Source organism: Micromesistius poutassou (genome assembly GCF_964030765.1).
Source record: "Micromesistius poutassou genome assembly, chromosome: 14".
NCBI classification, from domain to species: domain Eukaryota; kingdom Metazoa; phylum Chordata; class Actinopteri; order Gadiformes; family Gadidae; genus Micromesistius; species Micromesistius poutassou.
The window spans coordinates 19,454,587-19,525,953 of record NC_140284.1 but is presented as its reverse complement, the minus strand read 5'-3'; the positions used below and the strand labels follow the sequence as shown (position 1 = coordinate 19,525,953).

General features: G+C 43.5%; 3 protein-coding genes across 10 annotated transcripts; all 3 read right to left on the bottom strand.

Annotated features, from left to right (window-relative positions):
- Positions 1–4,298: 4,298 nt before the first annotated feature.
- Positions 4,299–16,466, bottom strand: spopla (speckle type BTB/POZ protein like a). Of its 2 annotated transcripts, XM_084478300.1 has the most exons (12): positions 16,314–16,454; positions 15,058–15,139; positions 13,756–13,883; positions 11,127–11,248; positions 10,768–10,919; positions 10,507–10,634; positions 8,203–8,380; positions 6,553–6,608; positions 6,205–6,327; positions 5,570–5,712; positions 5,334–5,387; positions 4,299–4,563 (listed from the first exon to the last, which is right to left on the bottom strand). In XM_084478300.1, exons 3-12 carry the CDS (start codon positions 13,831–13,833, stop codon positions 4,419–4,421), a joined length of 1,179 nt encoding a protein of 392 aa, XP_084334426.1. In that variant the 5' UTR covers positions 13,834–13,883; positions 15,058–15,139; positions 16,314–16,454; the 3' UTR covers positions 4,299–4,418. The 2 variants fall into 2 exon arrangements, with proteins under 2 accessions (XP_084334426.1, XP_084334425.1); XM_084478299.1 differs by lacking the exon at positions 15,058–15,139 and having other exon boundaries at positions 16,314–16,466.
- Positions 16,467–45,492: 29,026 nt separating this feature from the next.
- On the bottom strand, positions 45,493–62,426 carry LOC311358531 (histamine N-methyltransferase-like). 4 transcript variants are annotated; one of them, XM_084478587.1, is made up of 8 exons: positions 62,308–62,426; positions 61,351–61,490; positions 48,175–48,312; positions 47,696–47,748; positions 47,253–47,360; positions 46,953–47,083; positions 46,440–46,533; positions 45,493–46,018 (listed from the first exon to the last, which is right to left on the bottom strand). In XM_084478587.1, exons 2-8 carry the CDS (start codon positions 61,467–61,469, stop codon positions 45,666–45,668), a joined length of 996 nt encoding a protein of 331 aa, XP_084334713.1. In that variant the 5' UTR covers positions 61,470–61,490; positions 62,308–62,426; the 3' UTR covers positions 45,493–45,665. The 4 variants fall into 4 exon arrangements, with proteins under 4 accessions (XP_084334713.1, XP_084334712.1, XP_084334714.1 ...); XM_084478586.1 differs by having other exon boundaries at positions 61,351–61,561; positions 62,308–62,418; XM_084478588.1 differs by lacking the exons at positions 61,351–61,490; positions 62,308–62,426 and adding an exon at positions 48,524–48,635.
- A 3,600-nt stretch (positions 62,427–66,026) lies between these two features.
- On the bottom strand, positions 66,027–70,637 carry LOC311358008 (histamine N-methyltransferase-like). Of its 4 annotated transcripts, none has more exons than XM_084477987.1 (7): positions 70,545–70,637; positions 69,971–70,126; positions 68,976–69,028; positions 67,849–67,956; positions 67,558–67,688; positions 66,962–67,055; positions 66,027–66,495 (listed from the first exon to the last, which is right to left on the bottom strand). In XM_084477987.1, the coding sequence occupies exons 2-7, from the start codon at positions 70,105–70,107 to the stop codon at positions 66,134–66,136; spliced, it is 885 nt and encodes a 294-aa protein (XP_084334113.1). In that variant the 5' UTR covers positions 70,108–70,126; positions 70,545–70,637; the 3' UTR covers positions 66,027–66,133. The 4 variants fall into 4 exon arrangements, with proteins under 4 accessions (XP_084334113.1, XP_084334114.1, XP_084334115.1 ...); XM_084477988.1 differs by having other exon boundaries at positions 69,971–70,123; positions 70,545–70,619; XM_084477989.1 differs by lacking the exon at positions 70,545–70,637 and adding an exon at positions 70,246–70,533.
- Between the last annotated feature and the right edge of the window lie 730 nt (positions 70,638–71,367).

Here is a 71,367-nt window from a genome sequence, read left to right as displayed (position 1 = left end):
ACTAATCGTACATTGCAGCGTTGGCATTTGAGGGATGCGGTGTTGAGGCACGTGCGTCTCCTTTTGGAAAGCCAACAGCGGATTAATGTGTCGGGAGAGGTGTGTGAAAGCGATAATTGCAGGACAGGTGGATTTAGTGCGTCTGGCAGATAATTAACAGCACTTTGTCATGGTCCTTCTACCAGCCCTGACATCACTTGTCTTTAATAGGTTTTAATTAGAGCGCACATTCTCATTTAGTCAATGCCAAAAGCGAGCAAGGCCGAACGCAGGAAAAAAAATAATGCATTCAGAAAGTCGAATCAGAATGATTTATGGACCTTGCATAAATAGGACAGGTATCGCTTCAGCACCAGCCAATACTAGTGAACGAAAACGTAAAATATGTGACATGATTATATTGGTTTTTGAATGTTTCCATCTGTATCCATGGGTTGCAATCACTCACGTCAATAATTTATGTAAAGAAATTAACCTTTTTGCCATGAGTTGTATGTCTTTACATCTTTAAATGCTACCGTCAATTATCCACATAAAGCTGTATGAAGAAATACCTGAAACTGTTTATCTATGTTGTTTTAATTCTATCACCTTTTGTGAAAATTCTGTATGTTACCTTGACGTATACACTCTTGATCCCTCTAAATCCTAAGCGTGATTACAAGTGGCATTAGAGTTAAAGATGTCTTAGTTTTATTTGTCCCAGAGAAAATAATATCGATCTGTAAAACTGTTTACTTTCATTTTGGTGTTTAAGCGATAGCCATGTTTAAGTCATCCATTGATATTTTTAGTGAGCGCTTTATTCAGTTTTTATGTAAACCTTGGGGACTACAGTTTCTTTGCTGATTTATCCACTTGTGGTTTGTTGAAAGTTATTTTCCTTCTGTAAAATACGAGTAACCCACTGCTGTGTGTATAGTGTAAGTAAAAATGGTCACTTTGGAATATTTAATAGGGCATTTCTTTTGGTAAAAAATCGAAGTTGTTTGTAAAAGATCAGTTTAGGTTTTTAAGGCATTAAAAACCTTATTTAAACTTTCAACGGCACCATGTCAAATATCTGGTATACACTCCGACACGGAGCGTCTCTCCACACCACAGGATCAACACGCCGGTGGAACCACATATCAGTGGAGCTTTTTAATGGGCTATAAATCTGTCTTCAGACAAGCATGATGCGAGAGCTCCACCTCAGGGAGCACATCAATTTCCCCGTGACCATCAGGGACAGGGGTCTTTTCAGTCCCTTCCATTACTCTTATCTGATCAGGGGCGAAGCATCCACTCTTAAGAGGCAGGTCGTCACACACACACACACACACACACACACACACACACACACACACACACACACACACACACACACACACACACACACACACACACAGTCAATTTGTACTGTTTTTTTGATGGGGTTAAAGATAAAATATTGTTCATATTTTAATTGACATTTAAAATGACCGAATTATGAAAATAAGGTGTATGGTAATTAAGCAAAGGCCCTTTAAGAAAAAAAAAAGAAGAAACTAAATTAATAGTCTGGTTGGATCTTCTCAAACAAGAACCAACGAAAGACCAACTCAAAACAAACAGCTCACTCCAATAGTTTGAACTTGGACTGCAGAAAGAAGAAGCTAGGGTTCAATCGGTTTGCGTTTTTCACGTTAACAAGCCTACTACAGTGGATGGCCGTAGGGGATGGAGGTGGGTCTAGCGGTCAGAGCTCCACCGACACACTCATATCAGCCCCACTCTGGTCTCTCGCTATGGAGACCGGAGTGGGGCTGACATGAGTGCGTCGTGGAGCTCTGACTGGTAGACCCTCTCCATAGCCGGAGACCAGAGGGCTCGTGTGTAGGTAGCGTGGAGCGGGAGCGCTGGGCAGAGATAAATGGTGCAGCCAGGCAGGGGTGTGCCTAAGTGCAGATGATATCTGGGCGTTATTCCGTGGGTCTGAGGAGCGAGAGCACGAGATGGGCGTCGCCGACCAGCTCCTTCAGAAGACGTCTCTGTTCCGAGGATAGCGCCATGGTCGTTCTCTGATTAGTCTATTCATGTATTAATACAATCCTCACTGTGTGCATTTTTTAATAGTTCTGCTAATGCCCCTAAACCTCGGTCTGTTTAGAGGCGTGAGTCAACACGTCACATTTTTCTAAAGTAGATTGTCATTTAATTTTTAATGCGTTTTTATAAAGGTCAGTTTGTTCCACTACATTTTAAAAACAATTGCAGTTAATCATGTGCTTGTAATAAAAAAAAACACATGCATAAATGTCCTTTATTATGCAACGTGAATGAAATGTCATGAATCATAACCTAGTTTAGTTAGAAATTAGCGTTTTCCTGCTTTCTTACCGGAACCTACGGAGCAAAAAATAAAAGGGGTCCAAATTAAACCCTCATTTGTGACATTTGCGAGCGCCTGCAGTGCAGACATGCCGGTCGTCTGCAAGGCTAAATAAATAAAGCCTGACGCCCTAACCCTAACCCATCTCTGAACCATTGTCCCTAACCCTACCTAACCCTACCTAACCTAACCCTATACATTAAAGAAACGGGCAAATCCATACTGCTGGAAAAAAAGTTTTAATGGGTTAATGCAGGCATTCTTGCAGACAACTTCATGTTTTTTTCCTCTTCCAAATAAAAAAAAAAGTTCCAACAACATCGTGACACTGGACCGTGAGTAACGCCATTCATAAACGGATGCTACTCTGTTAATTTACAACATCTTCCAAAGCGCCGTTCATACCATACTTTGTAAGGAAACAAGGTGGATTAACAGGTAACCAGATAAACAGCCCCCTACACACATAAGTACAAGGCTCCAAGAGTAGTGATGCTCAGCATCCTATACAAACCCAAGCAGGTTGGAGTCAACGGTTCCCCCCACCCCCCCCACACACATTATCCATTCTCCTCTTCGTTCTGCACAAGTTATTCCGATCATTGCAGAGAAATGTTGGCTTTAAAAAAAAACGAAACAAAAACAATAAATCGGTACGAGAACACCTTTTTTTTTTCAACAGCACATGACCATGCATTAGACTCTCCATTTTTTTTGTTAACCACAATATATCGAGTATATAATATTCGCAAGTTGGTAATACTATGGAAAGCTAAATTCTCTGGAAAATTTAATCTATAGCAGTTCACAGACCTATGTTTCTGGATTATATGTCAAATAGAACGGGTAAATAGTCCCCATATTCGTCCAATGGTTTTAAAGAGCAGCCAAACACAGGAAACCCAACCTCAGGCCCACGCAGGTGAAACACGGCCTGCCTCGCTCTGATTGGCTGAAACTACCGCCGGGGGGAAATCCCTTGCCACATGTTAATATGTTAAGTGGCATCACACGGCACCACTTTGAGCCAATCAGAATCCACCATTGCACTAGCTTTTTTGCGAGTCCTGGGGTTTGATTTGAGTGTTGACTCTTTAAATGAATGAAAAACAAAATAAGACCAGGGGCCAGAGTATTGACATCGCTGCCATACGTAGAAATTAAACATCAACACAGGGTCTTTAGGACACTGGGTTATTATTGTGGTCTACCCCCCCCCCCCCCCCCCCCAAAAAATACACATCTGAACATACTGTCTTTTACACTGGTCTTCTGAAGATGGTTCAAATTGTCATTTACATAGAAATGGTGCCATCAATATGGGGCATACTCATCTTTTTAAAAAGTGTAAAGAGTTGACCTTGCACTGAAAAGCGTTCGCTCACGACGTTTCATTTGTTGTTGTTTTTTGTTTGTGGATAATGTCTAGTCTCAAAACAGGGCTAAACATTAGAAATATATAATATCTTCCCATTTCATCAAACCCTTGATGCGTATAGAACTTCATATGAAAAAAAGACTATATCCATGGGAACTAGTGCAATCTGGAGGAGGCCTGGTCCCGGGGACAAGGCAGGCACAGAGAAAAATAGACAAAGGGTCTCTAGACGCTCCAGAGCAATGGCAGATATATATTAAGGCCATTTTGAACGTAAGTGAGAATCAAAAAAAAAAAAAAAAAAGGAAAAAAAAATGCCAGCAGAAGAAGTCGCCTCTCTGCCCGGACCCAAGAGGGTCCGCGGGAACGGCCGAGACAACGGAACGCCGCGGGTCGAATCCCATCCCCCTCTCGCCCTCACCTACGTGTCACATGCGCGTCCCTCCGTCCGGCCGAACCCGTACTTCACTCGTACTGTACTCTTGTTGCCGGGGGGGGAGGGGGGGGGGGGGCCCTGCCGCCGCCGCCTCCCCCCCCCCCCCCCCACTGTGGTGGTGTGTGGTGGAACAGAGCTCTGACCTCAAGTCCTCCCCCGCCGCGTCACTCCTCCAGTAAAAAGAGTCCTACGGGGTCACAGGCTGGGGCTGGTGGGGGCTGGGGGGGGGTGCTGCCGGGGCGCTGCGGTGGTCACGACTGTTTTAGGCGCTTCCGGGGCAGACCGAAGGGAGGGCATTGTGCGGACGCCAGGGCGCGGAAGGCCTCCGCCACCAGGTGCGGGTGGGAATGGATCATGGACTTCCAGCCCGCCGTCTCCATGATGTCCGTGGCGTGGCTGCAGAGGACAGACGGGCGTCAGACAACAGGGAACCGGGGCGCGCTGAGGACGAGAAACCACGACAACCAGGGCCCCCGGCGAGGACCCGGGCCCCCCCGGCGAGGACCCGGGCCCCCCCGGCGAGGACCCGGGCTCCCCCGGCGAGAACCCGGGCCCCCCCGGCGAGAACCCGGGCCCCAGAAGAGGACCCAGGCCCCCCCGGCGAGGACCCGGGCCCCAGACGAGAACCCGGGCCCCAGACGAGGACCCGGGCCCCAGACGAGGACCCGGGCCCCCCCGGCGAGGACCCGGGCCCCAGACGAGAACCTGGGCCCCAGACGAGGACCCGGGCCCCAGACGAGGACCCGGGCCCCAGACGAGAACCCGGGCCCCAGACGAGGAACCGGGCCCCTGACTAGAACCGGGTGTCGGTCACAGAGCAACCGAACAATCCCGCTAAGCTCACAGGAAGAGGCTGCCTCAAGGTGTCCTACAGCCACAACACGCTAAATCAAAACTTTAATTTAAGGCGGTGCATTCCTGGCAGAATAGCTCTCACAATATTCCCCGTTTAGCCCTCCCTCCGCCCCCTTCCCAGGTATGAGTCTATTAATAAAGCGACGATCCGGGAGATAAGGTGGACGGCTCGCAGAACGAGCAGAGCCGCGTGGTAGAGTGTGCCGGAGCTCGCAGGGAAAAGGGAGAGAATTCTAATGCATTCGGTTGGGGGAACCAAGATAAGAGGCCCGTTATTAATCTTGTGTCACTTCTATCAGCTAATTACATACTTGCTATTCCAGTTCTTCCCATCTTTACAGCCCAGCTGTCTCAGGACACTGCACCTATGGCGGCGAGATAAAAAGGTAAGCATTCAAGACTGGTAAACAGAAATGGCAGCAGAAATTTATCACAGTGAGTTTTTTTTGGCCCCCTCCTTTTTTTGGGGGGGCGGCGGGGGGGGGTTGGGGGAGGAGGGGGGAGGAGGGGGGAGGGGAGTGGAGGAGGGGGGGGAGGAGACACTTGCCTGTTGATAAAATCTATGGCTTGTGCTTTGAGCTGCTCAGCGCTGTGCAGGTCTGCCAGGATGAGGGTGTCCGCCACGTTCTCCACCGAGAGGCTGTTGCACAGGGCCTCCTCGCACATGACCTTTAAACGCTCCAGAGCGTACTGAAGAGGAGGGGGGGGGGGGGACATTTCTGAGGTCAGGGCTGGGGCAGCGAGCCGGAGTGCCGTACAGTTTGACATTTTAAACCCACACTGCAGCCACAGAGTTTCCTTTTAAAGAAGTAAAAAGAACAAAGTCAAGGCAAACAACTCGACTTGGGGGAAACTATGCAGCGAGTGTTGGCGTTTGAAGTCTGCTTTTCTTGTTTCGTATTAGGCAATGTTTGTTTTGGTGCTGTTGTAGCGTATTGAAACAGAGGCCTGAGCCGCCCAACACCTTCGGCTAAACGTCTGTGAACAGAAATGGTTGGAGTCCAAGTAATGCACAAGCAAAATCAAGTTATTAGACGGAAAACAATAGCCCGGATGACGAGGTACCCGGAGAAGCCCCCCCTGAATATAAAAACGGCGAAAACCGTCCGTCACTAAATAAATTTAAAAACGTCATCTACGTCCAATAATCTACGTTTACGATCAAGAGGCCGCCATGCTTACTTTATCGGCCGCGGCGAGCAGGTTGTCGGCCATTTTCTCGAGGTTGGGCGCCTTGCCGGTGTAGATGAAGCCCATCATCTCTTTGAAGACGTCGGGGTCCACGTCGCTGATGTCAACACGGTTCTGGGGAGAAGCAGTCAATACTAGATTAGAAAAAACCCTCAAAGAAATGTTCCAATCCAAAAAAAAGAGGTGGGGGGGGGGGGCACAAGCTGAGAGTGTACTAATCGATAGGATTTCAGCACAATAAAATCAGCCTCAGCAGAGTGCAGGGCGGTTAGAGTGAATTGCAATAAATCAAGAGGAAAGAAACACGAGACAAATATAAAATAGTTAATGTCACCTCACCTTTTTACTCTCTTCCATTTCGTGTTCAAACATTGCATTAAAAACCGGGGAGCGTGCTGTAAATAAAACATGAATGACAGTAAGTACATTTCCATTAATAATCATTAATAGGAAATTAATCAATCGATCACTACCAAAAATGATTTAGCGAAGAATTTATCATGCCTATAACGGAGTGTACTATGCAAAGACCAATCAGGACACAGCCAATGAGAACCCACGTTAGTGACATCAAATGTCATCATGTCAAAAACCAAGAAATAGGACAAACTAATTAAACGGTACTTAAAGCCTCAAAATCTGTCCCTAATTTGTCTTTTAATCTGCCATTTGCCTTTGGTCCTGCTGGCCAGAACAGCTGCCACCGTGTCTAATGCCCAGAGCCTCTGATGGAGGGGACTCGGGGCCCCCGAGGAGGGCCAGGGAGCTGGGATTAAAGCCTGCAGCAGAGGCCTCTGCTGCTGCTCGTCACCCAGGGACAGGGAGGCTCCTCGCAGTGGCTTATCAGGGGGCCAACACGCTCTGACAGAGAGGAGGGACACTTCCACAGGAGGAAACCACGGGCCACGCCGGGACGGCATTACGCAGAATCATGCAACCGTTTGTATCCACACACACCCTTTAACACCCTTTCTACGTAACTAACACAAAGGGTCTGTGTTTTCAGTGTTTGGTTCAAAATCATACCATCCAATTAAGGAAATGTGTTTTACCAGACATTGTTTTTATCTTTTATTAAAGACCATTTGAAGAGCAAGTTTTCTTAAAGAGCCGGTGAACTCACTGTTTCAGCCGGAATTTGAACACTATTCGATAAAAAAAGATGATCTAATATATGGAATACACCGGTCACCGTGGCGTTATACTGAGAAGCTTAACCCCCACTCAGGTGCAGACATCAAAATAAACCACACATCCACACACACACCGTAGTGTTATACTACAAGTGTCCGAGAGGCTTAATCCTCTCTCAGTCAACCCCTGCCCAGGCAGAGCGCCCCACGCCCACAAACACCTCGCTCGATCGTCGTGACGATGAGTATACTTCAGGCAGCTCGGTATCCGATATGCATCCAATCAAACTGTTCACGTAGGGTTTCGGGCTCACTGGCTCTTTCACTCAAATCGGCTTTAGTACACTTCAGTAATCGCTGCACCACATATTAAAAGTTCAACACCAAACAAAGGAAGCTGTCTTGATTACTATTCTGTCTGTCTGCAATCTCAAAATCTGTTTCCGTGGAACACCTGCGCTTTCCCTGCTCGCTATGAGGGCTGACAAGGGAGGTGGGGAGTGAGGGGAAGGAGTGTGAGGAGGAGATGGAGGTGGGGTGTGAGGGGAAGGAGTGTGAGGAGGAGATGGAGGTGGGGTGTGAGGGGAAGGAGTGTAAGGAGGAGATGGAGGTGGGGTGTGAGGAGGAGTGTAAGGAGGAGATGGAGGTGGGGAGTGAGGGGAAGGAGTGTAAGGAGGAGATGGAGGTGGGGTGTGAGGGGAAGGAGTGTAAGGAGGAGATGGAGGTGGGGTGTGAGGAGGAGATGGAGGTGGGGTGTGAGGAGGAGATGGAGGTGGGGTGTGAGGAGTTGGTGGTGTGTGAGGAGTGTGCGGAGGAGGAGGAGTGTGCGGAGGAGGAAAATTGATGAGGGGCTTGCCTGCCAGGATGGATTTGTGGGCCTTGAACTCCTGCCCCCCCACGTAGAGGCTGCAGTCGGTGAAGCGCGAGCACTCCCACAGGTTCCCCAGGTCGTCAGACAGCTGGCACTCCGGTACCTTCAGCATGTTCATGTTGGACTGGCCCGAGATGTTGACCGAGTCCTGGACCACGCTCACCTGGGGGGAGGGAGGGCCCCGCACACGGGTCAAACTATTGTCTAAAATAGGGTGAGGAAATTGACTTAGAAAGGTCCTTTTAAACGGTTGGTTTTTCTCCCGCTGGGAGCGTTAAGTGTGTGGAGTACTAGATTGTCAAAAATGAATATTGTACGAAACGGCAATCGCTTAAGTGGGAAAACTAGGATGTAACCGATTTTAATTGTGAAAACCAATTGTAACCCAGATTAATTATTTTTAGCTGAAACACTCAATTAACATGGATGAGACAATCGATCTCTAGTTTCAACCTAATTGGTTTATGAAATAGCCTATTTCTCCGGAAATGTGGAACCTACTACAGCCGTGTTCAGGTTGGCTCCCAGTAAGTCATGGCATTACGGGGTTAATTTAATTTAAATCTAAATGAAGGGGACACATGTTTATCCTGCCCGTTGAAAAGAGACATTTCAGCAAACATTTATTCTTCTTGACACATTGAATCCAATTATTTGTTTATATAAGTGCCATTAGTGACAAGGTAAATGATGTCTGGGGGGGTGGCCATGAACTTTGCTCAGCAACAGATTTCAATTGAAGCAAACGGCAACAACACAATTGTATATAAAAGGCCTTCCGTCCCAACATCGAATCCGGCTCAGACAAGCCGGGCTAAATAACAGAACGTAACCTCTATCTAAACAGAAGCATGTTATGCCTAGAGCACTTTAATTAAAAACAGAAGAAACATTCAGTAAATGGAGTCACATTGCTGATATTAAACGTACATATATATCTATAAATATATCAGACAACTCATTTTTGGAAAACCCAGATCAAAGGATCCTGTAAAACGTAGTCGGTTTAAGAGACAGAACAAACAAGGTTGGCGTCTAGACTAACAACACAAAAGACACAGAATCTATTTGAATGCTGTCTCAAGCAGAGCCTTCTCCACTCATAGAAATGGCAGCCTTGTAATAATGCTGAGCATATATTTCCTTGGGTTTTTACAGTCACAAGCGGTAAGGTCAACGTGCCATCCGACACAGCGCGGTGTCGGTCAGACGCGGGGAGTCTGTGGAAATGTTTTGTCATAATAGGGAAGAGTTGGCCAGTGGGGCCACGTCGGAGGAGTTTGAATAACAAAATCGCGTGCTTTGCATGTGGCAACGTCTCGCAGGGAAAGTTTGACGACCGTTGGATGAATGTAAAAGTTGAAACAAATCAAAAAAGACTTTGATAAATCATGTATTCATATAAAGCGAGCCACGTGTCGGACGCGCTTCCCATTCAGGGACACACAATTAACGTCTGGACGCTAACCGCAGTCACGTGTTTGTCATCCGCAGAGCCGAGGAATTCGTAGCTTTGCTTTTTTGTCATGAGCCCACTGACGACCGGCGTTTCAAATTCTCTAAACATCACATGGTGCGGAAGGAGAGGTTCCAAGTCTCTGATCAACAAGCTCCGAATAGACCGCGGCTGCCAAGGCGCGTGGAGGTTCTGCACTCCCCGGCAGAGCGCCGTCCTGAGGAGTCCTTTAGCAGACATGGTGGAGCAGGTCGGCGCGTTCAGCACTGACCTTCCCGTTTGTGCAACATCAGAGTAAAAGAAAGAATTGAAGATATCCTCAGCATATTGGTCCTGCTGTGTTACGAGCGATGGGACTGCAGTGTTTCTTAGTGGATTATTTTTTGATGACTTAAAAAACAGCAACAGCTGTGTGTGTGTGTGTGTGTCTGTCGATCTCTGTGTGTGTGCAACATTGAATGTGGCCATAACAGTTTGCCTTTACTAACAAAAAAGGTTGTTGCGGGATTTTTTGCTTGATTTCAGTGCAAATAAAACTGCACCAAAACAGACAAACAGCACACAGCATTTACATAGTGCACAGTGACCAATAACACATAAAACGCGACCAAAAGCCTCAACAGCCATGTTCTACCTTACAGTCATCACTTGGGGGAAGCAGCACATTTTGTTCAAGAGGTGGAGGAAAATCAAACAATTTTAAATGAGTACTTTTGTTTTGTTCTACGCAACAAGAAATGGCTGCAACAATTATCAAGTGGAGATAGGCTCCATTATTCTCATTCAGATCGGGGCGAATAAAAGGAAATCCTACGTAGAAACCCGACAATTACCTCGCAGAACAATGTGAGCTTGTCATCCGGCAGGAGTCCGTTGGCTTCGTCGAGCAGGAAGTCCCTCCTAATGAACTTCTTGAAGCCCCAGTCCTTGCCCTGGACAAAGCGGTACGCTCTTTGGCTTTCTGTCGCGGCAACAAAGGAAAAAACACAAACACCAATCACACACAGCGAGGGCAAGCACAATGTTCCGTGAGTCAACCTCAGAAAAACAAAACCAAAAAGGGGGGAACAATGGAACCGTGCGGTGCTGCTCACCCATGGCCTTCGTCTCCTCCCGCTTGGCGTTGAGCAGGGAGAACTTGAACTTGGCTCTGACTTCGCTTTTCGGACAGCTCACGAGTAGTAAATACAACGACAGGTAATCCTTGCTTTCGTCGTCCAGTCCCTTGGGATTGACTCGCAAACACCTGGCGAGGTGAACAGATAAAATTATTTGTTAGGTTACAGACCAAACAAAAAACAAAAATAAATAAATGCTTCAAATCAGAGGTAGGATAAGCCTGCTTGGGGGGAGAGTCTGTGCTGCAGCGGCGCCTTGAGGGACTTAAGTCTGAACCATTATTGATGTGATAACCGAATGGATTCTAGAGAGCTGCTTTAGCCTGGATACCAACCATTTCATCTTGTCGTTAGGGCCGGAGGAGAACGTCGAGCTCTTCAACACCTCGCCCATCTCTTCTCGGCAAAAGCTGAAGTTGTTGATGGTCCACATGTAGGAAAACTTCACCACTTTTACCTGGGGAGGACAGAAGGGGAATCACTGAGAACCAAGTTAACTGAGCAGAGGGCTAAAAATGAGCTAACTGAGCAGAAGGCTAACCATGAGAGCTAACTGAGCAGAGGGCTAAACATGAGAGCTAACTGAGCAGAGGGCTAAACATGAGAGCTAACTGAGCAGAGGGCTAAACATGAGTTCACTGAGCAGAGGGACACACATGAACTCTAACCTAGCACAGGGCCAACCATGACAGCAAACAGAGCAGAAGGCTAACCATGAGAGCTAAGTGAGCAGAGGGGTAAACCTGAGCTTACCGAAACCTGAGCTTTGTGTTGGCAGAGCCAACACAAAGTATAATGCCGCAGAGGGCTAACCATGACAGCTAACTGAGCAGAAGGCTAACCATGAGAGCTAACTGAGCAGAAGGCTAACCATGACAGCTAACTGAGCAGAAGGCTAACCATGACAGCTAACTGAGCAGAAGGCTAACCATGACAGCTAACAGAGCAGAAGGCTAACCATGAGAGCTAACTGAGCAGAACGCTAACCATGAGAGCTAACTGAGCAGAAGGCTAACCATGACAGCTAACTGAGCAGAAGGCTAACCATGAGAGCTAACTGAGCAGAACGCTAACCATGAGAGCTAACTGAGCAGAAGGCTAACCATGACAGCTAACTGAGCAGAAGGCTAACCATGAGAGCTAACTGAGCAGAACGCTAACCATGAGAGCTAACTGAGCAGAAGGCTAACCATGACAGCTAACTGAGCAGAAGGCTAACCATGAGAGCTAACTGAGCAGAACGCTAACCATGAGAGCTAACTGAGCAGAAGGCTAACCATGACAGCTAACTGAGCAGAAGGCTAACCATGAGAGCTAACTGAGCAGAAGGCTAACCATGAGAGCTAACTGAGCAGAAGGCTAACCATGAGAGCTAACTGAGCAGACGGCTAAACATGAGAGCTAACTGAGCAGAGGGCTATAAGACCAAACCGAGCAGAGAGCTAAAACCAGACCTCTAACTGAGCAGGGAGCTGAACCTGGACCAAATGAAGTCCTCATCCCATTGTGATAAACCGTTTTGAGAAAAGCAATCACCAAGCTAGGCACTAAACTGTAAACACAGTACAAGCTTTGTCCACATCTGTTTGTCTTTTGTACAGCAGAGAGCTAACTGCAGTGCGTTTAATGGAAATAATATGCAGGTTTGGCCAGGCAACCAACTTTAAAAAGTGATTAAACACAAGTCTAGACCACGTTTACGCTGATGATCCAGTAACCCTGCATTCTTCATTCAGACGAACCTCAGGCTCTACTGTTACAACCTGTACTGATAACCTGCTCTGCCAACTGTAATATTATTGATACTGGGGACTTTGGGGAGACGCTCTAAGGTGTAACCACACTAAGGTGTGGTCACAGAAAAGTGGTGAATGTCAAGTTGAGAAACAAATACTTTTGGTTATGGGTCGCAGGGTGTGAGCGGGCTGAGCACCACTACTACTACTACTACAGTGGGTTTGTGCACTTGGCGAGTGCTGTGGGGGAAACGCTCCAGCCTAACAGATGTTTACACCGTGGTCTCCTATGCTAAGACGTAAACAGAGTGATCACTCAAACAGACTTTGATAGGTCTACAGAGGATTCGGTTTGAAGTATGCCATGTCTCATGCATCTCATCTCAAACAGACCATGAAGTGAAGACTAGCTGCTTAACCAAAAAATAAGTTTTAACCAAAAGCGATTTCTCCAAATCAATGCAACTTGATAGTTAAGATTCCTCAATGTATTGTCCCGGTAAAAGCCTAAAGCAAATATGTCGTTTCACAGAGGTGAGATAAGCTGTGAATTCTGAGTAGTAAACTACTGTTTACACAGTACCCAGGGTTGGTTTGATCGAGTCTTGCATTTTGAATTGTCTTGCAACAGTCCACTCACTGAGCTGGAAACAATTGAAAAAAAAAGAAAGATAATAACCATCACTTTATAGCACCTACTGCTTTAAATGACTGCTCCCTGATTCAAACCTCAGGTTTAAATCCCACTTCCTGTTTATATATAATTAGAAAAAAAAGACAACAAATTCACTTGTGTATAAGCCCTTAGCATCAGGGCTAACACTTCACTAAATCTTCACAACAGTTGAAAGCTTGGTGCTTCCTGTACAAACGCACAAGAAGCAGTATGTGAAAGAGAAGTGCAGTGTATAAACAACAAATCTACCCTGAAAAATTGTACAAGAAACAAGATTAATAATAGTACAATCCTCAAATTCAATTTGTTTAAAGACAAAACAAAGCCAGGCCCATACAGACATTGATCCCATGAAGAAGAAGAATCACTGCAGCTGCGTAACAATCACAGGAAACATTTACTCGGCCAACTACATACCGGCACACATTCTCCCTCAGCCCTTTATAGTCTTCAGCTTTTCTAGTCGTATCGCTATCTCGTTTTAAAGGCGAGTTCATGGCCCTTGCGTTGGGGTGTGTGATGAGGTTTTGAGAGCAGATGGAGGAGGCTTACCTGGGTGTAGCACCAGCTCTCCGCCACTGGGCCACTGGACATCTCCCCGGGCGGAGGAGGGGTGGGAACCCGTGACATCACCAGCTTAGAGGAGGCTGCTGACGTCCTTAAGACCTGTGCCACGTTACCTGGCAGGGAGAGATACCCTGGACATTATTGATTTACAAAAACAAACGCACAAACAAAGTAAATGAACAGTTACAGGCCGCTTCAACAGCCGCAGTTTACTCTCAAACCAAAACCAGAGCTCCAAAGGCACCCTTTGCGCCAAGAGGTACATTACGACAACAATACATGATTCATTCGACTAAAATGTATTTTTGATGCTGTCCACACGATCACACTTTGGCGAGTGGTAACTTTTTAAGAGGTCCTTTGACAATCAGTGAACAATCAGTGAATCAGTGTCCCGGACAGCAAGTCAAAACACTAAAGAGATGCACGTTATCATAATGGAGAGTCACCCACAGCATTGATCTTTAAATGGTTGCAAACGAGTCACGAAGCACTCTACATAGCACCTCTTCTAAATATGTTCTTGAGTTAGTAGGAGTAGCAGAATGATCTATGTCCACACAGCTAAATGGATTAACAAGCAACTGTATAACTGTATTGCTAGCCTAAAAGGCATTTTTGTCAGATACTGAAATGGGACATGTACTGCAGTGACATGTACTGCAGTCTACAGATTACAGAATATAATCAGTAGACAGTTTTTTTTACCAGGACAATGTTAACCTATTGTACATGTTCAAGATAATACCATAAGCTAGGAGCAATGACCAAAAAGCTCATCCAGTTATATACATTCATTGCCTATAAACTCACCCAAAGACACCAACCCATGCCTCCTTCAATAACTAGAGTAAAGTAAAATTGTGCATTTCACTGTTTTAAACCATAAAATGTGCAAAAGTGACAAAACTATTGGGGACACGTTTGAATGTGTTGACCCAGAAAATGTGTAAAGACGGCGATGTGTAGTTTGGCCCTTTACAAAAGAGAGGAAGTGCATAACCAGGTCTTGTGTTCACTATACAAGATGTCCAAATCTACACTGCCATGGAGAAAATAAATGAGCACTGTTGATGGAATCAACAGCCAGTGCCCACCAAGTCAATACAGTACAGAAGAAAAATTGGCAAAAGTAAACAAATCCCTAGGCATTTAACATTTGCAGTATGAAGTCAGATTAGTCCGAGTCGTGTTAGAGGTTGCCTCTAGTTTCTACAAGAAAAATATTTGCTTTTTATGAAAACTTCCATTTACTTTTAGTATATTCAAATACATTTGGAAACATACCTCTGAGTGTTTGAAATGTACAAAGATTGGATTTAACTAAGGTATCGCTGGATGCTTCATGGTCTTGTCTCCAGATCCCACTCTATAATAAAAAATACATATTTAATAAACCTTTAACGTTATATAAACATTTTAACATAGTTCCAAACCACACATGTAATGATGTTGTTCATAAATAGAGCGTCAACATCTTATGGAAATACTAAGTTGTGTATGGCCTACTTGTTTACAGTAGTATACTCATACACGTAGCAGCTAGAATACGGCTGTGACATTCGTATATTGTGGTTTACAATGATGTTACCTCAGATGAACAGAATGCAATATTAATGAACGCTTACAAAATGTCCATTTGAAAAAAATCGTATGAAAACCCAATGCAATGGTGTGGGTTAGCATCTCTCCTTGCCACGTTCACATGCAAGTGCTACTATCATCAACATAGAAAACACTTATGTTCCAAAACAAATCCCATTGCAGGTTAAGTACCATGTCAATCATATGGTCATCCTAATCCCACGTTATTATGCTATGCATGTTAATATCGACATTAGCTTTAGATATGTCTTTAGAGATGCAGACGTGGGTATGATAGACAGCTATGCTATGACTGGTGAACGACCGAATAGGAAAACAGCAAATTATAAATACAGCCTAGACTTCATTGGCTCCATAGGCTCGCGTTTAGTCCATGTAGTGACACCCTGACAGGCCTGGACGAAGACATGAAATGAAAAGTCAAAGTTGACTAGCTGACGTTAGCTAGCATGCTAGCGCTAGTAGCCAGGTGCGGACAAGTTTTGCTTTCCATCGTTGGATCGAACAGTAGGCCGTTTCCAAGACCTGTGCAGACGTCCACATACAACAACTCTATTAAATGAAAATAACGTTTCCAGCTGGTAAGCAGCTAACGTTGGCACTAGCTAGATGCTAGCCTCATCAACGCAGATCATCTGAACGTTGAAGCCTTCAGCTCAGTTCATCACAGCCCTGAAATACAAATACACAAAATACACCTTAATGGATCCTTGTGTTCACGACAAAACGAGAATGTAGGCGAAGACCCCGATCGAGAAGAAATGGGGAGCTCTCCATCCCGAGAGGGTATGGGCAGCTAGCTAACATTAGCCCTGAGAGAGGAGCGAAACGCTTACAGGTGGAACAACAAGGCTAGCGGCGGCTAACTAGCGGCTAGCTGAAGCTAATGTATCCAAAGCAATTGCGAAAAGTTTAAAAAAGACGTTTTAACAACACACCTTTTATTATCATGCATCCTTATGTGTGAGCTAAAGCGTGTGGCTTCACATCACAGCAGCTTGTGTCATCGTCCGTTGTTTTGAACTGTTTCCACTCAGTCTCGCCACAAGCCTTCTTTGTCTTAGTAAATGGGCTAAGTCTAGCTAGCTGGTTGCTGGAGATCTCACACACAAAAAAAATGCCCTTACACTCGGCGCATGCGCGCTAACGTAAACTTCCTGCTTTGTTATCAACCGATCAGCTGATTCTGCCAAACATAATATGTTACTACTTTTTTCAACAGCGAATATTTATTTATTTATTTATTTGCTTTCTGAACCAATGTTTATTCCCCATTCAGTTTAGACCAGTTCGCAATAATAATTAAAAAAAAACGGAGCCACAACGTGATCAACGAAATATCCCTGTGGTTCACACCTTGCATAAATTGGAAATTGTAGGCCTAGGCTATATCTGTTCCGAATCCGAGTTTATTCTTAGCCTCAATGTAGTGCTTGCAGGTGTCTACTGCAATCTTACTGTTCAGTTACAATTCATGAGATTCAACAGCTGAGCAACTAAATATATAGCCTATATAGCCCCACATATATGAATATTAAATCTTCTCAGTTATATACCTTTCTTGTTTCTAATGTGGAATCTCCAAGGACTCTTTTTGTAAACCATTCTCTTATAGTCCAGTCATTTTAAGCCAAAATGGGGGTCAACCTAGAACAAATTGCAACAGAAGCAAACTCAACTGTTTTTGTATCATCAATATGTCCTGAGTAAGGACAAAAAAAGCCCCAAAAGAATCCCATTAGGATAAAGTTTCGAAAAAGACCCAAATATAGGCTATTCATACACCTATTTATTATTTTTCTCACATGAACAGGGTAAAAAAAACGGTTCATAATTGAATTACGTATGTGCTAATTTGCATAAATACCACAACAGATCTAAACATTAGGTATAGCCAGGTAAAACTGTCTTGTAGAATCTTGTTGACATCTTACAGTAAAAGACTATAGAGGCAAACAAATGTCACCATAAGGGGCAGAGATTCTGTCGTTCATTCAAGGTCCACTCATGTCAATCAACTGTCACTAAGCTGTCAGGTAAAAGGTTGTTTGATCCAGCCACTTTTTATTTTATCTACCTTTTGTCCCCTGCATTCTCCTTATCCTTATCTCCTGTTCTTCTCTCAGACTCATCCCCCAAAAACAGCCCCACGTACTCAGCCCCAAACCCAGTCTCTGCAATGATAATTAATAAAGGCTAGTTTAAAGTATTTATTCCTGCCTCTATGTATTAATGCTCAGGGGTAGCCTAAATGGGTTCCATTCAGACCTTAACATTAAGTCTTGTACTGTAAGATGTCAACAAGACATTTTCACCTGTACCCAATGTTTAGATCTGTTGTGGTATTTATGCAAAGTAGCATATACGTAATTAAATTATGCACCGTTTGCCTATGTTAGCAAACAATTTAAAAGCGTGTAAAACAATTTAAAGCTTATAATACATTTTCTGTTTGTCTTGATGTACGTAATCAACTCTTTTTCAATGCTTTACCCTATTCATGTGAGAAAAAGATTGAATAGGCATATGAATAGGCTATATTTGGGTATTTTTCTAAACTTTCCCCTAATCGGATTCTTCTGGGATTTTTTTTCCTTACTCAGGACATATTGAGGATACAAAATCAGTTGAGTTTCCTGGGGGGGGGGGGGGGGGGGGGGCGGATATTAACTGTTTTTATTTTGAATGTAGTTTACACTAATTAAGGCCAGCAGCTTTATTCTGAAGAAGTTATTTAAAATATTTTTCCTAGATTTTCAAACTTTAAAATGGGTCAATTTGTCCTGCAACCCAACAACCCAACATAACAGGTGGGTTAAAAACAATACTCTATAATGAAACACTGTAGGTCTTTGATAACATATAATTACTGTCTCAGATGGATGGTCACTTGTCCACAGTTTGAGCAATACATGCAGCAATCAGGCTACATTCACTTAAAGTTCGTTTTTTTTTAGCTCTTTTGAAAAACAGTATTTTATTTTTAACTTGATCTGCCACATTAACAGGTACAAAAAGACACAAAATGAACAAGCTCAAACCATGGAGAATCATAAAAAATAAGAAAAAAACGACACCCAAGAATAGGCAATTAATTGCATTTATCTGCTATTCTTCTCCGCGGTCTAAAACTCATTGACGCAGTAGCGCATGTACTGACAATGACATCCTCACTGCACCAATCAACGCCGAGACGCACAGCGCTCTGCAGTTCAATTTCACATGATTATAATCACTGCTATTAATTTGGATCCCCCTTGTTCAGTTTCACTAAGAGTGGCACCGTACGTAACCTAATGAGAATAGATGCTTTTATGCTTAATACCAGCGTCTTTATAATTTATGGCATACCATTGTCTATCTGCATGAATATCAACTAAAAACAATGGCTGTGACAGCCTTTCTTCTTCAGCTGCTGCTTTTGACTGGTAGGCCTATAGAAGTTCTCAGAAGACAGAAGTGACAGAGTAAGGTATGATGCCAGGCTTTTATCCAACACAGAGCATAATGAAGAGTGATGAAGAATGATGGAGACAGACCCCATGACTGGAGGGAATAAGGCTGCTGTTGCTGGCTGATCCCCCAATGACCTTATCAGACTGTAATCATACAGATGTCAATGGGGAAACTCTGCAAAAACCGCTGTCACACACTATATTTACTTTTTTTCTTCCTCATGTGCTCAACCACTCACTGTCTTGGTGGATGAGAATTCATAAAATGGAACAAAGGATTTCTTTAAAGTGGCTCCAATTCCAATTGTATATAATTTGATTAGAACTAATGAAATATATGGTAATAGAGCGGTCCTTCGGAAAAACCAGATGAGCAAAGTAAGAGGCCCATTTGTTAGTTAAATAATCAATAATTCTGGTGAATACCCTGTCAAAGCCTCACTTTAATAAAAGATAAGTAGTCTGCAAATCTCATAACGGGGCCTATTGTGCATTCAGCATTATTCCACCTCACATATTGCCAGCAGGAATCCAATGAGGCAAACCTAAGGTTCCTGAACATCTCTTTAAGCTTCCATGCAAAACATTCCCTTCCATTAACTCTGTATGTATCCTTGAGTCTTCTTGTCAACGTATTCCTGGTGGCCGTCCAGACCCCCCAAACCACTGCTCTGCATCCTCCATCATCATCCTTAAAGGACAGACATCGTGGGAGGAGACTAAACAGCAGATGAGGGGATGTATTCAATTACGGAGTCATGAATTAAAACACAAAATGGAAAATTTGTTTCTCCTCTCTCTGAGAATAGGGTTTCAATCTGCATGCCGTCCCATGTGTCCCTTACCTCGATTCAATCTGCCTCAGAGCTCCCCCAGGTAGGAGTGGTTAAGTATTAGTCTAGGGGGCGGCATGTGGCTCAGGAGGTAGAGGGGGTTGGCTGCATGGTAACTGGAAGGTTGCTAGTTCGATCCCTGGCTCCTCCAAGCGGAGTGTCAAGGTGTCCCTGAGATACCCACGTCAGGACTCCGACCCGACCTAAAGGAACTTGGTCCTTACCCACGTTGGGACTCTGACCCGACTTAAAGGAACTTGGTCCTTTCTCTGGGACACCAACCAAGATTCTAGGACTCTAACCCAGTCTCTCTGGTATCAGATCATGTATCTCTCTGGTAAAAATAGGCAAAGTTAGTAATAAAATAAAAAATGGATAAAAAATAAAGGCAAAGTTAAAAAAGCATTGTAGATTTAAGATTCTAACACAAAAGTCTTCAGTCTTGTTTTAAAAGCTGTCAGAGTTGGGGCAAGTCTTAAATCCTCAGGGAGTTTATTCCAGCTATTTGTTGCATTAGCTGCTTTCACATATGACCTCCGTCTTTTCTCCGTATTTGTGGAGAATCTCCGGCTGCTTAAGGGGGGCGGGCTTGCAAGGGGCGGCATATGACGTAGGGTCGCAAGAGGTGGGATCAGGTTTGTTTTGGTTTGACCGCAGACAGCACGCAGGCAAAACGGGCAGAACTCATCGCGATCATGTTAAATGTTGATGCAGCGATGCATATATTCCGTTGCATCCACAAAATCTGCATCAATCGATGAAAGATTGGAGCATGAGTTACAGACAAATACAAGAAACGACGAACAAGAAAGGCATCGCGAACGACTGCGTTACCGGAGAAAGAGAGCGTCTTATTTGGCTTCATTTCACATCTAACAAACACTGGGACAAATGTAGTTGATTTCTGTGTTTAACTGAGAAAACAGGGAGTGGAAGGACGGGACCCTATAATGTTCAGCTAACTGTTGTCAATAATAATTGTTACGAGAGTAGCGCATGTGTGTGCACGAGAATGGCAGTGTGTGTGTGTGTGAGTGGACAAGCGAGGAGAGCGAGCGGTAGTGTGTGTGTCAGTTTAGTGAGGTAATGAATGAGTCTGGTTGTGTCTGTGCAAACGTGTAGGCCCTACTGTAAAGTTAGTGAAACTAAGAATAAAGTACACAGCCTGTCAATAATCGGTGGCCGCTTCATTCCGACCATATTCAAACCTATAAGCAGACCCACTGCCGGTCAAATTTACTCCCGAGAGAATCGACGGAGCGGAACGTCGCTTCTGTGCTCCTCGACTATGATCTGGGAGCCGACAGCAGGAAAGGTGTAACATAATAATAAAAATATTTTTTAAACCATTCAACGAACAAAAGGCAATAGGCTGATTATCGATTAGGGTGCGGGTGCCACTCAATGACATGCAAATGTAGACCGAAGTGTCATCAACACGCCCACTCAACTGGTGTGGAATGCCGACATCCTACTGCTCATTCACATATGAGGTAATTAGCATTTCCTCCGGAGAACATACTACCTTGGGGGTAGTATTTTTTCAGGAGGTCCAACGTCAGGATATGTCATTCACATATACGGCACCTCCGTAGAATAGACCCTCTGTTTTGTGTTGACTCTGGGGATAATTAACAGATTGGTCTCAGAAGATCTTAGTGGCCTAGAAGGCTTATGTAGTGGAAGCATATCAGTTAAATATTTTGGCCCTAAACCATGTGGGGATTTATAGGTTAGCAACATGATTTTAAAATCAATTCTCTGACATACAGGGAGCCAATATAACGATTTAAGAATTGGTGTAATGTTCAAATTTTTTTTTGGGAGACTTGTAAGGAGACCATCAAGCTTGCTAGTGATAAAGGCATGTACTGTACATGCAAGTTTTTGTAAATCTTCGGTAGACATGAGCCCTCTAAGTCTTGCTACGTTTTTAAGGTGATAATATGCAGATTTTGTAACTGATTTGATGTGACTGTCGAAATGTAAATCTGAATCCATGATAACCCCTCGATTTCTGGCTTTGATTGAGGTTTTCAGGGACAGAGAGTGAAGGTGTTGGGTTACTTTAAGCCTTTCGGTTTTAGCACCAAATACAATTATCTCGGTTTTGTCCTCATTTAGTTGAAGGAAATTTCGGCACATCCAGTCTTTGACTTGCTCAATGCACTGGCACAACAGATCTATGGGCTGATCATCTGATGGTCATTTGGTGATAGCGATACATAGATTTGCGTGTCATCAGCATAGCAATGATGGTCAATATTGTTATTTTGCATGATTTTCCCTAGTGGGAGCATGTAGATGTTGAATAGAGAGGGTCCTAAGATCTGTCCAAAAGTATTGTATGGTCTACAGTGTCGAATGCAGCACTGAGGTCTAGTAGCATTAGTATTGAGATTTTGAGTCTGTGTTAAGACAGTTGTCGTTTACAACTTTAATAATGGCAGTCTCGGTGCTGTGAAGGGGTCGAAATCCGGATTGGAAGGTGTCATAGCAACCAGTTGATGCCAGGAAGTAACTAAGTTGCTGGAGGTCAACTTTCTCAATGATTTTACTTATGAAGGGTAGATTTGATATTGGTCTGTAGTTGTTAATAATAGAGGCATCTAGGCTCTGCTTTTTTAAAAGGGGTTTAATAACTGCAGTTTTTAAGGCTTTTGGGAAATTGCCTGATTGGAGATTGTTAACTATTTTTGTTAACTATTTGCAATATGTCTATTGCTAGGCAGTAAAAAACATTCTTAAAGAGGTTGGTAGGTATCAAGGCATCAAGGCAACAGGTGGATGGCTTTAGTCGTGTCACAGTTTCCACAAGAGTTTTAGAGTCTATGACATTAAAGCATGTCATTGCCACGTTACTTTTGCCTGAACAGGGTGGTAGTCCAACATTTTTGTTTAAAGTGGAGACATTGATGGCGCGTCTGATGCCTTCAATTTTATCAGTATAAAATGCTGCAAACTCATTGCATTTCTGTGTGGAATGAAGGTCAGGTGGAATTTGTGTTGGGGGCTTGGTCAGTCTGTCAACAGTTGCAAATAGGGTTTTGGCATTATTAATATTGGTTTTAATGATATTGGAGAAAAATGTTTCTCTAGCACTTTTTAAGTCTAAATAGTAGGCACGGAGGCTCTCTTTATAGATGTCATGGTGAATATGAAGTTTTGTTTTACGCCATATGTGTTTAACCTTCCTTTGCACAGTATGTGGGTGGCCTGTAAATAATTAATAGGAGAACTCTGGGGGAACATTTCAATACAGCCAAATAAATATACCAAATAACATCTGTTTCCCCTGAAATACATTTTTAAATATAGCAGCAACCCCTCCACCTCTTTTTCCAGATCTACATACATCAAAAAAGTTTACCATTGAGTCTCTCCCAAAGAAAATTTTCTTAAAATAACCCATACATACTAGCTCAAACAGTCAGTTGCCTCAGGACAGGCTACCTCAAGTCTACTAGCAGTATGGCAATGAGGCAGTAGGTTCTGTACCGGGAAGATAGGGCTGTGTATCAGTAGGGGTACACCAACCTCGACAGAACGCTGCACACAGGAGCTGCCAGACTTGAGGCGACATGCACGTAATCCACTGACAGGGTTTTGAAGCGGCGCTGCATGTATAATGAGCACCATCCAACTGAATCCATTATTTCCCATCAACCATGCAAACCACCCTTTGAATAGTTTCAACCTTTATGTTGACTGTATAGTAGAAATGTCATCCAAAAACCCATTGTTGGATCATGGGGTAGTGTAGCTTTTCCATTCGTGTGCCATGATAACCGAATGGTTAAAAAGGTACATGAGCAAACATATCTAAAGAGAATTTAGGCCTAGGTAATGTACTATTGAAATCTTGTTATTTGAATTTAGCACCAGAGTATCATTTGGATACGAGAGTGCCAAGTATTAATAATAAAATCTAGTTTCCATAATAGAAAAACAGGTGGAAGTGGAAACATATTCATATTCTAGAATGTTGAGATGAGTCTGCTACGCTGGAAAAGTTGTCATCAAACGCGTAGCAAATACATCAGCTGTGGAGGAAGTTACATTGATTCGATTTGGATGTAAAATCATTCTGGCACACTCGGTTGAATAGGTGAGTAATATGGCTGTGGAAATGAGCTAAGATGGCCTAGAATATTTCTTTTCACAGGGTCTTCAGCCAAACTGAAGCCCAGCCATCCAGGCCCGGAATCCCCCAAAAACATACAAAAAACCTGAAAAGGTGCAAAAGTACTCATTTTTAAATGACAAATAAAAAAGTAAAAAATACTATGCTGCACTACGGTCATATTACTACCTTAATAATTGACAACTTGTTTTGAAGGACCAAATTCATTTTTAAAACACTTTACTATTCAGATAAACAAGCGTATTGTTTTCATACATATTTCTACATGTGATGGATATACTGCTGCACCTTTTTCATGCTTCAGCATGGCACCTGTTCTCATCACACTAAAATACATAACACCAATTGACTAGACAGCAGGGAAGCCTGTGGAATTTATATGCAAACAAGAGCGAATCACCCTTGTTTTTATCATCCTAATGAAGTGCTTCCATCCCAACAATCTCAGAGCCCTTTCAGGAGATTGACAAGACTGATTACTTAGCATGGAGAATCTGAGCAAATGCTCTATTAGCCGAGAGTTCAGTAGACTATTCCAACAATTCTCCAAAGCTAATTTCCCATAGAGTAAGGAGAGAATTTGAACGCAGTCATTGTTTTTAATAGAGCCGCATTCTCTGGAAATACAGAGAGAAAAAAAAGCTGTCAAATGAACTCTGGCTTTCTTGACAGATTACTTGTCAGTTCACAAGGAGACTGGTAGATTTCCACCAGATTATGCCCCATCATTCACTCAGATATTGCATTGATTGAGTAAAGAGGCACTTGATCACTCTATATCCTTTTGATCATGATGATAGACTGAGGAATGATCATATCATAAAATCACATCATATAATCTCTTTCAACACTACAATAGCGCGTCGCACGTGTCTGTCACGATTGTCTGTTTAGTCACAACAACAAAGGAACGCCGCTGCCGAAATGAACGAGGAGTCGCTGACACTAAAGCCATATTCCAACCAATTACAATAACAGTCCCCCCCCCCCCCCCCACACACACACACACACACACACATATAGACATATCCCAGTGAAAAGTAAGCCATGAATATTCCCTCTGTCATAACCGGGGATGATTAGCTACAGTAGGAAGGGAGAAGATGTGGAGGGGGGTGGGGGATGGAGGGGTGGGGGCGAGAAGACGTGCAGGTGCGCATCCTAAACCCTCACGTGAGTGGGAGGACGGAGATAACCCGTCCATCTTCCGGGACTCTCTCTCTCTCTCTCTCTCTCTCTCTCTCTCTCTCTCTCTCTCTCTCTCTCTCTCTCTCTCTCTCTCTCTCTCTCTCTCTCTCTCTCTCTCTCTCTCTCTCTCTCTCTCTCTCTACCCCTAGCCCTTTCTTCTCCAGGCACGACTAAAAAGGGGGTTTTGGAAGTCTTTTCATCAGAGCCTCGAGCCACACTTTCTTTCCCCTTCACTACGAGGGAAGCGGGGGGATTCCAATTAAGCCACACAGTTGCACTTCAAGACAGTGCTTTGCGTGTAGCACGCATCCCCCACCACTGCGCCGGTACTGATCCTGTACTGAACTCAACTGTCATAATTGGCAACAACGCTGTATGATTCGCCTGAAACACACACACACACACACCAAAAAAAAAAGGATAAAAGTCAACACAACCCATTTGTGTAATGAATGGAAATACCGGAGTTGCAGGTTTGCAAAAGAAATCTGGAAAAAATAATAACACAACCTGAAAAAAAAGAACTATCTATGGTGAATAGCAGCCCAAACAAACCTACTCCGAGCCCCAATCTGTGCACACATCGCAGCCCCCTGCATCGCGTATTCAGCCCGTGTCCATTGTATCTGGAGAGCGGCGCGCTGGAGAGGTGCCCGGCGTGGATGCATTACTGAACAGACTGGTCAGTGAGCAATTGCTGATCCTGGGAAGTGATAAAGAGAGTGTGCGGCTGTCTGAAATGTGGAGAGAGAGAAGGGGGTTGGGGGGGGTTGGGGTACTATGGAGAGCAAAGCAGCCCATAGAGCAACCAGCAAGGTCATCTGCTGCCAAAGCAGCAGCAGACACATACTGGAGAATGTCCTCTTCTCTCCTTGCTCTTTATTTACCTGACACTAAGGACACTGGAAGGGGGGTTTGGGGGGTGGGAGATGGGGGGGGGGGTTGAGGAGTTCAGGAAGAAGGATGAGGTGGGGAAAGGACCAGAAAAAACAGACTGTTTTGCACATGAAGAGTTGCAAAGAGCCTTACCTTTTTTTCTCTCTCTCTCATAATGTACATTTTATGTCTCACATGCAAACACGTGTACACACACACACACACACACACACACACACGCGCGCACAAACGCGTGTAGACACGTGTACATACATGCATTGCAAAACCGAGTAGGAATGATAACCGTTGTTCGCCCGTGCATGTGAATGAACAAGTGGATTGATTTTCAGATATGCAAGCATGATAATCCCGTGGACATCTTCACTATCTCACAACTTTGCATATGGTCATTTAAAGGACAAGCTTATCTCTAGTACCGCCATCCGTATGGATTTATTCTCCCCCTCAAACCCGCTGTAAAACATGTGCATTATTTTAAGCAATGCTCTTTTGAAACCCACGAGTGTAATGAATACATTGTGATTTCCCCATCAATGTGGATTCAAGGTTGTTTGATGAGCCCATTTAAATCCAACAACAACACTCCAAACAAGACCATTTGTAAGACGGGATCAGACACCACTGAAACACAGACACCACCACCACCACCACCACCACCACCACCTCCTCCACCATGGTGTATTATTTTCAGAAAGGCGTCTCATCGTTCATTACTCTTAGCATTTCGAACCTTCAGCATCCCACTTCTTCTTGTGGCTTGACAGACAATCACATCTGATTGCCGATCGCGTCTCGGCGGTCGATTTTCAGGAATAGTCAGTCACTTATTTATCCACTGTCTCCCACCAACAGCACCCCCCCCTCCCCCCCACCCAGCCCCTCCCCCACGAGCTCACCCCCATCGCAGCCCTAAAGCAGGTGCATGGCTGCCCTCCACAAATTACATCCAGGATAATTTCATATTGATTAATGCAGATGCGTTCCTCTTGGCTCTCCAGCCCTACCTAGAGTCTATTTGGTATAAATTACTGAGGCCATTTTGCAGCACAAAGCCAGCCCTGTCCAATAAGGTGCTGGCTCCTGGGTCGACTGGGGGCCCCCAAACTACCCCTCAGCCTGCAGGAACCACTAAAGCTTTTAATTGCCGTCTGTGCAAATGGTCCTTACGCACTTGATGAAGTATCTCCAAAGTCAGGCATGGGCTGGTCCAGGCTCAGTGTGTGCTTGTGTGCTTTCCTGTGTATGGGTGTTTATGTGTGTGTGTGTGTGTGTGTCTTCGATGTGTTTATGTGTGTGTGTGTGTGTGTGTGTGTGTGTGTGTGTGTGTGTATGTGTTCAATGTGTTTATGTGTGTGTGTGTGTGTGTGTGTGTGTGTGTATGTGTTTGTTCAATGTGTTTGTGTGTGTGTGTGTGTGTGTGTGTGTGTGTTCGATGTGTTTATGTGTGTGTGTGTGTGTGTGTGTGTGTGTGTGTATGTCTGTGTGTTTGTTTATGTGTGTGTATTTGTGTACACGTTAATGCGTGTGTGTGTGTGTGTGTGCATGTGTGACTGTGTGTGTACGTGAGCGCCTGTAGAGCATGTCCATTTGGCTCACATGTGTGTGTGAGTGTATAACCGCAAATGCCACACGCAATGGAGTGTGCAGCATGCAGGTGGTCTGTGGAAAAGGGCCCCTGCGCGTGCATCCCCCAATACAGTGAGCAACAGTCACCACGCAAACACAATGAGGGCCCAGTGGACCTGACCGCCATCCACGCTGGTCCCCTACGTCCCCGACAGTAGGAGCCCAGATCCACGCTGGTCCATCCCCGACAGTAGGAGCCCAGATCCACGCTGGTCCCCTACATCCCCGACAGTAGGAGCCCAGATCCACGCTGGTCCCCTACATCCCCGACAGTAGGAGCCCAGATCCACGCTGGTCCCCTACATCCCCGACAGTAGGAGCCCAGATCCACGCTGGTCCCCTACATCCCCGACAGTAGGAGCCCAGATCCACGCTGGTCCCCTACATCCCCGACAGTAGGAGCCCAGATCCACGCTGGTCCCCTACATCCCCGACAGTAGGAGCCCAGATCCACGCTGGTCCCCTACATCCCCGACAGTAGGAGCCCAGATCCACGCTGGTCCATCCCCGACAGTAGGAGCCCAGATCCCGGATAAGGCGATAAACAATCAAAGTGTTGCTTCAGTGGAAAAAAGAAAAAGAAAACGATTGCATTCTTTGTCCGAGCTGCCAGGGGGACGGCAGAAGGGAAGGGAGGCAGGGATGGTCATTCTGACCAGAGAGACTTCACTGACACCACTGCTTTCTGAAAAGTAATTGCAGATTCAGATCTGGTGAGAGGGGTCTGACTGGGAGTAAATGCCACCTATTTAATTACAGGGTCTCCTCTCCTGCACGTCTCCCCTATTGAGCCGTGGAGATGTCTATCGCTCCAGAGCATCCTGGGGAAATTACTCTAATGGGAAATGACCAGTGTCTGGGACGCTGTCACAGATTGGAAGCGACGTCTGTTAATTGATGGCTAAGGAAGTCCCACAACGGATGACGGGGGAAAAGTCACTTTGGAGCGCATGTAATTGGAGTGATCGGGGGTCTAAGGAGAATCAGAGGATAATCTCTCCTGATGGTAAACTCATCCGTCCCTCCTACCACCACCACCACCTCCACCACACCACCACCTCCACCACACCACCACCACCTCCACCTCCACCACACCACCACCACCTCCACCACACCACCACCACCTCCACCACACCACCACCACCACCTCCACCACACCACCACCACACCTCCACCACACCACCACCACCACCACACCACACCACCACCACCACCTCCACTTTTGAAGAGGGGTGTTGTCTCAGGCTGCAACACAGTGGATTTGCAGTAAACCACAGGAGACAGAGAATGTGCTGATATCGATATTGAAAAAAAACAAAATACAGCGAGGTTGTGATGACACCCCCTATTAAACCAGCAGTCTGGTCTGTGTCAAGGTGGGCCACAGTGGCTTCCCTGTCTCCCAGGACAGGATAAATAGTGGAAAGGTGGCGGTAATGTCATTGCCTCCGCAGTGTACATGCTGCTTCAAGGGCACACATGCCTTCAAAAAACACAGAGCAAATAACCTGTGAAATAGGGATCCACATACACACAGTATATGTGGTCAGATATGGATCACAAAGATAATACGTAGGAACGTATGTGTATGAATGTAAAACAATTAATATCCTTCGATAATCAGCTTCCTGATTATGAAATGGTTTAGCTAACTTATTCAATTGTGTCATTCATTGGTGTTCTCATTACTTTAAATACTCCCACAACAAAGCCACTGACTCACAAACACAGGCACCAGAAGGTGTTTACAACTGTAAGCTACATCGGTGAACCTTTAAGAGGGTCTATCTGCCGTTTGCTGGGAATCCATCATGGCCACATGTCAGCAGTGGTAACAAATCTGCTGCTGGTCTTCTCTGAACACTCCAGTGGCCATTAGTCGCCAGTCTGGCAAGGGGGGCAAAGGGACCTTCGAGGTTGCCCAACTAGTGTGAGAGTCTGCGAGAACGTTGAAATGACCGAATAACAACAGCATCTGTCTTGTGTCTGGACGTATTGACACAACATTACAGGTAGCAAATTGTTTGTGTGGTGCGCTCCTTGTGTGTGCGTGAGAGTGTGTGATTGTCCTCAAGGGTTCCTTGACCTCACAACAGTGTTGACGATCCCAGAGAAGGTTCAACTGATTGAAGTTGACAGTCAACTCTGAGATGAATGAATGATGGCCTGCCGGGCTTAGCAAAGCGAGGTTCATCCTGGGAATGACATCTTCTGTTCTGGGTTATGAAAAGTAGAAGATGTGTCACTGTGGACCTTTTGTTTGTTTGGTGGATGTGTGGGTGTGTACTTATGTCGTTAGATTTTCTGTGTGTGCATGTTCATGCGTGTGCAAAGTTTGTGTATGTGTGTGAGAGTGACTGAGTAAGTATGAGAGTGTGTGTGTGGTTCCCTTAATTCTAGTATTTTTACCTTGCCTCGCTGGGAGAAAAAGTTGAATGTGTTAGTATGTATGTGTGCAATCATGTGTGTGTGTCTATGTGTTCATGTGTGCATGGTCGTGGTTTTTGTAGTTCGAAGTGCCTTTCAATCCGTTTTTTCCGATAAGAAAAGGCGTTCTTTCCAGGAAATATTGGAGCTGACTTATCACTGTTTGGCACCCCCACTGTGCAAAGAGAGTCCTCCATTCCAACGGACTGAAATAACACGATCGCCTGCTTCAAAAACACATCTTCTGGAATGATATTAATATCTAACCTGCTCTCAAAAGGTCAACACATACCCTTTATTCAATAAGTATTTACTGACCTTGTCACCTACTTTGTAAAGTCTGTGGACTGAATGAATTAAGATTCAAGGGGCCCAGTAATGGAAAAGTGTTTTAATTTCGCCCTGACATTAAGACGTTGTGCCTCTTAGGCATTCGGTGGCACATTGTGCGACGGAGACTCCGTGGCAGCTCTGCCTCCTCCCCTCCTCCCCCTCTCCTCCCCCTCTCCTCCCGTGTTCCACTAAAACACTTCAATCACGGCAAAAGATCAAAGGAGCTGTTAAACTAATCAAGTGGAGACAAAGGAGATGAAACTCCCTGTGTATTCAGCGCTTTTCCTATTAGCGGATTTCTCCCTTTTTCCTCGCTCCCTCTCTCGCCCTGCCCTCCGCCACCTCACTCCCGCTCTCTCTCCTCCCTCGCCCTGTTAGCGGGACTCTGTACATTCCAGAGAAGGGGTTGGCGGAGCGCTCAATCGCCTGCAACGTCTACTGGAGTAAACAACGATCCTAAACAAATGGGCGTGTTTATGAGCCGAGTTATTCAACAAGACGCACTCAAGTTCCTTTGGAAAAGACTCCTGCCGAAAAAGCCTTCCTAAAAAATGTCTAGTTTGATATTGAAGAAACTAAAATATATATCTATACAATAATAAATTATATAATTTAATCATAAATGTTATGGAAATATTGATAATATGCAGATCTTATTTCCATTTTCAGGTAATATATTTTGATATTACGCCACGTTAGGGTTGAACTAGTGGTGACCTCCCATAGTATTCACATAGTATATGCACATCACCAAGTCCTATCTCAAGCAATTTCGGAAGCAATGGCCTTGCTGACGACAGTTTACCCCCGGGGACAACAGGCTTTACGTCCGGGGTTTTCGGGGTAGCTGGAATACGGAGAACGGGATCCGGGCCGAGACGTCCTCTTCCTTGTGCTGGTTAGTGTTTACAGTGCGATGAGCTTCTTGAGATGCAACAATGGAGTTGGAGTTGATCGATCACGTCTAAGACCCAATTGTTTCCCAAATAGCCAGTTCACAATCTAGGATGTTTAAAACGTGATAAAAAAAAACGTTAAAACGTTTTTTGTGTGTCTGGATGACATTTTGGCTCATCTTGATGAATAGCTAAAAGCTAATAAAAAGCTAAACTGTTGTTGGATGACAGTAGCTAGGTTTGGAAGCTATACTCAAACGAATGCCCCAATGCCTCCCAATGCCAAAATCTTGCCCCATTGCCCACAAATACTGCATTGTTGTGTAGATATCTGTGTATATTTAAAGTACATAGAAGCTGCCACACCATTCAGTCAAAGCAATGAAGGAATGAATGGAAGCAGTGTTCTCACATGCTTCTAAGAGCAGGTAACCATTAAGATGAACATCAAAATGTACTTATTAAGAATCTTTCAAAAGGTGAGGCCAAATCAGACACAGTGTCTCTACCTATCTACATTGGATTTTAGTTGGATTAAGTGACATGCAATATGTATTGAAATGACTCATGCTACAGTGACATAATTGCTGCAAGAGTGGTCTCATAGAGTGCCAATCTAGTTTTACTTGACGGTCAAAAGACAGACAACAGTGTTTCTCAAACCTCCCTGCTGTGACTAAATATTGCTGCAATTTAGAACCTCCTTCTCCTTTCTCTGAATCTAAAAAAGGGTGCCATATTGGATAATAAGTTACCTGGCAACCACATGGAGGTAGATTTTGGAGAAAAGGTCACAGGGTGAGCTGCCTTTCATTTTCTCCCAGAAGAAAAACAATCGAACACATCTCATTGGCTATTACAGAAAAGTTTGATGGAGTTTGTTGTTTTTGGGTTTTCCCAGCATGAAGCAGTACCTTTTAAAGAGTGTTGAAATAGGGCTTTACAGCTGGAACACTTGGATATGGGTATGTCTGGGATGATCCGCACTATGGAACATGGGCGGTGTTACGGCACATCAGAGACATCAATAGATATCGCTGTGCATGACATCACAATACATCAAACATAACACTGGTCAATGCCTTTGTGGACGTCATAAGCATCACCTATAACAAACGGCTTGCTGATCATGCTAATGTCTGAATTTATTTATTATTTATTTAATTAAGGAATGTAATGCACCAAAAAAGGGTTCATTTAGCAGGTCTGCGCTGCAAAGTGTTCCACAAAGTGTTTTATTTAGCCTCGCTGAGGCTAAATAAAGCAAGACATCAGCACACACGCCACTGCAGAACATAACACTGCTATCCTAATGGAAATGAAGCAATGAATGGTGAAAGTCATTAGTTTAATGGGAAATTACTAAATAGAACTGTGCTTTAGGTGAATTTTTGTTCAACGAACAAAACCCCCCTCAACTTACTAAATCTCTTCTCAACAGAAGCAATTATTTCACTGACTTAGTGTTTTTTGAAACTGTAGATGCATCCCTGATAAAGGCCACACAAGCTTCCTTCTATAATCACAATAACAACATTTAGACCCACGAATAGGGTGCCACTCTCATTTAACTCAGAGCCGTTGAAAAACAATTGTGATAACAAGTATTCCATTGTCGCGTTTTACAAAGAAGAGGCAAATGAAACTAAAAAACTAATAATCTGATAGCTGAATTCCATCCGCCGTGAGAGGGAAGATGCAGCGCAACAATTAAAATGAAAATAAAAAGCCAAAATGGAAGAAGTTTCAATCAGATTATGAAGAGGAGGAAGAGAAGGAGGAGAGGTGGAGGTATATAGCTACTGACAGGGCACATAAAACTCCTCGGATACCAGCTTTGACTCTCCTTCCTGCCAGTCCTTTTCACAAAGAAGTTAATGATCCTGGCAACAAGATGAATCACCTCAGACAGCGCGCCGAGCAGCTCTGACAACTGAGCAGTGGCAGGCCTGACACCTGCAAGTACCAAAAGAAAGACTAATAGTCATGTCAGCTGCTACCTGTAGGAGTTGAGCTATGTCTGTCCGTGTGTGGACAAGCGAGAGAGCTAGAGAGCGAGAGATAGGGCGCGTGAGAGAGAGAGAGAGAGAGAGAGAGAGAGAGAGAGAGAGAGAGAGAGAGAGACTCTCTCGGCTGAAAGAAGTGGAAAACAAACTCTGAGAGATGAGGGTTGCTTGGCCCTCACTTTCTTTGTATTCAGTTTTTTTTGCAGGATGCACCCTTTGAAGCGGAAACGGGTATGGCTGTGTTTGGTGTGCATTAATGGACTGCGTCCCAAAAGGTATACACAAAAAAATATATTTTGGAAGTATTATTGTGTTAATAACAATATGGAAGGAGACTCACTAATTTTATCTATTCAATTATATACAAGACCAAAACAGCATCCAGAACATTATTACTGGACCCTTATTACCCAAGCCAGTCTGTAAAGCGTCTGATCAGCTTGACACTTAAAGACACCAGAGAGTGTCACTTCACCACTTCCTTCACAACGCCATCTAAGCTGCATGTTAACAAGCCAATAACCCCAATGTAACATCTCCCAGAGCGTGAACATGGTGCGCTGTGGGCGTTATTCTCACGCTCTTAACACATGCGACAGCCCAGGGAGTGTCCTCTTCCCTACCCGGACCCCCATAAAGTCAGCGGGCAGACGGCGTGATAAACGATTCAAGGCCAGCTTTAGCCCCGGGGATGCTCTACTGAACCATGCCCTGATCTATCATCCGGCCTTCCGATATTAATGATGAGGTCACAGCGTTGAGGGTCACGGTATGGCTGATAAAAGTGCAAAGCTTGCTATTTATTACAAGCCCCGACTTGACTGATCGTAACTCTCTGGGCTCCGTCTTTCATGATGCAGCGGCGGGGTGTTATGGACAAGGGGACGTTATTTTCATCCATATTCCCCTTGTCAGGCTGGAAGACTCGCCAGTGTTTCTTTGTAAAGTGATGCCATGCGGGGATAATGTGGAACGAGTAAAGAAAGAGGAGGCTAAACGTGGGGCCGTCGCTCTGAGCCAACGCTTCGTCGGCTGCAGTCTGTCGCCGTCCGGCTATTAAAATAAAAAGGGAAGTAAAAATGCTGTGATGGCGCAGCGATTTTTGGAATTTCCCTGTTTAAAAAACAATTTGAAAATTGGAATGTTTCGTAATGCAAGTACACTTGGGAATAGAGGAATATGATATGTTATTGATCAAAGCTAGCATTGTGTTGGGTTTTTCCTCCTGTCGACACCTTCAGTGAAACAAACAAAAGACCAACAGACAAACAAAAAACCTATTTCTGTGTCCTAGTCCTATTGCTTTGGTCTGCCAATTCCATCACAACCATTGATTTGTGTGGTTAAAGGTTTAGGTCAGACACGGATAGGTTTTAGTTTGGTATGGATAAGCCTAGCATGAGGATCTGAGGGGAGCTACCTGCCCAAGATACATAGGGAGTATTTAGAGTGAAAACATTAAGGCTGTAGGTCAATCAATTATCATCATGTATCGTGGTGACCCCAAGTTTCAGTTTCATTTTCCCTTGTTCATCACCAAAACAAAGCGGTAACTAAAGGCCATTACTTAGCTGCTAATGAAGGAGCAAGCGCATGGCAATCTCACAAGTCTGCTCTCATTTGTGTAGCCGTGAATGTGAGTGGGGACAACACATTAGGTTCATGACCCAACCGCCACCCTAGACAGGCACGCCTTTTAAATAAACTCATGCATACCCGCTGTTGACCAGATATTGGTTAATATCTTGGTTACATTGGTGCCAAAACCGTCAAACATGATGTGGTCATGATGAGGCTTATGGTGAAAAATGAGTTATCGTAGGGAGGAGATTGTTCCTTTTTGGGAGGAGATAACATCATCATTATGGTATAATGTTTTCCACCCCCACATATACAAACACCTACGCACAAATAGGCAGTTTCCAAAGACTTCGTCATAAACGGTGGAATCCTCCACTGAATGACTCTCAAACATCACAGCAGTCATTGTCCGTCTGGCCCGACCGGCGTTCCATCCCGCGCTCCTAGTCACCAGGGGGTGGCTGCCATGTTCACGCTTCATTTGACGCCAGAGGGAGAGGCAGCGGGTGGGGAGCGGGAGCCTCCTTCTCCTCCGCCCGTTCAGTCGGAGCGTCGGACTTCCTGCGCTCCTTTGTATTCATTAGTAACCCAGTCACAGCAGCTCCGCCGACCGGAACCCGGCCGGGCCCCACGGGGACCGCCACCAGAGAGCGCCGCAGAAAGATCCGAGCAGGTGGAGCGGGCGAGGAGACCTGGCTTAGATCATTAACATGTCGGCCGGTGGGGGGACTCGGCGCCGCCGTTTGTTCCCCCTGCTCGGCGTCACATCGTCTTTCCAATTAGCCCGTCTGAAGGCTCAGTTATGGTCCCATGTCGACGCAACCCAAGGACCGTGTAAACGCTTCGACGCAGTCGTGAACCTGTTTTGGTTCTGCATCGGCTTTTAGTGAGCGGACCAATCACAGCCCTTGCTGCTGCGTCGCCTCGACGCAAGGTTACAATTTTTGGGAGGTGCACGTCAGGCCCTGGCGGTGGACACAAGGAGGGTCCGCAAAGACGTCAGCGGTCCGTAACCCCCTGCATTGCGTCGACGTGGAACCATAATCAGCCCTTGGGGCGTGCTGCTCAGAGGGTCACCGTCGGTGGCACAGTGCTAGTGCTGCTCCTCGTAGGTAATGGGTCCTGCTCCTCGTAGGTAATGGGTCCTGCTCCTCGTAGGTAATGGGTCCTGCTCCTCGTAGGTAATGGGTCCTGCTCCTCGTAGGTAATGGGTCCTGCTCCTCGTAGGTAATGGGTCCTGCTCCTCGTAGGTAATGGGTCCTGCTCCTCGTAGGTAATGGGTCCTGCTCCTCGTAGGTAATGGGTCCTGCTCCTCGTAGGTAATGGGTCCTGCTCCTCGTAGGTAATGGGTCCTGCTCCTCGTAGGTAATGGGTCCTGCTCCTCGTAGGTAATGGAGAACATGTTGTTTGGCGGGCCTGTCTGGAGTGCAGTGTTGTTATGGCAACCGTCTTTTATACGACGATGATAATGGGAACTGTGCCGGGCATGACAGAGATCATGACAGAGATCATGCCGAGCTGGCAAACAGCAGAAAGGGCTATTTTGTTTTGAGTAAAAAAAACTAAAAAAAACAGATTTTTCCTTCCTAATTACAAAGCCATAAAAAAATGCCATGTTGCCATGTTTTATTTCATTTTAGTTTAATTTTCTTTTTAAGAGCGCTGCTGAAACAAGGGGCGGGAACAACAGGCAGCACAGGACGGTGGGATATAACCTGGTGGACATTCAGTGTCAACCTTCATATTTACCAACAAATGTGGGCCCCCGGGCAACAGTCTCGGCTCCCTGCAAATAAATCCAAAATGGCTATCCTGAGCAGAAGATTTCGTCCAGCCTAGAGAGGTTCATGCTTTTAGATTAAAAATGTGTGCTTCCAGAGCCATCTGGCTGGAGATGGGGGTGTGAGTGTGGCATGGAAGCCGGCCCCAATGCCACATCTTGGAATGGGCTATTGCTTTCCAAATGGCCCTAGGCTGAGCGTCCCTCCATGTATTTGTGCAATAGCATTAGCTTGTTTTTTTTTCCAATCCCAACCCCCCACACTTCGAAACGCCCCTCCCTTTTGCAGAAGTTTAAAAAGTAATCTTTAACTGGGAGCATGGCATGTTTTTGATAAGGAGCGGTAACTAGGTCAAGGACACCGGTAAAGTCATCGAGCGCTAATTAAAGTACTCAGCGATGCCTGGTTTCAGACGGCCGCTGCTACACCACACAAGCCTTGAGATATAAATCCGTTTCAGGATTTGGAGAGCCCATTGTTTCTCTTTCCTCATGAGTAAAATCATTTTCCTTTTGCCATTCCATTTGCCATTTGCCTTTTTTTTTTCTTTTTCCGCAATTGGAAGCCAAGTCTGTAATTAAGGCAGCCTGGTTATTATCAAGCCACTTGAGGGAGCAGGGAGGAACTGCCAGTTCACCTATTACACAGTGTAAATTGTCAACTAATTTGAACCAAAGACAGCAGCTGAAGGACATTATAGCAGCCACTGGGAAGTGTGCATTTGAAGAGTCCTTCATAATTACATAACAATAAAACGTTTTCTATATATTTATTTATTTTTCTTTTACATTTTTTATCCAAAGTGCTGCATGATCAAGAAAACAATTAGAGCTTTAGGAGTCCCAAAGACAAGGTTGAATAACCGAAGTCATTCTGTCTGGAAAAGATTTATGTTTAAATCTGGGAATTACGCAATCATATTGAGAAAAAAGAGAAGCTAAATAGGAATACAAAAATGATCATGATAACGTCTTCAATGATAACGTCTTCAAACATGTCATTGTGCTATGAAATATGCCATTACATTCTAAAATGAATGGATAGGTTGAGTCTTGGAGCTTTGCTTTTGTGTGTCACTTAGGTCATGGCTTAACACGAAAACATAACATAATACATAATTAAGCCATGAATTCCCCGGGGACAAAACCGCGGAAGCAATTATGTTTCTCTGACGCATGTTGTGTGCTCAACACAACAATCATTACGCTGCATGCCAAGAGAGCAGCATTCTGACTCAATAAGTCATTCCAATGAGTGAGTGACCGTGTTGTCCCATGGGACTAAGGTTGCTTTCTTCAACGCATAATCTTTCACCTTCCTCAGCCACCTTCAAGTGATGCAACTTTGTGTCCAATGGTCCTTTTGTTTCTGTAGTTCCGATATGAGCCACTAGCGGTGCATTTGTTGGTTTTTAATCTGCCTCTTTTGAGACTGAGGTCACCTTACACTCTCTCTCTCTCTCTCTCTCTCTCTCTCTCTCTCTCTCTCTCTCTCTCTCTCTCTCTCTCTCTCTCTCTCTCTCTCTCTCTCTCTCTCTCTCTCTCTCTCTCTCTCTCTCTCTCTCTCTCTCTCTCTCTCTCTCTCTCTCTCTCTCTCTCTCTCTCTCTCTCTCTCTCTCTCTCCCTCCTATTTGGTCTTGGCTTGGTTCTGGGCAACATCGTCACCCGCCACACACACACCCTCCCAACGACTACACACCTGCTGATACAGGAAACATATTCATTCGCTTTGGGAATTGAACATGATAGTATTTCTGAATAGTCTCTCTCGGCTGTGGCGCCAGCGGCATCCGCGAGCGCGCGGGGCTATGACCCTGAGATTAGTCACTTTTAGGAGCCGGAGATGTATGGCCGCCAGCTATTTCTGCCACAAGCTGATTTTCATATTGATGTGCGACGTCAGCCCACATATTGGCTCATGCATCACCTGGACTCTGCGGCTGTCAGGCTTCAGTGATAGCAAGTGAGGCGGACAATCCCTGTGTTAATAAATAAGCGGCTCGGGAAGCATAGCAAGCGCTGCGTGCCACCGGAGCCTCCTAAGGTTCAGGTTTTATCACCATTTCACCCGTTCTCAATGCATACATGACAGATTACATAGATCAATATCTATAGGTCTATGTATCTAGGTCTATGGATCTAGATATAGCGATCTATATCTATTGGCTATTTTTAAATAGTGCATTGTTTTGCACTATTTAAACAGATCTTGTTTTGGTAGGCAAAGAAATGATCCAAAGACCATGTGTATTTAGAGAACACATAAAGACTAAATAGATGAACACCATCAGCGTTTAGTTTGACTTAAGGCTTTCAACAAGGCCATGATGGGACACCCCCCACTATTAGGCACTGTAACTGTTATCCTCGCTCCCTCTCTGCACTGTGATTCTCCCCCCGGTACGGACCAATAGTATGACCACAGTAGCCTCTACATCGGGGGGTGGGGGTGTAGCGAGACATTATTCCCATTACTGAGTTATCCATGTCAGAGGATGCAGGGGAGAGAGAGAGAGAGAGAGAGAGAGAGAGAGAGAGAGAGAGAGAGAGAGAGAAAGAGCAGTCAGAGAATTTCACGGTGCTGAGCGTTTGCGTGTGTTACACAGAGGAAGACTAAGGAGAGATTATCCGGAGCCAGATGTGTCTCTCTCTCGGGGGTGGCGGTGATGTGCGTTTGTGTGCGTGTGTATATGTGTGTACGGGGGCCGTCTGTGTGTGTTGGTGCGTGTGTATATGTGTGTACGGGGGGTGACTGTGTGTGTTTGAGTGCGTTTGTGTGTGTGTGCACGGGGGTGTGTGTCTTTGTGTTCTTGCGTGTGTGTATAGGAGGGAGGTGGGAGTCTGTATGCGGCTCCCTGCTGCTGGGAACAAATCTTTTGACGGGGAGGCGGCAAACGGTGACGGGAGGCATTTGGCGTCTGTGAAGTCTCCCCCGGCGTGTGTCCGGCTAAAGATCTTCAGCTTCCGGGAGCCGTCTCCCCCGTTTAATGTCGGCTGACACGTCGTCCGTCATGATTTGGGCCGGCGTTTAGCACGCTAATGCAGCATTAGCCTGACTGTTTGTTCACACCGTCAGCTGTCACGTCTGTTTACGGCCTCCTGAAAGCCACGGCACAGGGAATGTAAAACAGAGCATTCTGCATCGAAGCTCGCAGACACCCCAACGACTGTTTAGGATCACGAACGCGGGCTTTTGGAAAGCAACACAGGCCTTTTGAATGGGGGGGGGGGGATTGGCATTCGTCGCAAAGAAGAGAAGCAAAGGGACGGGGGGGGGGACATTAGTATAATTGGGGGCCATGTGCGGCGGCGGCGTGGTCGCTGGTGCGTGAGCTATGACTCTGTGTCTCTAAAGCCAAACAGGCCTCTACTCCAATCGGTCCAGATTGCATTTTATTGAACCGCTACTTGTCAGCATTTTTTGGGTGAGCTGGTAAAATCTAATTGTATCATCCTTTATAAAGCAGTGTTGGGGTGACAGGAGCCTGGCACAGGAGCTTCATTACTCTGCGTTGTATCGTGGGGGTGAAGACGCCACGCTCCCCCCCGTGATGAATACTCTCTCTGTGGACGGGGGTCAGAGTAAAACACACTCACGATGGGCGACTTGCTCCGCCGGATTGTACATGAATCATTTCAAATGAAAATCCATTCTGCTGACGAATTAGGCCTGGTAGCCATAATGGTTCAAGTCTGACCCTCATCAATATCCATATTGATCTGCTGGCGAGATCGAATGTTGGGAGCACCCAACTGAAGAATGCTACATGCTAAAATATCTGCTCACCAACAGGAGAAACTGTGTACTGTGGACAGTGGAAGTTGTTTATCATTTGTTCCTTTTTTCACGGGCAGGGAAGCCCATTGATTTGAATGTTTAATGAAGACGGAGGCTCCGTTAACTGTGGCACAGAGAGACCGTAACATCCACAGACATTTGGAGTTTCCATTTATATAAGCCTCTCTCTCCCTCGCTCTCTGTGTTCCACACACACACACACACACACACACACACACATACCCACACACACACACACACACACAATCAATATCACCATTCTCCATCTCTCTTACAAATTTCTCAAATGAGAAGACACAACTACTAAGATTTCTCAAGATGTCTTCCTTTGCAAACTCATTGGGGTAGCAAACATGTGTCAGCACATTACATTATATAGTGTATTTGAGGGCTTCTCCTTGTAGCAGTAAAACCAAAAAATAACTAGTTGTATTGGACAATTTTGCCTGAGATTTCATTAGAGCGTCCTTAGCTCAGAACTCGGGGCTAAATGAAATGCAAGGGGCGGGGAGGGGGGGATCCTTATCAACGGTCGTTAAGACACAGCCGCCTCTCTGGGGAACCAGCCTTCAAATACTGCACCAAAGTTCCCCACTTCATTTCCAACGCACAATAAAGAGCAGAGCCCCCACGGGAGTGAGTATGTTTAAGGCTCGACAAATGGTTGCGCGCGAGGAAAAAACACACTTTAATGGAAGCTAAAAGCCCCGATACAAGTTGATTAATCCAGAGAACTATAATAAAAGCAGATTTGGGTGTGCAGTCTTTTTTCTTCCCTTTTGGTCGTGCTGCGGATTAGATGCCAACAACAAAACCCTGCCATTGTAATAACCTTTGGCTGGAATTGCTCTGTCATCATCGCAGTTCTTTTTCGCTGTACTCTGCTGTTACAATGCCTTGCAAAGCAGGCTGTGGCCACCGCGACACAGGAGGGGAGAATTTGACATTTCGGCACTCATCCTCTTAATGAAACACATCCAAGTTTGTTGTATTAGCAAAGCTATTTATGGGGTAATATTTAAAGAGAGACTTACGACACGTCCTAATTTGATTTATATGGTGGAGAGCTTTCATTTCCGCTTTACCCTTCATTTGCACAAGAGGCTAGGGCAAGTCCCATCCCAAAACGACAAACAGCAACAGCTATAAACTTGCAAGAAAACATTTCTTGGAGAAAACTGCGGTTGTCCCCGGGCACCAAACATCGCAGAGTGCCATTAGGCACGTTCCTATCCTGGGTCCCTTTGCACTGGCAGACGGCGATGGCTTATATATGCTAGAAAGAGAAAGGCTAAGGGCTAGCATAAAGGCACTCCTCTCACACAAAATTATCACATTTTTCCATGCACAACTTTCCGTCTCCAAAGGACAATTAAAGCAGGCCCATACAGTAAATATCTAGTCAATTATAAACAATGTTTTAATAACAGCAAAAAATATGCTTTGCTGTTAGCTGTAGAGAAAACATTGGAAGGAGGGGGGGGGGTATTTAGGTTAAGGACATTTTAGATATGACGTGAGAGGTTCCTCACATAAGAGGGGTTGAAGAATTGAATCCCCCCCTCCTTCATAATACTGACAAATTGAAATGACCCAGGTGGAGAATAGAAGTTTGCAGTTAACTTAAGTGAAACTCCATTTAAAAAGGCAAGGGTCAAAAGCGTCACTTAATTACAGTGTTGGGCCCAAATCCATCCTTTTTCTGATTGGAGGCTAATCACCTCAGATTGATTCTAGTCTACGGTTCCAGCCAAGATACCTCCTGGACCTTGTCTCCAGCTAAACTCAACCAGACAGGGATTGGGGGGGGGGGGGGGGGGGGGGGTGGAGGTTGGGGTCCAGCTGGAGAGAGCAAGAGGGAGAGCAAGAGCAAGAGCAAGAGATTTAATATAAGCCAGAATGAATGACCGACCCCTGAATGTGGACACAGCAGCGTTCCACCATCTTGTTTTCTTCTATTGGCTTTAATTGACACCGTCAACAAGATGAAGCCGGTGTCAGACGGCGCCGTCCTACGGCCCGGCGCCGGGCCAGGGGCTCTACAGCAGGTGCGGAGCGCTAATTCTCCCGAATAAAACACGCCGGTCGCAGACCAGGCATTTACGGCGCGGTTATCAGAGCCGTATTTCATCGCCTGGAGGCCCTCTCTGTCTATTCGAGTGTGCCTTATGTATTTAAAGGGTTGGTTTATGTGCTGCTCGGGTCTTGGCTATAGGTCCATAAGTCCTGACCTGATAGGTGCTGCAGACAGGAGCTCTCCCCACTCAGAGGATTAAAGGTAACAGAAGGGACTGATTATGAAGGGAGGAGACCTCTTCCTGTATCCTACGTATGGATATATCCACTGGAACTGGGTATTATAGAAATGAGATAATGTGGATGGATGGGATTAACTGTTGTACGTGGTATTTGATGGTCGTAATGGGTGCTGGAGCGTGAAAGCAGTCTGACCATGGTTTTAGAGACGCAATTGCTTAATGATGAATGAATTCTGTTTGATCATCTGTTTTGAACATTGTGCAACTCACTTGTATTTGGCTTATTTCACTTTTTTCTATATGAAGTTGAGGTTAATCAATATAAACTATTCTACTGACTATTAAACAAAACTTGTTAAAGTTTATTTTTTTTTTGTTGTATACTCTTTATAATACTCTGAGAACACTGACCACAGTAGGCCTGAAAAAGCCACCCTAACTGGTGACCAAGAAAGGAAATAGGAAGTAGGAAAGTAGGATTAAGTAGAAAAGTATGAAGCGCAAGGGCTTAAGTAAGCAACGTTGTGCACAAAAAGGTCAAGTGGTTTAACAAACGTGACGTATATCCTCCCTATCGGGCTGCTGGAAACTGGATGTTTGATAGACATTAACCCTTGCCGTTTTTTTTAGATCGAAGCAACCCATTTTATTTAATTCTCTGGATAAATCCACCTTTTTCCAGGCCTTCAAAAGAACTTCAGCCTGTATATTCAGGTTTAAAAAACACAAGACGACTCCTTCAGTTAATCTGAAGAGCAGGCTGAATACTGTCTACGTCTTCAGCCACGAGGTTTAGGCCTCCAAACCGAACGGGAGTTGATCATTCTTGAAGAGCGCATCTCGGCAGCGGACTGCTTCTCGAAACTAAAGTTGATTATCTGGGTGACAAATGTGCCTGTCACTTGGGGGTGTGAGGAGGAGCGTCTGCAAACACAACTTAAATGGAGGCTGAGCAAGTGAGCAGGTGGGTGGGGGGGAAGCTGAACAGGGGTGTGGGGGGAGAGCTGAACAGGGGTGGTGGTGGGGGGAGCTGAACAAGGTGGTGGTGGGGGGGTGGGGAAACTGACAAGAATATGGAGGCTGAGCAAGTGAGCACCTGCTACCCCACCCCCACACACCTACGATGAGGGGGGGGGGGGGGGGGCGACACTGACAAGAATTTCTGATGAATTTCAATTACTGATCTATTAAGGCTAATGAGGTAAATTAGCAGCCGAAATACATTGGCAAGATAGCTTGGGACATGAATTAGTACATGCGCGACCAGAGCGCTTTAGTAGCAAACAAGCCATTTATGCCTGTGTTGCTCGGTGGGCTGCTGGATGCTCCTTTTGGGCTGTTTATATATTTCCATAGAAAGAAATTGGAGATCGAGTAGATTGAGTACGATTGATAGAAGATTGAGAATATTGATAGAAGATTTAGAGTGGTACAATTGCCTACCATTTCAGTAGACTACAAAGTTGCAGAACTCGTTGCTTGCCTTGCTGCTGTTTTACGCAATGGTTTGCTTGCTTGCTTTGATAAAAACCAGTGCTCCATCTAACGGGGAGAGTAGCTTTATTACAGACACCCTTTCAACTCCCGAGCATTTAGCACCCCCTGCTGACTATAAACGGAGCGCACACACACACACACACACACACACACACACACACACACACACACACACACACACACACACACACACACACACACACACACACACACACACACACACACACACACACACACACACACACACACACACACACACACACACAATTTAAGAATTACACAACACACCGATCTGGTTTCTGTATGATGACTTCTTTGGGACGAAAAATCAATGGATACGCACAACAGTTGCTACATTGATGAGAAAAACAATGGAAACAAACTATTGATCAACTAAACCAGAAGGCCTATTTCCCAAACGTATTTTACCAGTGTACCCCTACTTTTATAATGAATACCCCCTCCCCCATGCAAGTAAAGAGTAATTGGGTTTCGTTCATTCCTTTACTCTTGATATTTTAACATATAAGTGAACAAACGCAATAATCCGGAATTTTTAAGTGTTTTTTTCCCCTTGCATTTTATATTTGGGTTTTCGGTCTGATTCCGTCGATTTTAGGGATTTTAGGTGGTGTTGAACTTCAGCACGTCAAAATAACGACCTCCTACTTCCAAGTGGTAATTGTAGTTAGGCTATAAAGCCACTAGATGGAGCTATATCATTGCGCACCAGCATGGGGACAACTAGTGGCGTTTTTTTTTAAACTTAATTATTCCATTCTTAGTAACCCTCCAATAATTGTCTATTGAGACCTGACTTCCCGAAGAGTGCAGCAGAACTCGAACATGCATAAACAAAACATGAATAAATGGGCCATGTAAAGAACAAGAGAATCATCTGGAGATTTTATCAACATTATTGGATTTTGTCAAGAGTAGACCAAGTAACCAAGTAATATTATATGTACTATGTCACCCAAATGTTTTTCTTTTTCTGAAACATAGGATTTCTAACACTATATGGAAAGTGAATTTTCTAATAGTGATCTACAGCAATGACAATTATTTTCTCTAAAGGTGATGACAATCCTTTCTGACATAATGTGCATGGAAGGAGTTTCAAAAAAACATATTCGGTATGGTGTTGATTAACACACACACGTACACACACACACACACACACACACACACACACACACACACACACACACACACACACACACACAGAAAACCACCATAATGTCTGTGTTGTGGCTATTAAGGAGTGAATAGAACAGCATCATTAACAGAACAGAACACTTACCTCCTCCACTTCCAACACTGAGGACAATTTGATAGAAAGAAGAATCAGATTTTCATTACAGTAACGTACCAAGAACGACACAAGTGACAACATATTTCTGTAACTTTTGTATATTGTAACTATATATCAAATTGAAATCAACAGTCAAATTCAGCAAGTAACCCAACCATCCTCAGAAAGCGCTTTCCAGGGATAATCAATTGAGTTTACTTTATGAAAACAAACATGGCAAAGGTTACATTTCGTATTTGCTTGAACTAATAGCCTTTAGGCGTGCACTAGTATGCAGCTCAAGGTGCTGTTAAACATGACCCTGCCCTCATTCTCAGTGCTGCACTTGCTCCTGAGCAGGTCCAGAATTCCTTTTCGGATCTCCGGGGTCAGGGACCGGTGAAAATGCTCTTGCTCCGTCATGAAGTCGAGCAAGAGTTCCCCCGCCTGACTATCTAGGTCGAAACAGTCTGTGATGTCATAGGCGTGGGGCACGACAAACTCGTCATACTTGAGACCCAAGTTGTCGAGGTGCCCTCTGATGTCCCCGGCAGAGAGGTAGTCGGAGATGCTATTGGTGCAGAGCGTCTTCCTGTAGGACTTCCACAGGATGTCCCACCCACTGTTGGCTGGATAAACAAACGCTGTCAGGCTGCAGAGAACCATTGGTCATTTCGTAGAAGGCGCTGTAGGTAAGGTTTTAGAATTGTACTGTATCTTCATCAGATATCTGAAAGAAATACTTAATCGTCTATCTGACCTGCTGATGCAAAACAACATCAATATTCATTTTTCAGTAATCAATATAAATATACAGCCTATACATTGTAATTCTTTCACTGCAGTCATCACTTTTGGGGAACATTACTTTGAAACCACGAGACTGCTAAGTTTCTAAAAGAATATTACTACCCGTCCACAGCAAGATTATTAACCCAAGGATCTTGTTTCTCTCAAATCAAATTTGGCAGGTGGAGAAACAGGGGAGGAACTCATTTTCAAAAAGTGATGTCTGCAATGATTGGTTTGTTTCATATGCAGGGCACTGACCTGCTTCGTGAACAATCAGAATCCTGCCGTTGGTCTTCAACAGGCTGTGGAAGAACTTGATGGTGGCGGCGTAGTCATCCACATAGTACAGCATCTGAAAAGTGATTCAAATGTAACACTCAAAGCCCATCGGTTCACTCGTGTTTGGCTGGCTGTGAATATGCAATAATAATAATTAGTAACAGCAGAGTCATGTAAAAGTAATTGCAAATGTTATCAACAATATTCCTGACCACAAGATTGTTTTTCAAATTTCTACATTAATATAAATAACATAGGCCTAATTCTACTACTAGGTACTACTCTGGGTGCACTGGGCCATCAATGCCCCCAGGATAAACCAGCCATCACCAAACAGACTTCCACAGACTCCATCTTCGCAATGAACAGATTTTAACAACATCTCCCTGTGTCCTGGGGGTCTGTGGAGCCCGCTGAAGCCACCTAGATGGCGTATGGGGGCCACCTAGGTGGTGTGTGGGTGTGTCAGGTTCGAGGGTCACGTGTTGCTACCTGAATCATGTGTATGAGGTCAAATTTTTTGATGTCCTTCTTCATGGTGGCTTTCTTCTCGTACTCGGCAGTGGTCAGGGTATGCCACTCGAACGAGACGTCCTTGAGACTGGGAGTCTTCGTCACCAGATCTAGAAGACATCAAAATAGTAAAGCCAAAATACAGTATGTCAAATAAATAGAACACATGCGTTTCATACCACGATACATGTTAGCTAAACAGAAATGATTAAACAATTCATTAAAATCCATGAATGGTGCAAAACAATTAGAATGTAAGAGGGGTATAACTGGCTGTACCTTGGAAGTCTTTGATGAGATCAGCACTGGGTTCAACCACCTGAGCGCTGAGGGGAAGCGAGGGGAGGACTGACTGCAGTGTCTTCAGGATGTGGACATCGACCTCTCCTGTAATACACCGTTCACAACATGTTCATCTGGTCAAATTGTTGCTATGATCATCACAACAATTCTATAGCAACAATTTTACACCTACCCAGCCTACCCAGTTGACTACCCAGTTGACCAGTTGACTAACCAGCAACTTGTACGGGCTTGTAATGGATAAGCACAAACACACCTGGTGGTAAAACATGGGTCTCCTAACATTAAAGACCAAGTTAGAGTAATAATGTATAATCATTTTATTTGTGTAGAACTTTTCATAGTGCAAGACACCACTTTACATCCATAAAAAAATCCATACGACCAGAGCCACTGTGAAAGTGTAGAACAAAACTGACCTCCACCACTGCCCAGCCCGAGGACTTCCAGGTGGCTTTTACCAGAGCCAATTCTGTGTACAACAAAGAGAAGATTTTGCGTTAGCTTAGTTGCGTTAGCTTAGTCTTTCAATGCATCATGAGAAAGATACACATGTGCATGACTGCAATGTATTATGACAGACAGACTGAATGAAAGTCATGAATGATTAACTCAGAGGCATTTGAGAGGTTGCACTATATGCCGAGCAAGCCTACAACGCAATTCCTTACATAGTATCACTATAGAAGGATTCAACACTGATTGTGTTGAAGGACAATGTACACATACCTTGTATTTGTGAGCAATGTTTTGCTTTTCTTGTTATTATTTCATATTGCTTCCTGATTAAAATGAAATGCAACACCATCTGATCTGATCTGTACTTGCAGAACTCGATGTATGAAAACAGGGAAAAAATGCTAAAAATAATTCCAAAGAAAAACAGATTTGGGCGTACCTTTTGGATTCCTCCGGGAGCACTTTGGTCACACAGCTGCAGACGGCCGCCTGCTCTCCAGAGACCTTCAGGTAGTTCTGGAAGCGCTGCAGGTAGCTCCCTGCGTAGCCCGCCTCAGAGGTTTCTGCGGAGCTCATCCTGATTCAGGCCCGTCAGTCAAAACACAAAACACACAAACTAGCACATCCAACACTTACGGACCGATACAATTATCAATCAGCGGTCAGGGAAACCAACGAGCAAACAAAACAGCAAGGAGGCAGCAACCCTTATCAACGGATGGAGTTAGTTGGAATGACTTGAGTGTGTGCAGAGAGAAGTCAGTGTATGGAGCCTGACTGAGTCTTACTTATTGAAAGATTTTCAAAGCACACCTGTCGCTTGGTTGTCCTTCTGCACCGGACGGTTTCAGATAAGCATGTAGTTAAAAAAAAAAAAACGATACACAGCTGCCAGGGCAAGCCAACGGACCAAGTATGTCACAATATTAGTTACACAGTCGTTACGCAATCTCATGTGTGTCCTTCTCTCACCCCACATTAAAGTCACAAGTATCATTTTTATTTAATCTTAAATAATGTGTTAAAACATGATCATGTTTCCTCAACAGTTCTCAAAAAACACAATTATGTGAACGATAAATAATTCAATCCTTTGATGCATAAATTAAAGCCTATGATTATTAAGTGTACATTTATGTAAGACCTAGTAAACAGCATGTAGGCACTGTCTGTGAGGTTTAGGTAGGTCTACTGTGGCTGGCATATGCTACATTGGTAACATACAATTGAATCATTTGTTTTTGTCAAGTTTCTTTTTAACCTGTCAATGGTTTTTATCAGTTTGGACAAGATTACATTAGTATTGATTGTATGAGTGAGGCTCAGATACAAAGATGAAATGCAGGGGTCCATGTGCCCAAATATCCTTTAATCTAAAGATCTAAATGACCAGTTAAAGTGCCACAGGGTAGTTTCATGTATCAAAGTATAATTCATCTAGCCATTTAAATAGACCACAGGGAAATCAATAGATCATAGATTACGATCCAATACACAGGGTGGGGAGAACAGCCAGAATGCTTCTGCTACTCTTTCACTTTGTGTTGATTTCTCCTCAGCTTTTAATTATACATGGACTCCTGTCTGATTAATGTGTATCTTCCGCTCTGGGCACCAGTGCATCCTCCTGTTCCCAGAGCTATCTAGAGAAACATGACCAAACGGGTCCAAACCATTTGGGACAAAGGCACTCTATTAATCCTTAACTAGATCTCAAGGCACACCCCCTTACAGTCGGAGGGGATGAGACCAAACAGGGGCTAAGACCTCTAAGAGGAGGGGCCTCATTACAGAAAGAATCCTAACTGCTCCTCCTAACTTAAGTTAGGAACTCAAAGATAGGAACAATCCTAACTTCCTATTACAGAAGCAGTCCCTAACCTTTTGGCTGTTTCCTATCTTATCTTTGGCCTCCTATCTTATCTTAACTTAGGAAATCCTAACTGTTCTGTCAATCAGATTTTCGATCTGCAATTGTCAGGTTATGTCTGTTTCTGCACTCAGAATGTGCACGAGATTGATAGAACGTGTTACTTTTAACATTAACAGAGAGTTAGGGTTAGGGTTAGGGCTTTGGTGACCTCCATGAGGTTAGGGTTAGGGTTAGGGCTTTGGTGACCTCCATGAGGTTAGGGTTAGGGCTTTGGTGACCTCCATGAGGTTAGGGTTAGGGCTTTGGTGACCTCCATGAGGTTAGGGTTAGGGTTAGGGTTAGGGCTTTGGTGACCTCCATGAGGTTAGGGTTAGGGCTTTGGTGACCTCCATGAGGTTAGGGTTAGGGTTAGGGTTAGGGCTTTGGTGACCTCCATGAGGTTAGGGTTAGGGTTAGGGCTTTGGTGACCTCCATGAGGTTAGGGTTAGGGTTAGGGCTTTGGTGACCTCCATGAGGTTAGGGTTAGGGTTAGGGCTTTGGTGACCTCCATGAGGTTGAATGGCTGTGAACTGCTGTGAAGACAGCACTCTTTTACAGGTGGACCATTTATGCTTATTTTCATGTAGGCTGTCAGGCTGTTGCCCTGCAGCCTGATATATACACAGAAAATTAATGAAGTTTAGAACATTTTATACTTTTGAATAATATTCCCAATTAAAAAAAACAACATTATTTTTATTATTATTATTATTTATTTTTTTGGACATCGTAGTTGAGGCGGCAGGCGTGTGTTGCTTAGGCGACCGCCTAGGCTGTGAAGTGCTGTGAGAAACCCATTCAGTAGCCTTTCAGCCATTACATTTGGATGTGATGTTGTCATTACAGTACGTTACTGTAATGACATGTGATGTTCCTCGTCTTCATTGTCATACAGACCTACTAGCTACTACTTTTTCAAGTTATTGACAGTTATTTTGAATTTAGGACAGGGTGGCCACCTAACTTAGGGATCCTAACTTAAGAAATTCCTATCTTAGGATAGTTCTGTAATGGCTAAATTCCTATCTTAAGATATAGATATTAAATACGATAGAATATCGTATTTAAAATATCTGCAACTTTAATTTTTATGTAAAAGATTATATTTTAAATTGTGTTTTTGAAATGGTCAACTTGAAATGCCATAATCTGATTTCAAAAAGGTAAATTCAAAATGAAAACATTCAGATGACCTTGTTTTCAAAGAATAATATTTCTTATGTTATGAATTTAATGGTGTTGACATTTCAATATACAAAATCATGCCAGTTGCCAAATTCAAAACATTATGGCAGGGATTTGCAACTATAACAGTCCACCATATCCCCAAGCAATGAAAGAAGAATCATACAATATAGATATTGTCAAATCAGACCCTCCCTCAAATCTTTGTTCTGGGCAAGAAGCAACTGGTAAGAGATAACGCTCTCAGACTAAAAACGTGTTCATGTTGTCAACATGAGCAACACTTTATTTCACTCCCTTGTCGTAACCATTATGTCCAGAGCAATTTGTAGATAATCTTTAGTAGATAATCATCTTCTAAATACACCTGATGTACCTGATGTGCCACCTAACTTAGGGACCCTAACTTAAGAAATTCCTAACTTAGGATAGTTCTGTAATGGCTAAATTCCTATCTTAAGATAAGATAAGATTTCTTCCTAAGTTACGTTAGGAAACCGCCTTCTGTAATACCAAAACCCCTGAATGCCTTCCTATCTTAAGATAGGAGAGGATTTTAGGGTTAGGAAGTTTTTGTAATGAGGCCCCACGACCACTCACTCAAAGTCCCAAACAGAAATAACAGAAGCCTTTCACTGAGTTGTAGCCAATCCTTTGTTGAAAATGTTGGTATGCAGCTGTCGCTAAGGCTAGCAAGTTCATGCTCAAAGAAGTAAAGGGATATCCAATGAATGACCCGATGGTCCCGGGGACAGCATGTCGAGGCTGAAAAAGCCTTTAATTCAGGGTTCACGCTGGACAATTCAACTTTTTTTCTTTGTGAAGCAGGACATTTTACTTTGAAAGGATTGCCAATGCAGTGCAAGAGTTTAAACATCAAGGTCCCAAATCAAAAATGCTCCTGCCAATTCTAAAGAGATCAACGGATACTAGAAAACAAGCAACAGTCGACTAGATAATCTTTCACCAACTTATATATAAGAGGTCAGGGTGGGGCATATACCAGTGAAAACATATTTAACTCAGCGCTAAATATGTGACCTGCAGTGCTACAGTGCTGTCATTATAGTTATATTATGAATTAACTATTATGATGAACAGGGCGCCCTAGCCTTGGGGGCTAGCAAAATTTTATGTATGTTTTATTAGTCTGTTGTGGCAAGTGCCATTTTCTTTGCAGCCATCAGTTGGGGCAGTGGTGTAAGGGCTTGTGACTCTAAAAAGCTTAACCAGCTGATTAGGCTCAGTGCTGGCTCTGTGCTGGGGACTGCTGTAGAGTCCCTGGAGGTGGTGATGGAGAGAAGGATAGTACAGAATTTGAATTTGTTGAGTATTATGGACAATAACACGCATCCCTTGCACAATATAGTGAGTAAACAAAATAGTGTTTTTAGTGGGAGGCTGTGGCAGCTAAGCTGCGAAAAGGACAGATTTAAGAATACTTTTTTACCTACTGCACTTGCACTTTATAATGACTCCCCTTTTAGTAAGGACAGAAGAATATTCATTTAAACGTTTGCTTAAGCTGCTTATATATATCAAACTGTATTTTTGCACCTGTATATTTGCACACATTTTGTACTGTTATCTATGAGTAACAGCTATATGTACATGGACCATCCATTCCACTGTTTCTATCCTAGGCTATGTATTGTGGCTCATGTTTTGTATAGGTGGGATATGTATGTATACATGTGTTGTGTTGTGTGTATAGTATAGTATATCTTATCTTATCTTATCTTATCTTATCCTATCTTACCAGTAAAACCAAGGGGGGAGGGGGCATGACAATTACATGTAAATGCAAATACAGAAACGTGATGCATGTGAATGAATCTAGGATGAAGGAACATTGGAGAGGAACCGGAGAAGATGCATGAGGACAACCACATGCCAATAAGGATAGACCGTCAGAGAAGGGAGAAAGAGGCCACATCTGAGGAGGTGTGAGAGGAGTGGATGAATGATAAAGAGGTCTGTGTAAAGAGGGGCGTAAGGAAAGAGTCTCTCTCTCTCTCTCTCTCTCTCTCTCTCTCTCTCTCTCTCTCTCTCTCTCTCTCTCTCTCTCTCTCTCTCTCTCTCTCTCTCTCTCTCTCTCTCTCTCTCTCTCTCTCTCTCTCTCTCTCTCTCTCTCTCTCTCTCTCTCTCTCTCTCTCTCTCTCTCAGCCAAGCGTTTGGGTGAGTGTGACTGTTGGCCGCTGTGCCAGGAACAGTGTTCTATCTTTTTTCCATCTTTTTCTATATCTATGCTTTTTGTATTTTTCTTTATGGTTATGGTTTTGTTCTGCTTGAATTAGTTAAGTAACACGGGGTGAGGTTTTGGTTGTTGGTGTTGTTATTCGTTTTACCGTCTGCTTCCAGTGTTTGGTTGCAGCCGCCCCAGGTATGGAGAGTTTTGGAAAACTTACGCGGCGTCATGCTGTTTAAAATAGCATCGACTGCCAGTGTGGAAGTTTGTAGCTTAGCTGCAGGAGTTGTTATAGGGCACGGCAACATTCTGTCAGCCGCTCGCATGAACAATGCGATTGTGCTGTTTTTGGATACAACTGAGTTGGCTAACGAGCTGATTGAAAAGGGAATAGTGGTTGACGGCATTTTTACCTCCGTCCTTCCTCTCTCCACTCCATCGAAGAAAGTTACCTTGTCAAATGTTCCCCCATTTATTAAAGATGAAGTTTTAACACAAACTCTGTCACGGTACAGTAAATTGGTATCCTCAATTAAAAAGATTCCAATTGGAAGCAAATCCCCTCTTCTGAAACACGTAGTGTCCTTCAGGCGATCCGTGTTCATGATTTTGAAGATAATAAAGATGATTTGGATCTAACTTTCAACTTGAAGGTGGACAATTTCAGTAATGTTATATATGCCTCAACGAGTGTCATGAAGTGCTTTGGTTGTGGGCAAACAGGGCACCTTGTACGTGCGTGTCCCAAGGCAAAGGGGAGTGATGTGCAAACAAATCTTGAAAACACCAGTAGGGCTAATGTGGTAGAAGAACAGTCTGCTGCTGTGGATGCAGCACCCGCTGTATCCAGTGGGCCCGAGACTGTCTCAGCCGAGTCAGTAGGGGCAGACCATGCTTCTCTTTTAGGGGAAGGGGAGGCGAACGGGACAGCCGTGGTTGATAAAGCAGCTCATACAGAACAATCTGAAAAGAGTCAGTCCACACAGAACTCACAGAGCTGTGCTTCTGCTGTCAATTATGATGAAGTTCTTGTCTCTCTAGATGATTCCCTCATGGATACTGAAGAAAATGTTTTTAAAATACCCCCAAAAAGGAAAAGATCTAGGAGGGTTAAAAAGAGCGATAATCTACTTGATCTTAGCGGGACAGATAATGAGTATGAAAACGACTTTTCTGACTGTAGCGATACCTGCAGCTTACGTCAAGAGTGGGTATGCTAGTCGTGATTACAGTATGGATGACGTCAAATCCTTTTTGAAAAAAACTAAACATGAGAAATGTTCATATTGATGACTACTTCCCTGATGTGGAGCAGTTCACCAGGAAAACAAAATCTTTCATGAGTGAGGGCTGCTTTACAAATCCTGAGTGTTTCCATCTCAAAAAGATACTGACCAAGATTAACGTTTTGGTAAATAGCGATATTCAATGTTAGATTCTAATTTCCCATGTTTTATGATGATGGTGTGTATACAACTCTTATACTTTTTTATTTTTATCATGGGTGAAATTAGTATTGCTTCTTTAAATTTAAATGGGGCCAGAGAAAGAAGCAAGAGAGCCTTGTTGTTTGAAACGATTAAAAAGAATAGATTTTATGTGCTTCTTGCTCAAGAAACACACTCTGATGCCTCAATTGCTGCTGACTGGGCAAGCGAGTTTGATGGCCTGTCTATTTTAAGTCACAACACATCAAATAGTGGCGGAGTTGCTATTCTGTTCTCTCTGACTTTTACTCCTATTTCCTACCAGACTGAGGAAATCGTTAAGGGTAGAATTTTAAAAGTCAGAGCTCAATTTGAAAACAATTTCTTTGTGTTTTTTTGTGTTTACGCACCCACTACATCAATAGATAGAATGCTTTTCTTGAATATTTTGAATGATGCTGTGCGCAATTGTGATTCTGAGTAATTTTTACTTCTTGGAGGTGATTTTAATTGTGCTGAAAATGCAATGGACAGGAATCATGTAGAGACACACATGCCCTCACACAGAAGGCTCATAGAGCTGATTAATGCAAATGAGCTTGCTGATGTTTGGAGGAACTTTCATAATACACAGAAACAGTACAATTGGGTTCACTCTTACAGTAATCGTTTGTCTTTGGCTAGACTTGACAGGTTTTATGGTTTTAAGCATCAACTAAGTTTGTTTAGGAAATGTGCGATTATTCCAATTTTATTTCTTTAAGTTCTGTCAAGTCTAAAAGTGCTTATTGGCATTTTAATAATAACTTGTTAGCCGATGGCCATTTTAGAGAGGTGTTTAGACTCTTTTGGAGCGATTTTAAGAACACAAAACCATCTTTCAACTCACTGCAACAGTGGTGGGACTTTGGTAAGGCACAAATAAGACAACTGTGTCAAGAGTATACATTCAGTGTCACAAGGGACTTAACTCGTTCAATGGTCAAACTAGAAAAGGAGATAATTGAACTCCAACTTTTAGCTGAACAAACTGGTAATCAGACTTACACTGCACATTTTAAAGCAAAACAGAAATCATTGGCTGACTTGCTAGGCATAAAGGCACAGGGAGCTCTGGTCAGGTCCCGCTTTCAAAGTGTGGAGTTGATGGATGCCCCGTCTAAATTCTTTTTTAATCTGGAAAAAAAGAATGGGCAGAGGAGGTTCATTCACTCTCTTCTTTCAGAGGATGGAGTACTGTTGTCCAATTTGGCTAAAATACGTCAGAGAGCAGTCCATTTTTACACAGAACTTTACAAGAGTGAGAACTCTGATAATCAGGTGGATGACCAGGCCTTCCTTGAAGGGTTAGGGTTAGGTGGCCAAAGAGGCGAATGCACTCCTTGGAAGGACCCCAGAGGAACTGCAGAGAGCCCTCCAGATTACGGAGTGTGGAAAGGCACCGGGGTTGGCTGGTCTACCTGTGGACTTTTAGAAGTCCTTTTGGCCAGAAGTGGGTGAGGATGTGCTGACTGTTCTTAGTGACAGTCTTGCCAAGAGGCGGTTGCCACTGAGCTGTCGAAGGGCAGTACTCACTTTGCTCCCCAAAAGAGGGGACTTGAATGACATACGTTCTTGGAGACTTGTGTCAATCTTTTGTACCGACTACAAATTGCTTTCTAAAGCATTAGCAAATAGATTAAGCGAAGTTGTGGAGCAGGTTATTCACCCTGACCAGACCTACTGTGTGCCAGGTAGGTTGATCCAAAATAACATTTCTTTTATCAGGGATATCTTTGATGTAAGTAAGCTCTTCAACCTGGAATTTGTTTGTTTAGTCTGCATTGATCAAGAGAAAGCTTTTGATTGTGTCGAGCACAACTATTTGTGGAGTGCTCTGGCAGCTTTTGGTTTTTGCCCTGAGTTCATTGACATGATTAGAGTATTGTACAGTAACATTGAAAGCATACTCAAGGTTAATGGTGACTTGTGTGCTCATTTTAAAGTCCACAGAGGGGTCAGACAAGGATGTGCTTTGTCTGGCATGTTGTACGCTTTGGCCATCGAACCCCTATTGGTGAAGTTGAGATAGATATGAGTTACATAACTTGTTGGGGTGAAAATTCCAACATGTGAAAGCGTTTTTAAAGTGTCAGCTTATGCAGATGATGTGGCTGTGCTTGTAAATGGTCAAAGGCACTTAAATGTCATGTTAAAGATTTTTGATGATTTTAATGTGCTTTCCTCAGCAAAAGTGAACTGGTCCAAAAGACAGCTAGCTTACATTGGGCCAGGAGTGGTTTTAAATATCTTGGTGTCTTTTTAGGGGATGAAAGTTTCATTCAGAAGAACTTTGATGGGGCTGTTGAAAAAGTAAAGGGCCGCCTCGATAAATGGAAATTCTTACTAAGGAAGATTTCCTACAAGGGGCGTGTTCTTATTATTAATAACTTGGTGGCATCCACCCTATGGCATCAGCTATCTTGCATGGACCCTCCAACACACTTGCTGTCTAAGATCCAGTCAATCCTAGTGGAGTTCTTCTGGGATAAGCTTCACTGGGTACCGCAGAGAATCTTATACCTGCCTAAAGAAGAAGGTGGACATGGACATGGACAATTTACAAAGTAGGACAGCTGCCTTTCGGTTGCAGTTTGTCCAGCGTCTTCTCAGCGGGCCACTGGATTCCAGCTGGAAATTTGTGGCGTGTGCCATTTTACAGACTTTTGATGGGCTGGGGTTGGACAGAACTCTGTTTTGGATGGATGCAAAGAGATTGAATGTCAACAATCTCCCTGTGTTTTATCGTAATGTTTTAAAAGTTTGGTCTCTTTTAACAGTGCAACGAACAGGAAGCACAGGGTCCTATATCGCTTGATAAATCCCTTCCTGCAATCACACATAGCCTACTTAGGTCTGGAGTTGTTACTATTGAGGTTTTACTCAAGTTAGCAGGTCCAGACTTTGCTAACATTGAACAAGTTGCCAGTCAGCTGGGGATGAGGTCCATTCGAATAGTTGCCCAGCTATTGGGGAAATGGCGGGCCTCTTTATCAAGAGAACAATTGCAGATGTTGGCAGACAACTTCAGAGGGTTGTGCAGCTCAGATTGTGATGATCCTTTTCCCACCAAATTTGACAGGTTTTACTGGTTCTTACTTGCATGTTGAACACTTGTCTCTGTTGGGTCTGAAGCCAGCTACTGGCAAAGGTTTATATAAACTTTGTGTGAAGTCTTTTAACAAAAAGTCTCTGGACAAAAGGGTGGAAACGCCCCGGTGTTCTGTTTTACAAATGGGGAAAGATGTCCAACCCCAGTGGCGAGCACTATACAAGTCACCCTTAGCCAAAAAATGTGGGGATTTGCAATGGAGGATTCTGCATGGAGCAATTGCAGTTAATGCGTTTGTCTCAGTGTTGAATCCTGTTGTGGATCAAGAGTGCCCTTTCTGTTTTTTGAGAGAGACTGTGTTTCATGCAGTGTGTGAGGCTAAGGCCATTATTTGATGTTCTACAGTCACTCTTTGACCTTTTTAATGAAACATTTTCAATGGAGACTTTTATTTTGGGTTTTAAAAATGTGCGGAAACATCGTTTCAAATGTCAGCTGATAAACTTCCTCCTAGGTCAAGCAAAAATGGTGATTTATGTGAGCCGTAGAAATAAAATTGAGCAAACTTCTAATGATGACATAGTAATGATCTTCTCAATACTTGTGAGGTCTCGTATGTTCATTGATTTTCATTTCTACAAGGCCATGACAAACCTTGAACCTTTTCAAGAAATATGGTGTCATGATAGTGTGTTGTGTATGGTTGTTGATGGTGATTTGCAGTTTGTACATTTTTTGAAATAACTTGCTCCCTGATTTTATTTATTTTAAATTTGACTGTACATCGTGACAAACTGAGCATGTAGTACTTTGTGTCAAGAATGTAATAAAAGGTTTTTGAAATTCAAAAAAATTCTCTCTCTCTCATACTGCAAAAATGCTCAAATCTGGGTGAACAGGATGTTAGAAAAAAAATCCCCTCCTGAAAGCGGCATCCACTCATGCAAATAAGTGGTAGAAAATCTCCATAACCAAACAGGAAACAGCTCTGATTCTGTCTATTGGTCTTCTCTGCGGGGAAAAGCCAACAAGAGAGAGAGGTGTGGCTACTCACAGACAGTCCGTGGTCAGTGTGTGCATTACTCCAATTTTTTTTTTAATTCAAGCCACTCTCTTGAAAGAATGAGTAGACTACATCTGAGTGTAGGCTACAAATGTGAGTCATTATTTGCACTTACTTGCTTGCAAAATTGACAATTTCTTTAATTTGTCAGGGGGGGATCCGTGGCCTACTGGTTAAGGTGTTGGACCATTCAAATCCCCGACCGGTAGGCAAAAATGTGAACGGGGAGTAGTTATGCAGCACTCTCCTACATCCTAATCCATGGATGGGGTGCCCTTGAGCAAGGCACCTGAAACCTCCACCTGCTCCCCGGGCGCTGCACTGTGGACGCCCACTGCTCCGTGTGCTGGTGTGCCCCCATGTGTTCTGGACCTCTGTCACTCCTCTGTATGTGTTCACCGGACCCCGGATGGGTCAAAAGCAGAGAAACAATTTCCCCCAAAAAGGGACAATAAAGGATAACTTAACTTAATTTGTCATTTTGGCACTTGTAAATAGTTAATCACATTTGTAGCCTACACACTCAGATGTCATCTCCTCATTCTTGCATGCAAGTGGCTTGAATAAAAATTTAAAAAAACATTTGGAGTATGCTAATTATTCTAAAGAGGTCTACTCTCGTGTGTAGTCCCACCTACTCCATGAACCTCAGTGTTAGCACTATAGTCAAACTATGGAAGGAACGGCGTTGTAGGCCTGCTCGGCATATAGTGCAACCTCTGAGAGAGAGAGAGAGAGAGAGAGAGAGAGGAGGAGAGAGAGAGGAGAGAGAGAGAGAGAGAGAGAGAGAGAGAGAGAGAGAGGAGAGAGAGAGAGAGAGAGAGAGAGAGAGAGAGAGATTTCACCACAGTTCTATAACTCGTCCTGCTTCGATGCTCTTTCCTTACGCCCCTCTTTACACTGACCTCTTCATCATTCATCCACTCTTCTGGTCCATCCTCACATGCAAACGCTGTATGTGTTTGTCTCAGAGTCTGTCAACTTGGGAATTAATATTAAATTAATATTCTTTCATGTCAAAATAGAACTAGAATGACAGCACTGTAGCGGTCACATATTTAGGGCAAAGACCCCCTGGGTTGAACTTCTAAATAATGTTTTCCACTGTTATATGCCCCAGCCTGACCAAAGAAGATATAAGTTGCTAAAAGATTAACTATTCGACTGTTGTGTCCGAGACGCTTAACCCTCTCTCAGATGTGGACATCAAAATCAACCACTGCCCAGACGGAGCTGGTCGTGGGCTCCGGTCGAATCCCACCTGAGAGTCAGGAAGAAGTGAGACAGTGGACAGAGCTAAGAGGATGTTCAATGACCTGCAGCTATTCAGCTGCAGGTCATTGTGTAAACATCAGTCCCACATGTCAGTTTCATTATGATGGTTTTGTCAAACAGGATGATCAGTAAGTAAGTAAGTAATGAACTTTTTATTGTTTGAATATGAGAGGTTGCTAGTTCAATCCTCCCAACTGAGTGTAGTGTCTCTGATCAAAACAGCTAACCCTAACTGCTCCCGACAAGCTTGCTGTCGCCATGTGTAGATGAAACTGTGGGTGTGTAAATGTGTGTATTAATGGTTCACTTGGACGTGAAGTTGGACTTGAAGTGTCTGCTAAATGGCCTGAATATAAATATAAATAAATAACTGATGTGCCATGTGTGTTTTTTTATACATAGTTTTGGTGTCAAAGACACCAGATTTGGATTATATTAAATTCACTTGGAACCATATGACTGACCTCGAGTTTAAGCAATGTGTGAAAGAAGAAAAGACGATCAAGAAAGCAGACTTCATCCACATTCTACAGGTTTGTATTTCCCAGAATCAGTAGCACTGGACACTGTAAATCACTGGGATACACTGATTACATGACATAAACAACCAGGTTACCAATAATGGTTACAACTTGGTTAATTCGATGTGCTCCAAAGAAATCCAACAGTAACCTACAAAAACCCTTTCACATACCCCTATAGTATTTCAATATCCTTAAATCCCCAAATCATTAGGATTATCTGGTTCCTCATAACCAGGCAATGAGCTCATCCCACTAATTCAGGTCTGGATCTGCTGTACACCTGCACACTTTCATACTCCTTCCATAGTGAGATGTATCAGAAGATCCCTAGTATACCGGGAAAATTAATGAGGTAGAATCAATGTGCCACTCTTGAGTTCAGTTCCCATTCATTACACACATATCCTTTCAACCTGTATATTAATAGACAAGTAATAGGCCATTCTCTGGACTGCGCCACAATCTAAATAATCTTGGCTTGTGTGTGAATTAACAGGTGCTCTACCACGTCAAAGACCCGGACGCTACCATCAGCTTCTTCCTCAGTCTTTTCAGCAAGACTGGCAAACTTCTTATCACGCTTGTTTCTGGTACAGTGATATTTTATGTCAAGTCAAGAACCAAGCAGTTATTCATGTATAATATAGATTATATCTATATTATCTATATATAAAATCGATTATTCATCTATAATATAGATGAACTATTATATAGATTCTGTATAATAAAAATAGCACATAAAACATTGGTTCATGACTCATTCAAATCCATGTGTCTGTCTGTCTATCTGTCTGTGTCCCTCAGGTAAGAGTGGGAAGGAAATACTGTGGCAGAAGTACAAGAGCCAGCTGGCAACTTCTAACCCCGGACGGTATTTGACCATGAACGACATCAAGAGCATGCTGGATTCCAAGGGAATCAGTTACCGTAGTTACCAGGTTCCGGCGTACCTTGACATCAGCGAGTGCTTCGTGGAGGGGAACCCGAACGGAGAGTTACTGCTGGACTTCCTGCTCCAGGTGGAGGACTTCAGCAGCACGGCGCCGGCTGAGCTGAAGGCTGGGCTCATGGAGATGCTGCGGCACCCGGACTGCAGTGTGGAGACCGATGGGAAGATCATCTTTAACAACAGCATAGAGGCACTGGTCCTGGACCCTCTCCCTTAGCATGGAGGAGGACGTTTTAAATATCTTTGCCGGTTTATTGTATTCATGAAATACGTTCAAGTTGAAAATGTTCTAATACATCTTCTCTGTTCTCAGAGAAATGGTATTAGAACTGTGTCACAACATTCCTAAAGTGGTTTTATGTAACATTTCCACATTAAAATATCTAAAAATGACTAGAGCTGTGTATATATTTCTGTTGAGTTGTGTAATAACACTATCCAAATTATTTTGTTGTTAACAATGTTCAAACCCAGACACATCTGTAGTTACTACGGTCCGTTCATTTGGTCGCGTCACATGTCAATGGCGTCATATTGACATTGACAATGTTAAATAGTTACTGTTTTTGCATTTTTCCTTCGGAAACCAATAGCGTAAATATGCCATGCCTTTTACGCTCTTGGTTTCCGAAGGAAAAACACGAAAACAGTAACCATTTAACATTTCTTTACGTCTTAAACATGGACCCAACCTGTAGAGCTAGAGCCTCGGTTTTACAATATGACCGATTTTTTTTAGACAGTTTTTCCCCAGGACAATTCCGGTATTTTGAACATTGAGCCCCCTTTCTGGTTTGTCTAGGATGTGGTTGACACCGACATGTTGACTATTGGTCCTGTCTCGGTATTTGGCTCATTTCAAATCGCCCTGCCTGCTTCAGAATGGCTGACTATGAGCATTCACAAACCTGTCCTTAAAACAACCCTAAACGTTCGTTTTCAGAAATGTGCAACTCACCGAGTGGTTACTGGTGTTTGTTGATGTTCCAAATCAGGTATTGTAGCGAAATACAGTTTCTGTCGTGTTTTATTTGGCATTTTGTAAATCCCATTGAAACGGAGACCGGACCGGAACCTGTAGCCTTTTCGCTCGGTTCCGTATCTACAGTAGGCAAGCACTAACGGCTGCGGCCTGCGGGAAGGCGGAGTTGGACGTCCAGCCACGCCCACATCCGGATTGGAAGGTCCAGCCCCGCCCACATCCAATACTTTTATCGTGCTTCATTCAGGACGAAACTTACTGTAACTGTAGGATTTCATTTTCTTTTTAACGTACATAAATGTTGTCGTCTATAAAATTTAATGGAAAATCTGTAATTAGATCAGCCCAAAAAAAGAAAAATGCACTTATATTTTGTAACATACATAGCCTACATCATTATTTGCCTCTCTACTTCGGTCGAGAGGACGATCTTCGTGATTAGGCGAGTTGAATTTAACGGGTTGGGGGGGGGGGGGTTATGTCTTAATATTCTTTGTTGTCAACAATTTTTAGTCTGAGGGGGGGGGGGCTCCTCAATTTTTGTCATGAAACAGCAACATTTCAAAGTGCTTAAAAAAGTGTGTTTGGAGCATATTTTTCCATGTAGCTCTCAGTCTCAGCCCCACCACACCCCCATGATGAACCACACCTGAGCCTTCCCCCGTAATCACAGGCATGTTATCAACAACGAGCCAGGGCCCGGTTTCCTGAAACCTTCTTAAAGCCTTCTTCACGCTACATCATTCATAACCTCTACCTTAACATCACGTGTGTTTCCCGAAACACACGTGAGCCTAGGGCTGGGCGATAAAACGATAACGATATGTATTGCGATAGACACGTAATCAATATCAATTTTTTCAATAATTTTTTTCCTCGTTGGAAGTTAACGGAGCAAAGAGTCTAGCTCCGCTTTGAACCAGAGGTTGCGAAGCAAGGTTGGTTGCGTGAACAAAGGCACGCGTCCTCTGATACCTGTGGAGAGCAACGTACGGAGCGACACGCCGATGGGCCAATCATGTAACAGTATCATGTTTGGCTGCACCATCTCGTCTCGCGTGTGTTTCATAACAGAAACAGCGCGATGCGGTGAGAAACGAAAGATGAGTACCGCAACGAGTGAGGAAATTGTAAATAATATGAAGATAGTTCTTCTCAGATCTCAGGCGCCGCGGCCAGCATTGGTTCATGACAGTACTGGACATATCTCCATGTCCCATTTCCCCCTTTGATGGCATTATCATTATTCTGTTTAATGTAGGCATTTTCGTTATAACATGGATAGCAAGCATAACAACATAGCGCTAATAGGCGCTAATCGCTAGTTAGCGAACATGCTAACTAGCGATCTTTACAACATGGATGACGGTTCATGACAGTACTGGACATCTCCATGTCCCAACAACAATGACATCCATATGTTCCATGTTCTAGGGACTCCAGGTTGAAGATAAGCTTTAATCCACCTACCAAGTAATGCAATAGTGATCTCATGATCTCATCTCTTATGTTTACATTTAACACGGCAAATGTTTTTGAGCACTTTATAATTGATAATTGGTAAGTTTTCATTGTGATGTTCATTTTCATTCAGACTTATGTTTATATTTATTTGAGTTTTCCATGGTTGTGTTGACATTCCTTTTCCCTGTCTGCCTACAATCAGGGGAAGGTTAAGTTTAAAATAAAACTGTTTACATTTATATTTTTCTCCTGGTCCTTGAAATTTATTTTTTATCAATAATTATCGATATCGACCGATATTAAACACTTATATTGTGATACAGTTTTCAGCCATATCGCCCAGCCCTACATGAGCCTACGTCATTCGTTGGTAAGGTTGGTCTGAAGCGCTCGTAGAACCTTCTTAGCTTGCTCCTGACGCTAGTCGCCACCACTACAGTAACCCTTAGAAAGTCCCTGTTGCGCATGGAACTGCCACATTGGCAGTGTCGTGTTTCACCAATATTATATACAGTAGCCTACAGTAGCCTACATATATAGGCTACGGTAGCCGACAGCAGGCGAGGTCAGCTCGACTCGCTTCCAATAATTTCAACATCTCGCAACTTCAAAAAATGATTGTATTTATTTCACAATTCAAACATCAACAAAACCGTCTTCTAAATTAAGGAAATGATACTGGGAAACGAACAAACCATTATAAGCAACGAGTGAACTTAATAGGCGGTCAAAAGATTTTTTTCAACCACCGCATCTTTCCCTTGACGGTGCCCAAAGCCCACACACTGACAGGTAGCAAAAAGCAAAGCAGTCTCAGCATAAACAGTAGCCTATTATATAATAGGCTAAATAAACTATTCAAAATTTAGCTTTCATTTCAAAATGTCTATTTTCATAAATAATAAGTCAGACACCTTTGTACCTTTGAATTTTAACGGTTGCTAATTCTCTACTAGGAATATTGAACGGTTCCTAAACATTATGAATACGGAACATTAATTTACGGGAACAATTAACGGTTCCTCAATATAAGACTGAAAACTGAACATGGATAAATAATGCCAGTCTCCATAGCCACTAAGCTTGGAGCAGGAATCAAGAAGACGAATCCTCTTAAGTTTATGCTTCAGGACCTGTAAAATATACCGTAATAAACCTACAGTTTAGCTTCATAACAACAACAATTATCTGCAATAAAACTTATTTCACTCCTCAGTACATGTGAATGAGGCTTTGACATTCAACACTCACCGACATGATGGACTTTCAGTCTTCCTTCTTCTCAACCACAACCGGAACAGGTGCTAAAATAGTATTGTGGGCGGGACTGGACCTTTCTAGGCAGGGCTGGTCGTCCAGCCACGCCTTCCCGCAGGCCGCAGCCGTTAGCGTCTCACACAGTAGGGGCTAGAACCGAGCAAAAAGACTACAACCAGCCCGCCTTTCCGTTTCCGGTCAACGTGCAATGAGTCTTCCAACAGAAATCAATGGATTTACAAAATGCCAAATAAAACACGACAGAAACTGTATTTCGCTACAATACCTGATTTGGAACATCAACGAACACCACTCACCACTCGGTGAGTTGCAAATTTCTTAAAACGAACGTTTAGGGTTGTTTTAAGGACAGGTTTGTGAATGCTCATAGTCAGCCATTCTGAAGCAGGCAGGGCGATTTGAAATGAGCCAAATACCGAGACAGGACCAATAGTCAACATGTCGGTGTCAACTACTCTATTTCATCCTAGACAACCCAGAAAGGGGGCTCAATTTTCAAAATACCGGAATTGTCCTTTAATGATAGCACCCTCTTATGTCTCGCTAAGGTATTGACATAATTAACTAATCTGTTTTTTTCTTTATAGGTCCATAGTTTTAACGCCTGGAGAATTCATTTTACAGCTTGCTGAGGTGTTTTGAACTTATATATTATCCAGAGTGTATATATAATTACTCACTTGGATTCATTAGGTTGAGTTAAATTTGTTGGAAAAAAAGTGTTCATGAAATGCAACCATGGCCTGCGTTATGTACTTTTGAGGTAGATCACTGTTTACTGCCTTGTTTCAGATTGTGTTCCCAACTGGTCGATCAGGAGAAGAAATATGAAACTGATCACCATTTAAAATAGTTACGTGCCAGTTATAATTGAAATGAAAATATTAAATGTAATATTACCACTCTGAGAACGGATTGGATGTCTCACACACACACACACACACACACACACACAATTTTTCGATATGTTTATTAACAAATAAAAATGATCTATAGGAAAATCTAACAAAATGATATATATTTGATGATTTGAAGGATCTTTAGAAGGTCCTCCTCCATGCTAAGGGAGCGGGTCCAGGACCAGGGCCTCCAGGCTGTTGTTAAACAGGACCTTCCCATCGGTCTCCACGCTGCAGTCCGGGTGCCGCAGCATCTCCAGGACCCCCGCCTTCAGCCCGGCCGGCGCCGTGCCTCTGAAGTCAAGGACCTCGGTCAGGAAGTCCAGCAGTAGCGCTCCCTTCTCACTGCCCTCCACGAAGCACTCGCTGATGTCCAGCTGGGACGGAAGCACGTAACTACGGAAACCCACGCCCTTGGACTCCAGGCTGCTCTTGATGTCGCTCGTGGTCACACACTGGCTGATCTCAGAGTTACACAGCTGGCTCCGGAACTTCCGCCACAGCTTGCCCCATCCACTCCTACCTGAGGGTCCAACACATGCACACAAGCAGACAGGCAGGCAGAATCAGAATCAAGCATCTGATGTCTTATGTTCTTAGATTATTTTATAGATTAACTACTTGATTGTTGACTCAAGAAACAACAAAACAAAAAATACATGTTGACATGGAATGTATAATAAGGTAATATACCTGCTCAATGTCTAGCAATAGAAACATGAACGTTTATTTTAAATTATATGATATCTAACAACTAAATCCACTAATGCGCTACTCATGTACGCAATAGTCCAGGGTTTGATTCCCACCTATGTTCCTATGCCACAAGGCAATTCAAAAAAAGTTAAAATACATAAAAAATATATATCTTTGTCTAGTCATTATAAAATATTTTATGGATTGCCACTCCTGGATGCAGTAATAACATTGCATCTATCTACAGTCACACATTAAGAAATAGATAGACGGATAAATAAATATCAATGTACCAGAAACGAGAATAATGAGAAGTTTTCCATTCTTGTCGAGTAGACTCTGGAAGAAGTGGACGGTGGCGTCTGGGTCTTTGACGTAGTAGAGCATCTGTTCATTCACACACAAACCCAGAGAAATTGGCTGGTGGAGCGGTCCAGAGAATGGCTAATTAATAGTCTATTTACGACAGGTGTTCATGAGTGTGGGTTAATTGCCATGAAATGTGGACAATTAATGTGAATAGAAATGTGTCACATGAGTGGCACATTGATTGCATGCTCTTTCATATTTCTGGTCTAGTAGAGTCATTTAATACAGCTTCACCTGGAATGATTATCAGAGTGCATGTAGACAGTGAAGATAGATTTAAATTATCCTGGTCATGAGAAACTAGAAAATCATAATGATTTTGGTTAGTGTTCGATGTTGTGGTAAGCACACATATACATTTGTAACATGTTAACATATACATACAACTTTAAAGTGCCACGTAAACAGTCCATGCCAGTAACCAGAAAATGGGTCTAAACAACAGAACCAGCATGTAGGCAGACTGAAGACACCAATGTGGTGTGCAGCGTTGGCACTCATAGTGGGAATCTTTATTCACCTGTATCATGTGAATGAAGTCTGCTTTCTTGCTCATCTTGTTCTCTTTCCAGTGTTGTTCAAACTCAGAGGCAGTGTTCTTGTTCCAGGTGAATTTAATATAATCTAAATCTGGTGTCTTAGACACCAAAACTATGGAAAAATAACACAAGTGACCCGCAGTTAGTTTTGATTGTTAACTAATTTTCATAAAATAAGTAAATCAATTACGATTGGTATAGGCCCTTAATCCTTCCTGACCCGGAAGAGCAAGCTGAAAGAGTAAATGTGAGAATATGCAGTTAGTATGTACCTTTGTAGTTATGTATCTGTTGGCTGCTGGGATCAACTATTTGGTTATCCACCGTTATGCTTGGATGCTTCTGACGGAGCTGAGAAAACATCTCCAGGTCTATCTCACCTGCAACCACAGCAACAAGCAGACACTTGAACTCTCATTGGACAAAACGCCTCTGGAACAGACTGATTGGATGATAAATGTGTTTTACCAATCCTAAATTCGACTTAGCAACAAAAAATGCTTGGAAGTCGAGAATGAAAATGATGCAGGAATGTTTTAATATGCCTTGGTGGAGTATCAGCATATTTGAGCAAAAGTAAACAGCTACCATGTTTTATTTAATGAAAGGTCTTATAGCATGGAAATGTTCTTGTCTAACCGTGTTTTTCCACAAGATAATTGGCAGTAGATGATGCTTAGCAGCACATAGCTACTTGCACTACACACATTTTTAGACCTATTTTGTCAGAGACAGGGACAAGGGGACATTAATTGCAATCAAGATACACAGACACGGTTCTTCAAAGCGAAAACAGAAAACACTCATCCAAGAAAAACATCCAAATGGATCAAATAAAACAGAAGAAAATAATCAAAGGAAAAATTAATTGAACAAACCAAAATATACTTTTGGTTTGTTCAATTTGTTGCAGAGCCACTAATTAAACCACACATGTTTGACTCATATGCAAGCGAACAGCAGCAGATGTGGTCAGCAGAGCTCATGTAGCATGTAAACTCTCCGATTAGCATCAACACTACCCCGAGGGTATAAAGTCATTAATTCAGATGCCATTAGGAAACCCATACCGCAGTCTACTCTATCACACTGACATGCAGATGTCGGTGTGGCTGCAAATACTTTAACAGAAACATTTAATCGTTTTTTGTTTTTTTTAATCGTCATTCTTGGCGGAATAGACTCTGTCAAAATGCAAGCACTCAAACAGAAATACATTGACCTAAACAAAAAAAACAACAACTCATAATTGCCTGCATTGACATTGTCTGCCGTGGAGGGTTAATATGAACCCAACTGGCAGGACAAGTTGCTGACAAAGGCGGCCTTCCAACTGAGGATCTGTAAATCAACATGTTTGAGTGGAGGCTCCACAAAGGTACACCTAGTAGGTTCTCACCTGCACCACTTCCCACCCCGATGACGTTCAGTTTGGCCTTTCCGTCGCCGACACTAAAGGGCACATTTGAATAGCGTTAGCACATTGTATATTGTTGGTGGGTCAACACTGATCGTTGTCCCAGCACCGTCTACACCTCTTGCATATAATATCCATGTGTTCAACCATTATTTGACCTTAGCTGGAGAGATCGAATGTGTTGGTGTTAATAATCAAGATCAGTTAATAAACACAAGGCATGGGGGACAATGTAGTATGAATCTCAGCAGTCCTGTCTAGCTATTAAAACCCATTGGACACTTAATAATTCTTGGCTCATATCTCACAAACCATGTGCAATAGCAACAGGGGTTTTGTGGAAAAATGGTAAAAAATTAAATGAAATGGTAAAATGGTCCACTGTAAAGCGCTTTTATCCAAAGCGCTTTACAGTGTTGACTGACATTCACCCATTCATGCACACATTCACACACCAACGGCGGAGTCAACCACGCAGGGCGACAGCCAGCTCATCAGGAGCAATTAGTGTGAGGCGTCTTGCTCAGGGACACCTCGACACAGAGCCGGGGATCGAATCCTACGACACTAGCTACAAAAGCTAGCTATAATAGTACAATAGCCATGATGGTAACTGGTTATGGTGGCAAGATAGATAGATCCATAGGCTTATTTTTTTCTAAATGCAATTTAATCTGAATAGCTCTTTAACAAAATAAAGTAAATAACAATCAAATTCTGCACATATTTCCAATGAAAACAATGCAAGTAAATCACAAGCCCATGTTTCTTACTAAACTAGGCATTCATTTTGAACCTGCCATTTAATATTTATGTTTACACCAAATAATGTGCACATATGCCTACATTATTTTTGCTTTTTGGGGGGTAGGTCTACATAAGTCTGTATATAATCTGTATATATAGTCTGTAATATTCTGAGAACGCGATGAACCACTGGGAATTACCAGTGGTTCATGCAGTGGTTACTGAATGACCTGGCTAGTTCACCCGTCAGTGGGCCCTGAATGAAGTCCTGCATGCACTGGTGCTCAGAGGACCGCTCCAGGAACAGCTGGAAGGACCGGAGGTACCGCTCGTCGTCCTCCACTAGGCACCGCAGGGGCGATGCCATCGCTGCTGCAGCTCGTCTGCTGGAGTGATCAATGATTTGGTTAGCTGACGAGACATACGTTTGTTGATTCAATTGAAGCTGAATGTACGTGGTAAAAAAAAAAAAAAAAAAAGAAGCAACTACCATACGGATACAGACCTTTATACGGAGTCGAGGGATTTTCTATTCGGGAACCGACATATATATATAGAACCCCACAGATATCAGAGTGTCTAGGTGCGATACATAGCATCGCTATTCCTCGAGAAAATGAGAAGATGCATGTAGTCCTAGCACGCTGTTGCTGTTGTTCAGCGAATGTGTCAGTATTCAGTATTCAGATCACGCATGACGGATGCGTGATACTGCATAACTCATCGCACTTGATTTATGCGTGACATGACATAACTCTCAAGAATTGGGAAGTCTCAAACACAACTTAATATATGTTCACTTACATGTCTTTCGAGGAAGAAATGAGCAGTGAAGCGACAGCCAGGCATATAAGAGTGTAAGTAGACCCTTAGCTCCGCCCTCTGATTCGCTTCTTCCTGACAGTCAGGTCTGACTCACAGGTCTGACTCACAGTTTAACTACTAAACCAAGACTACAGTTTAACTAAACCAAGACCACTGTTAAACTCTAACTAAATCCAAGATAGTCTTCACACACACACGCACACCGCAGTGTAATTATTTTTGTTTCTGAGTTATGCACGCTTAAGACTTCTATGCAAATCCATGTAGCCTAAATCATTCACTTTGTAGTTTATGTGGTGTTTAAGTGTGATAGGCCTACTAATCTAAATAAACAAAGGCCATATTTGTGTGCATTATGGGTGACAAGTCCCACAAATTACTTGGCGGCTGGGCCCCTGAAAAGTTCAGTTAGTGGGCCCTTTTTTTTTACAAAGACATATTATATTCCAACCTTCAGTCATTTGTTACATAAAGGGTTGCATGAATTAAGACTTCGATTTTTTGTGTGTGCTTACATCATGTTCGGGTCGGTGTCATTTGAATAATTGTATTTATTTCCAGGGATTATTTCTTGCTGGTGCTTGACGATTTAGATTTAGAATGAATCATTTACGCGAGATAACCCTACGGCTAGTGACATAACGGATTTCCATTCCATGGACCTATGAACCTGTGGCTACTATGAAGACAAGCCAACAGATAAAATTCTGGAGCAAGTAAAGAGAGCGAAATATCTTAAAAAGATTATAAATGGTACAGCCATATACATATCCTATTCAAAACAATGAATTGATAATTATAC

Bases quoted from the DNA above. Each gene is read 5' to 3' on its own strand.
- LOC311358008 (XM_084477987.1), bottom strand. From the start codon at position 70,107: ATGGCATCGCCCCTGCGGTGCCTAGTGGAGGACGACGAGCGGTACCTC. The intron at 67,957-68,975 runs GTGAGAACCTAC...CTGTGGTTGCAG, and splicing joins CGGGGTGGGAAGTGGTGCAG to GTGAGATAGACCTGGAGATG. The intron at 66,496-66,961 runs GTACATTGATAT...TTGGACCCTCAG, and splicing joins TCTCATTATTCTCGTTTCTG to GTAGGAGTGGATGGGGCAAG.
- LOC311358531 (XM_084478586.1), bottom strand. From the start codon at position 61,535: ATGCTGTTGTTAAAGATGATCTTCCCATCGGTCTCCACACTGCAGTCC. The intron at 47,749-48,174 runs GTACGCCCAAAT...TGTTGTACACAG, and splicing joins CTCCCGGAGGAATCCAAAAG to AATTGGCTCTGGTAAAAGCC. The intron at 47,361-47,695 runs GTCAGTTTTGTT...GGTGTATTACAG, and splicing joins CGGGCTGGGCAGTGGTGGAG to GAGAGGTCGATGTCCACATC.
- spopla (XM_084478299.1), bottom strand. The intron at 6,609-8,202 runs GCAAGCCCCTCA...TTTTATTTACAG, and splicing joins CCACAAATCCATCCTGGCAG to CACGCTCCCCGGTTTTTAAT. The intron at 6,328-6,552 runs GTGAGGTGACAT...GCTTCTCCCCAG, and splicing joins AAATGGAAGAGAGTAAAAAG to AACCGTGTTGACATCAGCGA.